At 30.8% G+C, this 68,052-nt stretch overlaps 2 protein-coding genes, 1 long non-coding RNA gene and 1 pseudogene across 7 annotated transcripts; 2 read left to right on the top strand and 2 right to left on the bottom strand.

Annotated features, from left to right (window-relative positions):
• Window positions 1-14,421: 14,421 nt before the first annotated feature.
• LOC121206108 (uncharacterized) lies at window positions 14,422-17,687 on the bottom strand. 2 transcript variants are annotated; one of them, XR_005901090.1, is made up of 4 exons: window positions 17,547-17,687; window positions 15,662-15,805; window positions 15,047-15,499; window positions 14,422-14,946 (listed from the first exon to the last, which is right to left on the bottom strand). It is a non-coding gene; the product is annotated as an uncharacterized lncRNA (long non-coding RNA). The 2 variants fall into 2 exon arrangements; XR_005901089.1 differs by having other exon boundaries at window positions 15,662-17,654.
• A 16,903-nt stretch (window positions 17,688-34,590) lies between these two features.
• LOC107957522 (magnesium transporter MRS2-11, chloroplastic) lies at window positions 34,591-40,538 on the top strand. Of its 3 annotated transcripts, XR_001700484.2 has the most exons (15): window positions 34,591-35,112; window positions 35,439-35,511; window positions 35,654-35,724; window positions 35,872-35,957; window positions 36,087-36,171; window positions 36,304-36,372; window positions 37,627-37,707; window positions 37,808-37,973; window positions 38,051-38,096; window positions 38,469-38,549; window positions 38,755-38,837; window positions 39,449-39,492; window positions 39,598-39,703; window positions 40,012-40,138; window positions 40,223-40,538. XR_001700484.2 is itself a non-coding variant. In XM_016893053.2 (14 exons), the coding sequence occupies exons 1-13, from the start codon at window positions 34,756-34,758 to the stop codon at window positions 39,691-39,693; spliced, it is 1,338 nt and encodes a 445-aa protein (XP_016748542.2). In that variant the 5' UTR covers window positions 34,591-34,755; the 3' UTR covers window positions 39,694-39,703; window positions 40,012-40,538. The 3 variants fall into 3 exon arrangements, 2 of the variants coding, with proteins under 2 accessions (XP_016748542.2, XP_016748543.2); XM_016893053.2 differs by having other exon boundaries at window positions 40,012-40,538; XM_016893054.2 differs by lacking the exons at window positions 38,755-38,837; window positions 39,449-39,492; window positions 39,598-39,703; window positions 40,012-40,138; window positions 40,223-40,538 and having other exon boundaries at window positions 38,195-38,511.
• A 173-nt stretch (window positions 40,539-40,711) lies between these two features.
• LOC107957520 (SRSF protein kinase 2) lies at window positions 40,712-45,088 on the bottom strand. Of its 2 annotated transcripts, none has more exons than XM_016893051.2 (4): window positions 44,677-45,088; window positions 43,024-43,998; window positions 42,125-42,172; window positions 40,712-41,549 (listed from the first exon to the last, which is right to left on the bottom strand). In XM_016893051.2, the coding sequence occupies exons 1-4, from the start codon at window positions 44,878-44,880 to the stop codon at window positions 41,142-41,144; spliced, it is 1,635 nt and encodes a 544-aa protein (XP_016748540.2). In that variant the 5' UTR covers window positions 44,881-45,088; the 3' UTR covers window positions 40,712-41,141. The 2 variants fall into 2 exon arrangements, with proteins under 2 accessions (XP_016748540.2, XP_040932335.1); XM_041076401.1 differs by having other exon boundaries at window positions 43,024-43,988; window positions 44,677-44,870.
• A 19,781-nt stretch (window positions 45,089-64,869) lies between these two features.
• LOC121206110 (protein argonaute 5-like) overlaps window positions 64,870-68,052 on the top strand; it is a 6,470-nt pseudogene continuing 3,287 nt past the window's right edge.

A 68,052-nucleotide genomic window follows, 5' to 3' on the forward strand; every position in this document is an offset into this window, starting at 1 on the left:
ATTAGTTCTCGTCCCTAAACGACAAGTAATTATCCAACAAGTAGTTAACTCGCAATCAAATCGCTAAAAACTAGCATTCCAAAATCGAAGTTATGTTGAAGAACTTTTGACACCAAAACTTTAAATTAAACTTACCGACCAACAGACTAAACTAGAAGGATAATTTAGATCTTGTACAGAATCAGTGCAACGTAAATGTAACACCCCAAACTCGGCCCAAATGTTATGGCCGAATCTGGCGTGTTACATTAAAGTGTTTTAGCGAAAACCGTGTTTTCATTGAAAACCCTTCCTTAAAAGTTACATCTCAATTACTTAGTAAAAATCCCTTTTCTGTTGCGAAGCTTTGCTTAAACCATTTGAGTTAAGAAAACTTATCCTTAAAAACTTTAGTTGCGGAAACGTAGTATTAAAAGAAAACTATAGCTTAGAAAATCCATGTTCCACTTCTTATAACTACAACGGACGAATTTAAATAACCAAACAATAATAAAAGCGGGAGGCCTTATTACAATCCATACTTAAATGAAAATTACTTAATAAACGAGTAACTTAAATACTTTTAAAACGAATCTAAATTGTCTTGCTAGCTGGCTACCCAGAGCCCCTCCGAACATCGAACCTTCTATTGAGCATCACCTGAAAATAAAATAAAAGAGGGGGTGAGTTTTCGCAAACTCAGTGTGTACAACCCTTGATGAAAAACAAACATTCAAAGAGAAATCATAAAATATGTAATGCAATCCCATCCAAATTATCCATCCGCTGCACACTAGCTCCGTCCCCCGTCACACCATGTGGGGATATAAATATCGACCCACCCAGCCCATACACCAATGGTAGGCAGTTGCGGAACTACCCTCATTTACATATTGGGCTTTAAAAGCCGTCGGTAGATCCAAGATTGTCAGGCAACCATGCGATCCTCATATACTTCCTCCATTCCATAGTTCTCACCCCATATGCAACCTAAGCAGAACAACATATGTGTGCATGTCACATCCATAAAACTCACCTTCAACACTTAGGGGTATTTTGGTCATTTTCACCTTTAGGGGCATTTTGGTAATTTTTCTTTAATTATGGTTACCACTTATCTTGGCCCGTTAACAAGTTCCGTTAGCTAAGATGAACGAATACTATGCACTAAGTAGGATTCCAGAGAAGAGGAGGTGGGTCATTAAGACCGCTTAAGTACCAAGCTCTCCCTAGATCTGATCCTAGACATGCATATACTCGTTGCCACATCTTAACCCTATAACTTATCCACGGTCTCAATTAATTAATTAAGTTTTATGTAATCATCATATACTAGGCCCAATACCCCTACATACATGCATATGGCCCACTAGGCCCAATATTATTCAAATTGCTCATCTGGCCCAGTTCATATTCTTATGGCCCACTAGGCTCAATTCACATTCATATAGCCCATTAGGCCCAAATCATATTATATTCATGCTCACATACAAAATTTCTAACACATAACATCACTTATCGATCTTTGCCTATTATGGGCCCAACAGCCCATCAGACCCATTTAGCCCATTCCGGCCCATTTGGCCAATTCTCAACCCAAGTCCATGAAATCGCCCGTGGGCCTCAGACAACATATCGATTTTCTCTCCACGAGTGTTTGCGCACTCGTGTGACTACCGTAGCCCAACTTTCTACTTTTTGTCATTTTGGCTTTTCAGCTTTTCGGTATTTCAGCTTTTTTCCGTTTCATTGTGTGTGTGCAGTGTATGTACACACTTGGTAAGCAAGCGTGATGCGATCTCCTTAGCCCAAACCTACAATCGATATCACTCACAGATTAATCTTACATACTTATCGAATACTTTACCAAAAGCCAGAATCTCACATTAACCTTACCTTGCGCGATAAGTATAACAGCCCATTCACTAACCACGATCAACTCCTAGATCTGCACCAATCGTAACTATGGACATTCGGCCACCTTAGCCAATAGGAGAAGAATACTTACCAATACCGCAACACCTAAAGAACAATTCGACAATGAGCTAAGATCCGAGATCCGATACTAATTCCCTACCACAGTTGATTAGAAAGAGTGAGGGACAATATTCGATACTTAGCAAAGAAACCGATTGGAAGAACAATACTTACACTAGATTTGACCGAAGTAGAAGGAGTACTGATTACACCAAGGGTATTCGGCCAAAGAGGTTCGGCCCTTACGATTTTGTATGGAAAAATAGGGTTATTCGGCTCCAAGAAAAAAGAAAGAAAAGTCAGCAATGAGGTAGAAGAATAATAGAATTTGGCACAAGGAAGAAGAAAAAGAAAAGAAAGGCAAACGGTTTTCGACTTTTAGAGAAAATAGTTTCTGGTAACAGGGTGAAGGAAATTCGGCATTAGCTTCATACCCTAGCATTCGGCACCTATTTATAAGCCTTATAGCCAAATTTTCCCATGCCCAAATCCCCATTCGACTTTATCACTTCTCCCTTATTATCTCCTCGTTTTTCTCCCTGATAACCCCTTGATCTTTTCCTTAATTTTCTCTCTTGAACACTTCCCTTGGAGTCCACTTTCACGCCATTTCCATCCTTCTAGAAGGCCAAAATTAAACTTCTAAAAACACTAAGCTAGGATTCGAACCTTGGACCTCCTTGCTAGCTATTAACTCCACCTCCCTACACTCTAAGTGGCGTCACTTAGCCACTCTTCTATAAGGCTTTTTGATACTATTTTCCCTTAACTTTATTTAAAAGCCCAATTACTTGTTAGCCTTGATTCTTTTATTATCTAAACTATAATTTCATTTATTCCTAGGTTCGAACTCAAACCTTAATTAAGACCTACTATAATTATCACATGGCTAGGAACATAAAACACAATTTTTATCAAAACCGAAAACAAAAAAAGTTTAGGATTTTGGGATTTTTGGGGCATTACAGTAACGTAACAAAAAGAAATGTCACTTTAAAAAGGAGTAACCAAAACGAATAAACTAAATATCAGGAAAAGAATGATAAAAGAAACATGGCAAGAAGGAAAATAAAGAATAACAAAATAAGAAACCTCACTGGAGGTTTCTGAAAGGTTTTAAATAACCAACCGAACTAACTACCACACAACGAAATGTAAAAATAAACATTTACTAACACAGGTCGATATTCGAACACAAAACCACATACATAGATAGATGTTTAACCATCTAATCAGCAGACTCATTCTTAACATCAATTGACCGAGTTTAACTTATAAACTAACATTCAAATGTAAGGATTTAAGCAAAATGACAAAATTTCTAGAAACAGGATTCGAACCCAGAACCTCACACACATGCCCAGAACAATTAATCACCATACTAGATCAATTTACTTGTCAATAATTTCCAAAGTCTAAACTCAAATTGAGTGACGACCTCTTTTGGTTTCAAAACGCGAATTCTTCTAGGCCGATTTTTGGGATGTTACAAGCTCACTTATAGGTGGTGAGATTGGATGAGTGTTTAATACCCTAATTGATGTGTATGAGATGGACAGAGATAGTGTATAGTGGATGGGGATAGGATCTGAATATGTATCTATTTATGCATCTGTATCTGATTATGACATGTATCTTATTCTGTATCTGAGTTGCAACTTTATGCTCATCTGATATCTTGTATGCATATGATCTGTGGTTGGGTTGAGGTATACACTGAGCTTGTAGCTCACCCTTTTGTTTGTTTCTTCCTAGGTAATCAGTAAGCTTCGGATCGAATCGTGCACAAAATCTTGAAATTGGTTTCTGATTTTAAATAGTAAACTAAAGACTTTTTGTAAAATTTGGACTGTTTAAGACTTTTGGATTATGTTTTTATTATTTGGACTTTACTGTTATTTTGTGGACTGTTTTTACGGTTTTGGTGTTTTAATATTCCTATTTGCAGAACTAAATGTTTATAAGTCAAACCATGGTTGTCAAAACTTTATAACTTAAGAAATTCTATTGCAAATCGAAATGAACACTTAAATGGTTTTTTGAAATAATATAAACGGTTTTAACGAAGAATTTTCCTTTAAATTTACAAATGAATTATCGAAGTTAACACAGTTTACCTTACATTTTCAAATTAGATTTTTGGGTTTTTCTAGGTTTTTCAAACAATGAGGTGTAACTTCTCCAGATTCGGCCATAGTGTCCAGGCCAAGTAGTGGAGTGTTACATTGAGCCTTTCCTTCCCCTTTTATTTTGGAAATTCGAAAAGTCTCCCTTCAAAAAACAATATGTACAATTAAGTGTCAAAAATTAAGCAATAAACAAGCTTTAGGCCTAATGGTTAAAGTACTAATATCCCCCCAAGTGACCCGAGTTCAAGTTATCTATCTCCTTTATCCCCCTTCCATTCTTTTTAAATTTGACCAAGAATAAAGGAAATTTGCAAATTGCTGCCCCTTGCTCCTAATTTAGGAAATTTACATGCGTAGCCCCAAGGATCTGACTCTAAGAATTTAACCAATTCTTTCCTAATTAGAATTCATACATTGCTCTTCCTTAAAATTTAAATAGAATTAGAATTTCACCATCTTTTTCTCTTCGTTTCCTAATTAGATTTTTATATTGCCCCTTTTTCAAATTCTAATAGAATTTGCTCTCTATTTTTCTATTTAGTTTTTTCCCTTTTCTTTACATCATATTTTCATCCTAATTGTGATAATTACTTTGTTTTCCCAAATCAAATCATCCTCCATTTAGTCGTTCTTTCTATCATTTTTGTAATTGTCATAAATAACATCCCTAGTTTTGCCAGAAACGGTAAGTACACCTTATTCCAATAATTAGATCTCGTATTTTTGTAACCAACTTTAATCTTTTGATTAATCTAATAATCTTTTACAGTTCTTGCCAAATCTTTTGTTAATCTTGACGAATCTTAAAATCAATCGTTAATTCACATGTAAATGTCATTTGAATGACCAAATTTAAGTGGAACGAATCAGAAATAGCTTAAGGAATGTCGATCGGACTCCCGATGAAAGGTGTGTATTCTATTAAAAGTGAATCAGGGCAAGTCATGTCTAGGATTAGGGCCATACGCCCCTCACACGGCCATATGCCCTACAAACCCTAGGCTAGTTCACGAACCACACGACCTGCCATACAACTATGTCTCTTCTGTAGGTTAATTTTTGCAATTTTCACATAGCTTAGACACACGACCATGTAATCCTCCGACACGTCTATAGCCGTGTGACCTATGTTTTATAGTTTTGTCTAGAATTTTGTGAATTGTTTAATTTAGTCACTATATAATTTTCGAATTGTTTTTAAAGATTTTATTCACTCGATTGAGTCCCTGATATTATGAACATGTTAAAATCTGGGAGTTGATAGTTGAATTGATACTGTATGATGATGATATATGAATGTTACATGTTTACTGTCATTGTCTTTCTGATGAACTGATACTGTTATTCTTACCACTGTATTATTGATTGCATAACTATTGTTACTATTGAACCGAATACATGTTAAGCATATCTATTGTTTCTGTACTATACTGTTACTAGCATATCATACTGCATTGCATGGGATGAAACGACTGAAAGGAGGAAGTATTGACAATTTAATAATCTACAACACTAGTGGTTCATCCACAAATTATTGGCAACTTTTAGCTGCAAATATGTTGTGCATCCACAGCCTGTTGACAGCTTAATAATTTGCAACATTGGTGGTTCATCCATAAATTACTGACAGCTTTTATCTGCAAATATGTTGTGCATCCACAACAAGTGGTAGCTTGTCTGTGAACTATTTTTTTTAAAATATTGGTGGTTCATCCATAAATTACTAGTTGCTTTTATCTGCAAATATGTTGTGCACCTACAATAAGTGGTAGCTTGTCTGCAAACTGTTTTTAAAATACTAGTTGTTTATCCATAATTTTTACTGTTGGGAGTTTATCTTCAAATACTGGTGGTTCATCCACAAACTAGAGTGTATTGGTTGGAAAAGTTCTAGGGAACTCTTACTGTGGAGTGTAGCGGTAGGGTAGGACATTTTCTTTTAAACTGAAACTGCATTGCATTCATAAGTATGAGCATACAAGAATGTGAATACTGAGATACAATATTGATGATTTTATTTGAAATATCGATATTTGAATTGCTATTCAAATTGTGATTATTCTATGAGTTGTTATTTTGTATGATTCGTCTACTGTTTACATTGATTTTCTTGTGATTGGACGTACACTAAGCTTCTTAAGCTCACTCCCCTATTATTTCCATCTTTACAAATAACCTATCAGGTTAGGATGCGAACTTAGCATATGGAGAGCTCAGCTCAAATTGATCTTTTTATTAAAAACTATTTTAGATTTATTATTTGAAATTTCCATTATTTTCGAACTATATCGGTTCATTTAAATTGTGGCATGGGACTTCGATTTTGGGTTTATTTAGCATACATGGTAATTAATTCGATTTTAGGATATTGAAACACGGATTTAGAACTAATTATGCTTAAATAATTCTGATTTTGCTTAATTAAAACTATGATGAATATCACTTTTCCGCTACTAGATTATAAATAATTTTTAAGTAATAAATAAAATGAAAATTAACTAAGTTTTCAAAATTAGTCATCGTTACAAGGGAAACATTAAACATAATCAGTTTTGTTAACTCGTGAGTTTTTTTGAAAATAGGCTAAGTTTTCTTCTAAGATAAACAAAAGTTTTAAAATAATTATTTTGTAAACGCCGTTAGCTTACCGAACCATTTTGGTAGCCAATATAATCTTTCGAATTCAGGCCTAATGCCTAGGCCGGGTTGGGGAGGTTACAGAGAATAAATTGGTAGTAACTACAATATTGGAATAATTGAGAAACAAACCGGAATTGCATCAACTTGATCAAATCATTGAAATTTGTATCTTAGCTCCGCCATAATCACACCTAACGATGAATATAGATCAACCAAGGAAAAATTGTCAAAAGTCTCAAGAGACTCATTGTATCAGTGATGCACAAAAGGTCAAGACTCAGATGACTTATCTCCCTCCACATATCTAATCTATCACCATTACTATGATTTATCATGATAAGGTCCTTTGAGAACAGTTCCTAATAGATTTGACGATACCTTTACTCACATAAACGTCGGAACATGACTAAAGGCTAAAAGTAAAACCAAATTTACTTTTAAAGAAAACATAATAAACAAAATAAAAATCACGAAAAATATGGATAAAATAAAACCACAAAATTATGGACAGAAACATGATAATATAAACTAAAAATAAAATAAAATCACGAAAAATAACATTGAAGAAATCGGAATCAACAATCGATGGCTAGTGTTGCTGTCGACGAAATAAATATTTAATTTGAAAAAACCTGATTTTTTATATTTAAAAGAAGAGTGGTTATATATATATAATTAATATTGTAATTTCACTTTTGATATGTCCCTTTCTTCGCAATATAATTTATCCCAAAAGCTTAGTTTCGAGTTGGTTCACCAGATCCAGAGAGATCGAAGAAACCAATTTCTCGAAGTAAAATATCGTGATATGATACGAAATTTTACTTGCCTTTTCTTTTATTTTTAGGCCGGATTACTTACATCAGGATATCAATATGGTATACAAAAATTAAATAAGATTGGGTTTTTGTTGTAAATATTACGTGACTAAAAGAATAATGTAATCTTAATTTCTTTTTAATAAATTTATTATAAGTTTTGATTATATCGGTTTTTATTAATATAATGTTTAAAATTATTTATAGTTCATATTTAATTCATAAATAGGAGTATACTTTAATACACTTAAATTCACGTCTTCTTATATTAATAACAATATTTACATTAATTGAACTAAAACTCAATCAGTAAACATAATATTAAAATGATATGTAAATAATTCATTCAATAATTATATTATAAGTAAAATAGTAAAGTGATTACAAATAATATTTTTTAAAATTTAGGTTCAATTTTTTAAATATTTTAACTTTAATTGTTTTATTTAAATATTTTATATATTAATAATAAATAACGAAAATATATCATACTAATATTTATTTGACCAAAAATATATTTTTTAAGTAAATTTTTCATATAAAGTTGATATTAAGTACACCAACTCAATTCATGACGTTAAATATAAATATAAATTATAGACAAATATATAAGAATACTTTTTTATAATATAAATTATTGACGTTTTAAACCTTATTTATTAAAGGAAGCTACAAAAGACCTTCCCATCTCATGCTCACCTTTTTCTTCTCTTTTTTTTTCCCTTGCATTTTACGGAAAAATGGTCAAATATCATTTTTCGTCTCTTTATTATACTTCAAATTAAGATTTTCACTTGTATATAAAAGAACATTCCTACTTTGACACATGTCTCAGTGTTTATTATTAATTTTTTTGCATTTCACAAAAAAATATCAAATACTATTTTTGTGCTATTTACTATACTTAAAATTAAAATTTAATTTTTATATTTAAATTTTTACAATATTTTAGTTTTTTAGTAATATTGGTTCGAATTATTAATATTGATGATTACTCTTATTAAATTTTTTTATATGATTTTTTTTTAAAAAGTACTATTTTAACAAAAAAAATCTTTTTAACATGATGAGTTTGAATTTTAAAAAAAAACCAAATTAGCTACTGAAATTTCCAACGGTACTAATTATTTCAACTAACTAAATCACATGGTTTCTTCCTCTTTTATAGTCATTACATGATAATGGTAAAAATTACAGTTTTGATTTCTCTATTATGCTCACATTTAATATTTATTCTTTATATTTTAATTTAAAATAATTTGATTATTTATTTTTATAAAAATTTTCAAAATCATACTGATGGTCGAACCGATTAGACTACTGATCATTACTTCAACCAGTTTGATTGGTTCGATTAAATACATTATTAGAAAATAAAAATATTTAAAAATAGAGAAAACCAACTCAATCAATCCATTGACCGGTTTGACCGGTTTACAAGTCAACAAGTTTGACCCTTTATTCGAGTTTGGTACCCCTACTCACTGGTCCAATTGGTCGGTCCAGTCTAGTTCTAAAAACAATGACTTTTACAATGACATTAGTTAGTCCATATAATTTACGTATTTATATGTGATAGCTATCATATTATTTTGCTATCATATCTTTTGTATGCTAACAAGTGCCGAAGGATAAAAAAATTATTTATAATTAAAATGTTAAAAGTGATTTTTCAACTATATATGAACATTCTGACAAAAACAAAAAAGAGTATGAGTGTTGTAAAAGGGTATGGCACTGTATTTTTTTTCTAGGTCGAAGTTCAGTTTTGGTCAGTATACTATGCTCAAATTTAAAATTTAATCTTTATACTTTAATTTTTTTATTTAATTTGGTACTTCAACTTTTATATTATCATAAGTTACCCCAAATACTATTTTTTTTTTCAGTGTAAATTAGAAATCACACTTTAATTTTTTAAATATAAATATCTTTTATTATATAATAAATTGTAGCAAGAGTTATTTTGCTATTATTTATGATTAAGTGTTGTAAATATTCATAGATTTTATCAATAAAATTTTTAATACCATGGTACCGTTTTGTAAAAAAATAATTACAAATATTATTTTAAATAATGCTTTTAATTTTTTATATATAAAAAGTGCTTTTAACCATTAATTAGGAGTAAAAACTCTTAAATAATTAAAAATTATCAAATAATAAATGTAAATTTTTCATGACAACTTGGAATTTAACTTATTTTGGGGAAGAAATATCCCTTTCCAAAATATATATAATATTGTGTACACAATAATTATTAAGTTATATTAATTTTACATTATTCATAAATTATTATGCTCAATTTATAGATTATTAAATGAATAAGAAAAATAAAATAAAAATCAAAGAGTCAAGACTATTGATTTAGAGTAAATTCAAAATTTTAAATTTTTATAATAATAATTATTAAAATATTTGAAAAATTAAAATAATTGACATATTTTAACTATGTTTATTATTTTTAACAGTACTACTTTATATTAATTATACGAAGTAAAAAAAATTGATAATTTAAAAAATCAATACGTAATAAACAAATAGCAGGGTTAATAAAAATAAAAATATTTTAAAATTTAAAATATGTTATTTTTAATTTTATTACTAAACTTAAAAAATTGTATTATCAATATTAGATTGTATGAACATCCGTATTGTGTGTGAAGAAAATATAGTAAACTAATATCAACAACAAGAATCGTAATCTTCATCTTAACCACCCCTTCATTTTAGTATTGTAATTTAAACTATTTAATTTATACGAGATTTCTAAACAATTTAAAATTTATTTAAGAACATAATTTTTTAATAAAAAAATATTATTTTTAAAATATTTGTTTAATTCATAACATACGGGGATAAATCACAAAATTGTACATTAATTATGTTTAATCTGTAATTGTATACATAAACTTTAATTTTGTACAATTTTATATATAAAATTTTGATTTGATCCAATTCTTGTCAAATTTTAGCACAGTTATTTATATAACATCCTTTTATGTTTATATAATGTATGTATATAAATAATTATATTTATTCTATATAAAAATAAATTAATATATTTATTTCTTTAAATATCTATGATTAAATTAAAATTTTAAGTATCCATTTAAATTATAATTAAAATTTCGTATGTAATTACATTAAATTAAAATTTATATATATAATTACATATTTTAAAATTTATGGTATGTACTATAAATAACAAATCATGAAATAAAGAGGAGAAGGCAAGCAGGTTGCCGTGTTTGGCAGATGATATTTAATGGGCTATCATGCTATGTCATGGAACGTGGAATGCACGCGCCATTTACGTTGTAGGAGATTGGGATTTTCAAGCACTTCGGAAATCATGATAATCGATAATTAATTGCACAATTATTCTTATCATTATCGTGGCACGGATTATTCAAACATAATCTAAATACACCAATTTTTTCAATTTTTTTAATAACATTTTGCTTTAAGTAATAAGGAAAATGATGTTATTATTATTTTTTAACAAATAATATTTAGAATGATCTATAATTCTTCCCTAATCTATAAATAGAATGATAATACTAAAAACTTATGTCCTCTTACATTGATAATAATGTCCATATCAATCAAGCTAAAACGCAATCGACAATATTATTATTCTTTAATGAAATAAAAATATTAACAAGAAGATTCATGACTAGTTTCTCATTGCTTTCAAAAAACACTTACGAAAAGTTTTGTTTAAGATTTAAATATTTAATATTACTATAAAAAACACTTCTAGAAATAAAGTATTCATTTTAAACATAATTTTGCGCAGTAAAAAATATGTGTTTAAATAATATTTAAATTCGTTAATATTACGATATTTTAGTAAAAATATAAGAAAATAATTTATTGTAACTATCATTATTAATATTTTGATATATGAAATATAAAATTTAAATATTAGAAAGCAATTAATATTAATTTTTTGTAAAATTTAATTTTAATATATAATCTATATTTTAAATATTAATAAAGTCTAACCATTACAAATTTAAATATATAAGTTATATATTTGAAATAAATTTCAAAAGAAAAATAATTTACCCCCAATATAAATATTACAAAAATAACTTGGATTATAAATAAAGGTTCAAAATTGTTTTTCCTAAAAAAAAAAGCTAAAAAGAAAATTGCTTTTCAGTTAAAACACATTGTTGACTTCAAAAACTGTCTGTTTAGTATTGCTTATAGCTTCAAAAGTACTTTTTCAAAAACAATGTAAAACAAAGCTTTATAATGCTTATATATATATAACTTTATCATACACATGTTATTACAAATATTTCCTAAAATTTTTCCACGATAAAATAATTATTCATAAAGAAAAAATACTTAATTTTAATGAGTATTTTGTGTTTTTTCATTTTATGATTATAAGAGGATGTGATTTTTTTAAAGGGACATTTGGTTCAAGAAATATAATGCAATAAACCTTTTTTGGGATTTAGTGCTCTTAGTGTAGTTTTTCGTTATCATGTACTTGTAATTTTTGAACAAACTGATTTAATAAAATTACATCATTTATATATTTATTTAAATAATAACAATTTTATAAAACACACGAGCAACCTATACATTGCACGAGATAAAAAAATTAGTATATATATTTATTTTATTTTCTTAACTTAATTTAACAACAACAATAATCTATAATATATACAAAAACACGAGTTTAAAAATTTTTTGAACTGACGAGAGTACCATTTATTTTTCATTATATTACTAAATTCTCGTTTAAAAATAATTATAATATTTAATTTAAAATTATTAGCTAAAAAATTGAAATAAAATAGACGTTATGATAATTATACATTTAAAAGAAATATAATTTAATAGAATTTATGATAATGATATATTCAAAAATAATTATAGTTTAATTCACAATAATTAGTTTAAAAAGTCTTTACAACTATTAGTTAAAAATTTGTGCTAATTTTAACTTATGAAATGATCACAATCATGCGCGAATTTAAAACAATATGACTACAATTAAATCTCAAACTTGTCATTTATAAGTCAATTACCTATCTCATTGTTAAATGCACTTATTATTAACATTTATAGCTCAATTGTAGACTTAATAGAACATATAGGATATGCGAAAAAATTCAATAATTTGAACCGAGGTGCCACTGTTATTTGCACGGGTGTGTTATTGCCACTTGTACCGTAGTGCCACAACACTTGCACCATAGTGCCACTATCACTTGCGCGTATAAAAAGTTTTCTAATGACATGTCATTTATATTCTACTAATTCTCATTTTGTCTACATAGGTATTTGAATATATATATATATAATTTCACTACATTTCTCAATAAATAAAAACAATTCAAACTTTACTCTTTTTTTGTTTTTTTTTTACGATTTAGTTCTTATCTATATAAAAACAACAATCATCACATTTCACTTTACATTTATTTTATCAACATTTAACACTTCACTTAAATGTTTTTATCTTATTATCCATTTCACCTATCCAACTTTTATGCTTTTTGCAATTTAGTTATTTTTCCAAAATTCACTACACATAAACTAAACTATTCGATTCATTATAATTTAACATCTTCACTTTCAAATACATTTCATAATACATATTGTCATTTTCATATACAAATAAATCCCATGAATATTACTAAAACCAAATTATCAAGTTTTCATTTAAGTTTTAATTAGGTAAAGTAAAATTCTTGTGGTACTTACAATGAAATGCTTGGAATTAACTCTTTCTTCTTCCTTCACTCTTTTGTTACTTCTTCACCTTTATCTCCAACTTGATGGTCACTGCTCTTCTGTTTCTGTTCATTGACATAACACACATATACAATATTTATTATTAAAACAATAATCACAAACTATTTTCATGCACTTTTAATGAGATAAACATGAAATCCCTTAATAAAACTTCATCACTTCAACTTTTCTCAAATCCCTAACTTTTCTTCTCTCTCCTCAAATATGTATACTAGCTAACTTCACAAGAAATTAGCTTGTCATGGAGTTGTTCTTTTGATTTCACTAAAAATCTATGGAAGAAATTTGAAGTTTGAGCTTGAAAGGGTTGGTAATGGTGGAAAAAGGACCGAAAGGGAAGAAAATGAAAATTGGCTAAAATGGCATGACAGAGACGTGGAAGAGAAGATGAAGATGATGATGTTGAAAGACTTTTTCTACATCTTTTTATGTAAAAAAATCTATTTAATCTTTTTTGTATTTTAAATTATTAGTAATATTTAATAATAAAAATCTAATCATCCGTTGGAAATCCTTAACATTATTATTCATGAAGCAATAAATTGAGGTGAACTTAGGGTCATTTTCTTTAGAAAAAAAAATCTAATCATCATATCAAACAAGTAAATCACTTTGTATTTTAATCTCATCCACGACTTAAATGTACTTTTTTCCTCAACAAAAATATTTCTACTATTTAAATTGAATTCAAGTCAGACCGGCCCAAAATGAAAAATTCTTGCCTAAATTCGACTCAAGTCAGGGCCAAATAAATTACCGAACCCTTAGATAGGTCTAATAGACTACCCTTTAACTGAAGCTAATCAGGAAACATCTTAACCAAGTCGTTTGTAGTAAGTTGATAAAAAGCAACCGGTGGTAGAGCTGAGAAATTGAGAAACCATAATAAGTAACAACTCCATCTTTTAATCGGAGTATGAGCAAGTCCGAAACTAACTATAATGACATCCATAATGCAGCAATTACGTATTGAAACTAACTGGTATGAGTTTTGTGCTGCTGGGCCATACTTAAAACTATGGCATTTTTTTATCTGTTGATATAGTTTCAAAATAGCAACCCAACATACAATCAAGTTCCATACCAATTGAGAATGAAAGAAACTTAAGAAAATTTCCAGTGAAACAATATATATACATATATATGATTGCTGCAATCCTGAATAATTGACAAAACTACACTGCAAGTAAAATAGAGGGCAATCCTAAATATTCATTTTCGAAAGCATTAAACCTTTACACCTCAACTACAAACCATGTCCTAATAAATCTACCCATGTCTAAATATGTTTTCACTTTTGCTTTTGCTTCTTGCTAGCCTTTATCCCCGACTCGGAAGGTTTCCTGCGACAAATAAACATGAACTTGGATGGACTTAGTTTGCACACCCATTTCAGCTTGTTGTCCGTTTTCGATCAGGAATTCATAAATGCAGGTGTCACGCTCCAGATTGACTTTGTTTCGAATCAACACACTTCACAACCCCTTTATGCATGTTCGTTGGTCCTTCCATTCCACAACCTTCCCAATGCTTTTCCGGTTGTATGGGTCAACAAATGTAATTTTCTCCCCGTCTTCTAAACTCACTCCAAAATCTTTGGCTATACCAGTTGGAATACACTGAAATCGTGAAGCCATAAGTTAGTAGAAAATATTTAGACCATTCTTAGCTAATCATGCAAACATATGTTACCCAAAACTGAAATTTGTAGAAACATACCAGTTCGTTCGTCCTCTGTGAAGACTTTGTGGTCTTCACCACAAAATAAGGATTCAAATGTTGAACATAATCTTCTGGATGGATCTCCTCATCCTCAACCTCCGTAGAGTCAGCTCCTTCATCGTTCATAGCATCATCGCTATTACTATCATCATCTTCTGATTCTGATTCTGACTCTGATTCTTCATCTTCCGACACCACATAAGGTATGCTCTTCTCACAAGCATCAAACTCATATATCTTCACATCGAACACACAACCACCGACATAATTGAAAATTAAAAAATTCCCATCCACTACAGAGTTTTAATCGATGAATCTTCTCCATCCCTTACGAAAATACATCTTGTTATCACATTTGACCAAGTCCACTTGCCAGCACTGACCATTACAATTTCTAAGGGTGGCTGTTGCAGGCGTCAATGGACAGACTATAGCAGTAGCTGGGATGAGCTACAGGTACAAAAAAGGAAGCTACATGTCAGTACATCCCTACCACTCTTGTTCAGCTCCTATGCTTTCTACGCGTACAACATTACCACTACGATGTAAGAAAGCATTGTAACGGAGCAAGCAACCTCAAACACATCAAACTACAAAATTGGAAAGAATTACCGTGGAGTGAAGGCTGTGTGTGGCGAGGTAAACGTTGCAGAAGTTCTTAGCTTCAAAGTTGGACATCTTTTTTATCATTTAGATCCCAACGATAAAATTCTCATCAATTAAGTACCTTGACCAATTATTTCTGTCATTGAGCAGCTAGCAAAAATAATAAAATAATAATAAAATTTAAAACATTATAAATATGGAAATATAAATTCAAAAAATAAAAAAACTACAGGTGTAGAATGAAACTAGACAAGAGGATGTCTAGATCTATTATGAATATAAATTTATAAAAAAAATTATATTTTTTAGCAACAAGTTTTAACAAATGCCTGCACATTGTTGCATGTTCACAGAACAAAAATAAAGTGGCACAAGAGAGTTTGAGCTGTATTATTGGAATGAAGAGGTAGTTGTGACTGTGTCGTCCGCCGGACTGAGATCAGTGAGAAGCAATGTAGAGGATTCAGGGTATGAGCATACATCTTGACCCACAACTTTGCAATTCTACTGATTCCCAACCTAATCTCACCCACATTTTTCAGATCAAAAGAAGTTGGAAGTTTAGGTTTTGTTGGCTGCTGTATTTTCTTTGGTTCAACAAGAGTAGGGGAAAGTTAAAAGTAGTACAAGGGAGCTGTTCGGTTGCTCCTCTTGGGCTTGCCTTTTCATTTCACGGTGTTTTTCATTATGGTTAGTGTAAAAAATTTTGACGATCGGTCCCGAAATATTACCTAATTTACAAATAATCATAGAAGTGTAAATTAATGCATATTTATCACTAAGTTGGATGATATATGCAATATATCTAATTGCATTTTTTTCAATTATACCCTAATATAACTAAATGAATTACAAATTCTCGTCCTCACTCCAAAGTATCTTTTTCTCAAAATGAGTGTTAGTATTTAAAAGGTTTAATGATATATTTGACCACTAATATTTGTATATTTTGTTAAAATTGCTTTAATTATATTTTTTAGTTTTTTTTTTGACCATCAACCCTTGTTCTTTTTTTTAATATGTTTTTTTCTAAATTTAATGAATAAATTCTAAGTTTCAATTTTCCTTTCTTTCAAAAAGTTTCAATCTTTTATATACGGTTGTTTATTGAAATTTTTTTATTGAATTAATTTTTTTAGATAGTTGCATTTATTTTCTTTAAATTAAGAGTTATTAATTTAATATATTATTTATTTATTTTTATTATTTTTCACATATAATTATATTATTAAGTTATCTAAATAATAAATTACATAAAATTCTACATCATCCACGGTACTATTATTAAATCTATTAGAGAAAGTATATTAAAAGAAAGGAACAAAGGTTGATAGTAAAAAAAATTTAAAAATACAATTAAGATTATTTTGACACACATGTAAACATTAGTTACCAATTTTTTTATTAAGATAGAGGACCGAGTGCTGTTTGTCAAATGCATGGGCTAATAAAGAAAGAAGACAAAATGGTTGCATGTATTTTATGAAGTGTGAACTGAGATGAGACAAGAGAGAAAGTGAAAGGAAAAATAAGGTGAAGGACTTGTCAAATGGTCTTTCGCTGGCAAATTTCATTTTTAATAATAAATACATTCATGTAATGGGAAGTTATTGATTATGGGACTTGAAAAAAAGGATAAAAAGGTATGTATTTGATCTATTTAGAGTTGTTTGGTTAGAATGGGGCATACAAATGTTGTAGGTTTATAGATGTAAGAACTAGAACAGCCAATTAAATAGTACCAAAACCATTAAAGACTGTCTTTGGTTTAGCAAAGGTTTTCAGATGTGCAGGTTCTTACATGGAAAACGGTCGAAGAACGAGGTTGCAAATCTACTAGCGACAGAAGGGCTAAGAAATGGCGACCAACGGGATGTTAATGGAGGAGTACCTGCTTATGCTGTGGAGATGGTGGACAGAGACCGTCGAAGGAGTGGACAAAGCTGCTAATGGGCGTCGCCCTAATGCTGTGTGAAATCAGGAGAGATTTTTTTTTGTTACCTCAGGAGAGGTGCTCATCTTTAATGCTGCTGAAGCATTTTGTTTTTCTAGAACAAACTCCTTTATTTAGCTGGGTTTGGGCTGATCTTTGGATTTTGACCGATTTGTATTTTGGACTCTCTGTTATGGGCTTTGTTTTTCAATAATAAAATCCTGCAAATTCTCAGAAAAAAGGAAAAAAAAAAAACCCCAAAGCCAACCATTCGTTCTTCTATATTTGCTTTTCACAATTGCTCACGCCACATATATTATACTGATGCACAAACATCCGACTAATCTATGTTAGTCTTAAATTTCACTATTTGTTATTATCTTATTTTTTTTAATATAAAAATTTAAATCCTAATTTAACAAATTAATTTACAAGAAAAGAAAGAGCCAGATCAGTAATCTTCTTTACTTTCGAAATTTAAAAATCTGAATGTGGAATTATTGATATTATAATCGTAAATTTCTAACATAAATGGAGGCACATAAGCATACGAATTTTGCTACAATTTCTTGCAAATTACTCAATTACCTAAATGAAATAAGATAAATTTTGGATACACATACATTCGCTACACATCATTACAAAGATTGACAAAGAATCAAATGGTACATGCTGTTACACTGAATCTGCTCGAAGTTTATTCTAAATAAGAAGAACAAAAAGCATGCAATTCATCAAGCTCCTTTGCCATTAAAGTATATGAAGGCGGTGAGAAGGAGTAAGAAGAGTATAAACACGGCAAAGACGACGCATTTAAGCTCCAAGGGGAAGGGGATTGCTATGGTGTAACAAACTGCAGCAGCAGCTACAAGGACCCCAACTTTTTCTAATGTTTCTGAAGTTTGGGTAGAAATTGGTTTGATAAACAAAGCCAGTAAGAAAAGTTTGAAAGTAAGTAAGACGAGAAAAGAAATCACAATCAAAGAAACATTGCTTTGATTTTGATCGGTTTGGACGTATTGGAATTGGAGCACGGTAATGGGATACGAAAAACAAAATGAGAGGACTGCGCTTTTCCATTGTAGATGTTGCTGAGCTGTTGCAAGTTTCTGATGGGGGGTAATTGGTGGCAGCGATTGTTGTTGGGGAAGCGGCGGTGTATGTGGTGGTGGTGATTGAAAGTCGGAGTGGTTGAGGGTATGAAATGGTGAGTCTGGATGCAAGGTTTCATTTGCAGAAGAAGGTGGTGGTTGTTGCTGGTGCAATTCAAGGTTGGGTGGTGGTGGTGGCGGCTGTGACGAGTGTGGTATTAATAATATAGGACATATTGAGACAAAAAATGCCTTCAATTTGTTTAGCAAGTCCATGTTTAAGGTGTTGGTGAAGGTGAAACTGAGGATGGGCAGAGTTATTTATATGTGTGGGATTGGCTAAAAGAAAAAAGTTGATGTTATGGAAAGAAATGAAAAATTCAGAAAAAAAAAAAGGCAGTGTAATAACACTATAATGTAAGCAAGCCAAGCGGATATCCAACTTGAAATTAGAATTAGAGAGGCTTTGGCCTTGGCCTTAATGTAGAAGAAATGAATAAAAAAATGCAGGAAAATAGAATGGTCAAAAGGGTGGGGCCAATATTGGCTGCAAGTAGTGGAGCTCCGGGACTCTCCATCTTATGTTCATATAGGAGAAAAGAAATGGAACATTATAGGCATCGGGTTCAACTTAGTTGCCTCTATCTCACATTGGATTAATAATCTTGTTTATAGAGTTCCCTGGGGAATGGAGGTCAGAATGCTGTATGTCAAATGCATGGGTTAGTAAAGAAAAAAGACAAAAAGGTTGCATATATTTTATGTAGTACAAGAGAGAAAGTGAAAGGAAAAATAAAGGGAAGGAGTTGTGAAATTGCCTTTCCTTTAGCAAATTAAAGATTAAAACAAAATGGATACGATGAACACCAAAGTGGCATTAAAGATTGGGGGGGGGGGCGGGGAATGGAGTGGAGCTCCGAATATTGTACTAGTCTGTATGACATGTTTTTCAACCTTTGGGATCAAAATGTCAAGTCATAAGTTGTAATGCTACGTTTTTCCTCATTCTTTTAACATATAATCTATGTTCTTTTTGTGGTTGATTTTTTAAAACGAGAAAGATTCCAAAAAGAAAGAGTTGTTTAGAATCTGAAGGTTGGATTTGGAGTCCATTACAAATTTCTAACTCAATACAAATTTTTTAGTTAAAATAGAATAAATTGATGGGTTGAATTGAAGTTTAATTTTTAAAAATTATTTTTAATATTAATAATAAACATAATGTTTATATTTAACATTTTTATCCTTAATTCTTTTTATTATCAAATCAAGTTAAGTTTAGATAATCAAAAAAATTATTTATCTAAAATTTAGTGGATATGATTTTTTTAAAAGCTTTTAACAATAACAAATTATTTTATAAATTTATATATTTTTATAATTATATATAATATTCGATCTCACTTAACAAAAACTTTTATCTATTTTAATATTGTTTGTTGTCCTATGCTTCTTTAGTTTATTTTCTTATTTTTTGATAATGATGATTATGCATGGTTTTTGTTGACATATTTTCAATTCATTCAGGAAAACTTTGCCAAGGTTGTCTGTTCAAAGTTGACCATTAATGATTTTGAGATTATCCAATCTTAAACTTGTTCATGTGTTATCTTTTTTAGTTTAAAGAACTATTCAAAATTTAGGAAGGTTTTAATAAAAATATTAAATTTAAAAATAGTTTTGGATAAAAAATTTGAACCCGTTTAAAACATAAGTCGAGTTCAGATTTGAATATTTAAGTTCAATATCGGTTTGATCTGTTTTTTAAGTTTACAATATTTTATGGGAGTAATTCATGATTTGACTCCTAAAATATATTTGTTTTCCGATTTTGGCATCTAAACTTTTTTTGTCCCAATTTGGTATCTAAGATATTATTATGTTATATGTTTGGTCCATTTTTTTAAACTTTACTAAAAAAATATGAAGGCCAATAAAAATATGCCGCGTGGCATTATTAATTAAAAAATTATATTTTATTCAATATATTTTAAAGCTTATTGAAAATATAAATAAATATATAAAAATTTAGAAAATATATAATAAAATATATTGTTAAAATAGAAAATTTTCAAAATGATAAAAGTAGAAATTTGTTTTTAAATTACTTTCATGAAATAATTAAATGTTTTTAACTTAAAAATTTTTAAAATCTGGGTAATTTGTGTTTCTCTTAGTGTTCTTCTTTTTCTACTAATCTTCATCAACAAATTTGAAACCAATATGCTGAAATTTATAAAATTTACCTAATTCTAATTAGAAAACAATTCGACGTGAACAAAGACAACACAAATAACAACCCAAAATTGTTTTAAGTAATCTAAGAGTAATTTCATTGTACAAAGTAAAAAATTTTCAGAAAGCATATATCAATGTGAGACACCCAAACAAACCTAGACAAAACTATCTAAAAAAAACAAAACTTAGTAAAAAAGCTGCAAAAAGTGGAGCATCCCTTCAACAATACGAGATTATTGCTTGCAAATAAATGGTCAGCAAGGTCCAGGTGGCAAAACCCCCAATTGTTTTCTTCCATTGTGAGAGATAATTAGCAGCGGCAATGGCGATGATGCAATGGGGATAATAAGCAGAGGTAATTCTCATGAGCTGCAGATCAAAATCCATGATAATTGCACAAATAGTGTCCCATAAAGGTCAATTAATAGAATACGGCTCGTTTAACCTACAAATAGTGTCGCATAAAGGTAAATAGTATAAATCCTAAAGGGATAAGATTGTATAGAATTTAAATCCCTTAATACTCTCAATTGTAGATAGATTCTAATCTTGATCGTCGATAAAAACTCAATCTAGACCGTTGGTTCTAGGAGAGCCCAACTATAAATAGAGGTCTCATCACTTTTTCAATTCTCATTTTGCAAAAGTTAGGCTGACTTAGGTGCATTTGAAGCAAATAAATTGCTTAGAGCCACACGGATTTCAAGACAAAAGGTATAGCCCCATGATAACCGGTATTCGAGCTAAGGTTCGAAGGCGCTTTGAGATGACAAAAGGAGAAGACAAGTAGAATGTCCCGATGGAGATCCGTCAGAGGTCCAAAAAAAATAGCAGATTGAGAGATATGTTGTTGGCTTTGGAAAGTCGTATGGTCCATCTCGAGGAATCCATAGGTGAAGTGAAGGAAACACTCAAAGTAGTAGAGACACACATTAATGAGTTAAATACGATAAAAGAGCAGTTCAAGGAATATGTGATAGAAGCCCTTAGTTCCAATATGGATGCAATGGAAGCGTTCCTCAATACTATTGTGGGTAAGCTGAAAGAAAAAAAAATGATGCTCTTGAAGTTGTGATGATAGCTATGACGGAAGAAAATGAAGCCACAATGACGGCTTTGAACATAAAAATCATGGAGCTCGAGGGATAGCTTGCTATGTGCAGAGTTACTGTGGGTAAAGGGGTGTTGAGCGCAACACTAAAATAAGAGATTGATGTCCCCAAATCGAAAAAGTTTAAGGGGAAATGCCCGCGAGGGGAAAAAAATTAGTTTATTATATTATTTTATGTTTGAATTGTGTGATTATACTATTTAGTTTTTATATATATACATGTTTAGTTTCGGTAATTTTGGCATCTAAAGGACTAAACCATAAAGTATGAATTAAATGACAACTATGAATTGATACGAGGTATAGAAGGGTAAAGAAATGTGTATATGGATTAGACATAATGTATAAACCGTTATAAAGAGATTGAATTGATATGGAAATGGCATTAAAGCCCTTGTGAACTTAGTAAACGATTGGGATACGAATAGCATACCATTAGGGTTTCAAAAATAAATAGGTGTCATGATCAGTGATTAATTTGATGGCTTAAGGTTCAACATATGTTGTGGATTCTCTGAAACTAGTGTTAGCAACATCGAACCAAGCTAGTGTTAGCAACCCTGATTCGAAGCTAATGTTGCAGCCCAATAATGTCAACATATGTAATCAAACTAGCCCCGAGTATCCGAATTCAATTTACTTTAGTTTTCCAAGCGAAAGACGGAAATGGAAATGGTACCATATGAAAATGAAATGGTTGGAATGAAAATGTATATATGAATGAAATTATATGCATAAGTTATAAGTTGAAAATGAAATAGTTGGTATATGACATATGATGGAATATTATATGTTTATTATGATTGTATTATGAGTTCATGACTTGTAATCGAACTAACCCATTTGATATATTTATTGAAATGCTTATGAAAGTGTAAGGTTGCCAAAGATGCCATGTTAGATATCAATCTATTACAATTGTATAAATTTTTAAAATGTTAAGGTAAGTCAAGTAAATTTGGTATGGATTTACTAAGCATTCAAAATGCTTACTAGTTGTCTACCTTTCCTTGTAGATCTTCGATTTTGTGGAATGTGTCAGATGGTTCACCACAAAACTCACACTATCCTATTATTGATTCGATAGTCTTTTGCTTATTTTAATAAGGTATGCAGTTTATTTATTTAGATGGGACATACAAATGTTATAGGTTCATGGATGTAAGAAAGCATAAAAGCCATACATCACTTTCCAATGTTCACATTGTATTTACATTCGAAATCAACAGTAAGAAAGCCAATTCAATAATACCAAAAATCAACAATCTATTATTCTATATTTGCACACGCATATATAGTCATATATGCACAAACATCCGACTAAACTATGTTTTTGCCAATGTTTATGTTTAAACTCGTCCACCTTATACTACGTCGAGCTCAGATGTGTTCAGTTCACGTCAAAATGGAATATCTTTAATTCAACTAACCTTTTGATTATTTTACATTGACTGCGTTGGTTAAATTGAGTTAATAAAATTTTGATGGTCTGGATTTAAACTTTATTATGTGTAAATATCATGAGTGGATTTTTTTTCAAATGATTTTGAATTTAAGTCTGATTATGTGTGAGATTTACCCAAATTTATTATGATTTAGGTTTGGATATTTTTTTATTTTTAATATGGTATGCTTTGTATTGAGCTTGTTCTAATTCTAGTTGATCATACATGTATAATATGTGATTTATATTGTATTTGTACTTGTAATTTTTTTAAAAAATTATTTAAATTTTAGCATAGTTGACAAAGACAAAAGCTTTAGTTCATAAGAATTCAAGTTCAAGATTTATCATGCTCAATTTTATATGCAAGTCTTGAATAGACACTTTATTGTTACTTTAATTTTTTTAATATAAAAACTTAAAATCTCTTGCTGCACTCAATTTAATAATTTAATTTACAAGAAGAGACAGCGCCAGAGCAGTAATCTTCTTTGCATTCGAAATTTAACAGAACTGAATATAGAATTATTGGTATCATAATAGTAAATTTCTCACATAAATGGAAGCACATAAGCATACAAATTTTGCTACAATTCCCTGCAAATTACTCAATTACCTGAATGAAATAAGATAAATTTTGGATACTCATACATTCACTTTCATTACAAAGATTGACAAAGAAATCAAATGGTCCATGTTGTTACACTGAATCTGCACGAAGTTTATTCTAAATAAGAAGAACGAAAGGCATGCAATTCATCAAGCCCCTTTGCCATTGAAGTATATGAAGGCGGTGAGAAGGAGTAAGAAGAGTATAAATACGGCATAGACGACGCATTTAAGCTCCAAGGGGAAGGGGATTGCTATGGCGTGACAAAATGCAGCAGCAGCTACAAGGACTCCAACTTTTTCTAATGTTTCTGAAGTTTGGATAGAAGTTGGTTTGATAAACAAAGCCAGTAAGAAAAGTTTGAAAGTAAGTAGTACGAGAAAAGAAAGCACAACCAAAGAAACATTGGGTTGATTGGTTTGGACCTATTGGAATTGGAGCACGGTAATGGGATACGAAAAACAAAATGACAGGACTGCGTTTATCCATTGCAGATGCTGCTGAGCTGCCGCAAGTTTCCTATGGGAGGGAGTTGGTGGCAGCGGTTGTTGTTGGGGAAGCGGCGGTGTATGTGGTGGTGGTGATTGAAAGTCAACAAAGTATATGAAGGCGGTGAGAAGGAGTAAGAAGAATATAAACATGGCAAAGGCGACGCATTTAAGCTCCAAGGGGAAGGGGATTGCTACGGCATAACAAATTGCAGCAGCAGCTACAAGGACCCCAACTTTTTCTAACATTTCTGAAGTTTGGGTAGAAATTGGTTTGATAAACAAAGCCGATAAGAAAAGTTTGAAAGTAAGTAGGATGAGAATGGAAAGCACAACCAAAGAAACATTGGGTTGATTTTGATCGGTTTGGACGTATTGGAATTGGAGCACGGTAATGGGATACGAAAAACAAAGTTAGAGGACTGCGCTTCTCCATTGTAGATGCTGCTGAGGTGTTGCAAGTTTCTGATGGGAGGGAATTGGTGGCAGCGATTGTTGTTGGGGAAGCGGCGGTGTATGTGGTGGTGGTGATTGAAAGTCGGAGTGGTTGAAGGTCTGAAATGGTGAGTCTGGGGGCAAGGTTTCATTTGCAGAAGGTGGTGGTTGTTGCTGGTGCAATTCAAGGTCGGGTCGTGGTGGTGGCGGCTGTGACGAATGTGGTATTAATAATATAGGACACATTGACACAAAAAATGCCTTCAATTTGTTTAGCAAGTCCATGTTTAGAGTGTTGGTGAAGCTGAAACTGAGGATAGGCAGAGCTATTTGTATGTATGGGATTGGCTAAAAGACAAAAGTTGATGTCATAAAAGAAATGAAAAATTCAGAAATAAAAAAATGGCAGTGTAATGGCACTATAATGTAAGCAAGCCGAGCGGATATCCAACTTGAAAGGATAACTAGAGAGGGTTTGGCCTTGGCCTTGATGTAGAAGAAATGAATAAAATAAATAAAGGAAAATACAATGGTCAAAAGGGTGGGGACAACATTGGTTACAAGTAGTGGAGCTCCGTGACTCAATCTTATGTTCCTATAGGAGAAGAGAAATGGAACATTATAGGCATTGGGTTCAACTTAGTTGACTTTATCTCACACTGAAACACATTAGTTCATAAACCTTAATCATTTAGATTCTCAACTCTAAAATCTTCAAAAGAATCTATAGTAGAGATTGGTTCATCATTGTAAGTTAATGTTTTTCTTTATTATTTAATTTTTCTTTTTTTAAACACTATTTTTCTTTTTTACAGTGAGTTGAATGCTTAAAATATGTATATATTTTGACTCATTAAAAATGCTATTTCAAATTAGGATTACCTTTCGATTGAAGCTAATTAAGAAAGTACTTCGTAGTAAGTTCATAAAAAGCAACCATAACAACTCCATCTTTTAATCGGGCTATGGGAAAATCTAAAACTAAGTTGTCTCCATTATTTTCTACTGACAAAAAGAGGAAGAATATCTAAAGGCGTACAAAAGGTTTGGATGAGTAAATGTATAATGAAAGTTTTTGTATTAAGAATTAAATTATTTTTCGTATTTTTATTTAAAAATTAGATAAATTATTCCATGTACATTAGATCAAAAAGTAAAGTGATCCTATTATTAAAATTTTTTTTATCTATTTCTAATGTTAAAAACTAGTCTATCTACATTAGCATGAGGTACATATGACACACCACATGTCATTGTATGGTTATTCCGTTAGCTATCCTAGTTTTCAACTGTATAATTGAATGAAATTTTTAACAAATTGGACCAATTTGCTCTTTTATCTAATGTAAAGAGATTAAGTTACCCATTTTTTAGTAGAGAAAGCAAAATGTAATCTAACTATTAATATTAATACAGAGACCTTCATGATACTTTTACCAGTTTATATGAAATGTTTTTCAACTTTTTTTATAAGTTAGTAATACTACTAAGTTTTCCTCATCATTTTCACATATAATTTTTTTTTATAAATCTCAAAACTATACATGAACTTTGGTTTAATATGTAAATTTATACATGAATTTTGATTTTGTGTTATTTTATACATGAAATCTTGAATTGATGCAATACTTACAAACTATTAACACAATTATTGATATAGCATCATTTTATATTTATATATTGCATACATAAATAATTATATTTATCTAATAGAAAAATAAATCGATATACGTATTTCTTTAAACGTGTATGATTGAATTAAAATTAAAATTTTATGTACACAATTGAATCACAATTAAGATTCATGTATAATTTTTAAATTTATCCTTTTTTTATAGATATTTTTTTTAAGATAGTAGAGTCCAAAGAAAAAGGTTGTCCACAATTTGAATATTAAATCTAAGGTTAATTGTAAATTTGATATTAATAATGATAACGGTGTAAAAAAATTTGATTTTGGATAGAATTTATTGAATCGAGACAGTAAATAATTAAAATAGGATAATCACGTGTCAAATATGGAATGGAGAGGTTGAAATGTTAAGAGGTATTGAATTAAATCCGCTATTAAAAATAGTACAGGGACAAAATTACTTAGTGATGAAAGTGTGTGGGAATTGATTTTTAAATCTAGTATGTGGCAATTAAACTAAGGTCATATAAGAAATTAAACCATTTTTATGGCATATGATTAATTACTAATGGTGTCATCATTTTTCACTAATAAGTTTAAGCTCATTAAGCTTTTGATTAGTAAGATTAAATTAATTACCTATATATAACAAAGAAAATATTTGTATATATTTTAATGATATTTATAATATTAAAACACCTCAATTGTTATTTACTTATTATCCTATAAATTCTAATATTTATTAATTTATTATATAATATAAGTATTTATTCAGCCTAATCTGGAGATAAAATTGCTTGGGCTTTTCAACTTTAAACATTAAAATGGAAAAGAAACCTTGAAAAAAATAAAAAAGTGTCATGGTAAATTTTAAAAAAAAAGTTAAGTGCACTAAAGAAGAAATCATCAATAAGCAACTGGAGGTGTAACACAGTGATAATCAGCGAGATCTAACTAGCCATCAAATGAGGCCTTAAAAGGATAAATATCATATATATATATAAACCTTAATACAATGTGGAATTTGATATATAGATTTTGATTTGGTATAATTATTCACATAAAATTTGGATTGTGGTTTATATGTATATATGGAATTTTGATTTTAATTCAATTGTACATAATTAAATAAATGAATATATACATTTGTTTCGATATCGGATTAATATAATTGTTTGTATATGCAATATATCACTGTAAAAAATAGTGCTAATTCGATAATATTGTCAATGATTTGTGAAAATTGAATCAAATCAAATTTCATGTATAAAATCGCAACAATCAAAGTCCATGTACAACATTTCACATTGGATTAATGTCATGTATAGTTCGATATTTATCCCTATTTATAATAAGTTTTATTCTTCTAGGACATTTTAGTCTTTTTAAAATACGAAAATGTTCTTTCTTATTTAAAATAAGTCATATTATTTTAGGGTATTATAGTCTTTTTCTTATTTTTAAAAAGACCAATAAATAAACAATGAGATTTAAACGCATGATATTTGGGTTGATGAAACTTTAATTTTACCACTCAACCAATATTTTATTATAAATTATTTTATACATTTTAATTTTATTATGTATACTTTATTACCTCCATCAATCATACTATTATTTAAACTCCTAATTAAGTTGGTATTATAGGTCAATCGGACACGAACTAGATTAAGAAAATTATGAAAATATTCTTTCATATTTAAAATAATTTATATTATTTTAAGATATTTTAGTTTTTATTTTTTTAAAAAACCAATAAATAATTTGCAAATAATTTGAACTTGTGACATTTGGGTTAATAAAACTATATCATTCAACTGATACTTTTTCCCATACAATGATGATTCGAATCTAAACTATTCTCGGAAAAGATGAATACTTGACTAATCGGCCGTAACTTGGGGTTCCAATTAACCAATGCTTTGTCATGTAATGTTTTGAACATTTTAATTTTAATTAAACTCCTAATTGAGTTAGTATCATGAATTAACCGAGTACCAAAACAATTGGGTAAAAGCTAATTTATCATTTCTATTAAATGATTACTATTATTATTTTGATGACATTTTTGTCATTTCATACTTTATATCATTTTTAAATAAACTAACTAAAATTAACATATCTAAGTTTCAAAGATATGTTCATTGGATTTATAAACAAGTTTTTTTTACCACAACATCAATAATAATAAAGTAATTTTTTTTTAAATTTAATTTTTTTACAAAAAATATTTTCTCTCACCTATATAGTGTATCTATATTATTATTTAAACTCTTAATTGAGTTGATGTTATAAGTCAATCGAGCACCAACTCGATTATAAAAATTACAAAAATATCCTTCCATATTAAAAAAATTTATATTATTTGAGGGTGGTTTAATCTTTTACTTTATAAAAACTAATAAAAATTATATATAGTAAAATTTGAACGTATGTCATCATTTATATCAATAAATCCTCAACTTTTCCATTAAGCCAAAACTTTATTTTAATTTAATATTTATATTTTAATTGTATTATGCACAGTTTATTACCTTCATCATTGTGTATGTATATATATTGATAATGTTATTGATTGAATTGGTGTAAAAAATTAACTCGATATCAACTTAAGATTGATGACAACATCATTATAAGCAATTGTAGTACATTTAATATTATTAATATATGTTTTACGTGTTTAAATTTTATTTACTCATAATTTAATATTTTTTTATTTTAATGTTATTATTAATTAGTTTCAAACATATGTTTCGTTATTTATTTATGTTATTTTTAAAACATTCCTGTATTTTAAATACGTAGTAGAATTTATAGTATATATTACTAGTTATTTTTTTTTATTTTCGACCAAAAATATCAAAATCCTAAATTTTATTAGGATTATTATTTATTATTTATAATAAAAATATTATGTATTTAATCACAATAAAACTCATATCTTCCAAATTATTGCAACAAGATACTAACCTCAAATGTATTATTTCTTTAAATTCCCAAAGCAAGCATTGGAAATTTTAAAAACCTCATCAAACGACTTATAAAAGGAAAATGTTTAGTTGATGGTATAAATTTTAAATTATTTTTCGAATTTTAAAATATTCTAATTAAATTCTTAAACTATCTGTAACAGCTAAATTTTTCAGTGGTGTCGGAAACAGTGATTCGAGATAATTAAATCCGATGAGTAAGTTTAGAAATTTTAACAAATAATAATTATAGGCCAAGCGCGAACTTAAAAGAATTATTTTTAATTAGTGAATTTTGCGATTTTAAAAGAATTAATCAGGTAAATTTAGTTGGAAACGAGGTATCGAGACCTCGGATTTATAAACTGAGCCATAAATATTTTTATAAATATTTATGGAGTGTTATTAAGTTAGTATTAAAGATTCGTTAGAAAATTTTAACTTTTGGTTAGTCAATTAATTAAAAAGGACTAAATTGAAAATAGTGTGAAATTTATTAAATTGTGATTAAATAGTTTAAGTGATTAAAAAGGAGGGATTTAAAAGGAAATTGGACCCAAATTGTATGGGCTGGACGGTTGGGCAAGAAAATCAGCAAAAAAGACAAGGAGAAACAAGGGCAAAATGGGAAATTTTGCAAATTAAACATATAAAACAAGACAAATTTGAAAAATCTAGAGATATCATCATTTTTCTTCAGCAAAAACGCCAGGGGAGGTCTGAAAGCTGCTGGTTTTTCATACTTTGACATATGTGAGTTCAATTCTTACCCTTTTCTTTGAGATTTTTATATTTTTGTGATTTTTACAATTAGGTCCAAGTGTTTAATTCATTAGTTTTTGATTTTATGAACAAAATTAAAAGCTATCATTGATAAGTGTTAGCTGTTTATGATGAAATAAAATGAATTTGAAGCTTTGATTTTGTTGTTTGATGATTTTATCAAGTAGTTTCAATAGAAATTGATTTTAGGACCTAATTGTGAAAAAGTTATGAATTAAGGTTTAGTGTTAAAATTTTGATTTTCAAAGATTGTGTAATAGTTTAGAATGATGGAATAAAATGTTAATTGAGAAAAATTAGCTTAATAGATGGGCTAATTGAGCAAGGACTGAATTGTATGACCTTTGAAATTTAGAGGAAAAATGGTAATAAACATCTTGAACTAAAACAATATTGGACAGCAGAAGTAGACTAACTTTAAAAAATCACCATAAATTGTAAAAATCGAATTAGAAGATGAATAAAATATGAAATTAAAGCTTATTGAGTCTAGTTTTTAATAGAAGAAACGGTGTAAGCAATGGATTTGTAAATTATGAGATATAATAAATTTTGTGAGACAATGTTAGAATGAATTCGGGTTCCCCTGTTTTGACTTTGGAAAATCACAAAAAATTGAATAAAATTAATTAGAGTCTCAAATTTATATGCTTAGAATCCTTAATGAGTCTATTTTCAATAGAAATCAATGGGAACATTATCCGAGTTTTTTACTGTGATATAATTAATTTTTAGCGAAGAGAGGTCAGAACTGTTGGATAGTGAAACAGGGGAAACTTAAATGAATAAAATGTACTAATTGGCTATACCAAAAATTCTTAAAATTTTATGGTGGAATGATATGTGAGTCTAGTTTTATGTAAAATTTACGGATCTTAATTTTGAGCTCTGTAGCTCAAATTATAAATAATTGATTGACTATGACTCGTGTGAACAGATTGATGTGAGCATTAATAAGTAAATTGTGAAATCGTACTTACAAGAATGTTGTATACATTAAGGATGTGGAATGGAGAGGAGGAGGAGGAAAAATATATATGAATATTCAGTTAGCATGGCTAATTTGCATGTTTTAAGCTCATGGACTAAATTGAATAAAAGTAAAACTTTAGGGGGCAATTTTGTAAAAATATAAAAAATGACTAAATTGAAGGGAATAAATTGTTTTATTATCTAAATTAATAAATTGAATGAAATTATCAATTTAAGATTGGGTGAAATTTGGGAAAATGGTAAATTACCAATATGCCCCTAAATCTTGGTATTTCTGCAATTTAGTTAGGTAGGTTCAGATACCCTGAATGAGCATGTAAATATGAAAATTTAAGTATTGTATCGTATTTTATATGATATTTTAAATTGAATATATGAAAAGGATGTTACATGAAACATGAAAATGAATACTAAATAATATAAATTAATTGAAATTATTCTAAAAATTTCGGTAATGCCTCGTATCCTATCCCGGTCTCAGGTACGGTATGGGGTATTACACTATCAATATTATATCAATTAAAAAAATTTACTATCTTAGGTATTAGATTCCAGATTAGATTTAGGTGCGAAGGTAGAAAATTATTTTAAGGGGACCAAAATTAAATTGTAATTTTACAATAGTAAAAATATAATTTCACCATTTTAATAGCCTCTATCTTTATAAATTTTAAAGGATTAAATCAAAATTTTATCATTTTTAGGGGGCAAAGTGCAATTTTATCTTTATTAATTTAAATTTTTAAAAATTCCAAAGGACTTAAATGAAATTTTTTCTATTTTAGGGGGGGTCGTGCCTCTACCAACCCCTTGGTTTCACCCCTATTTAGATTTGACATGGAACATATTTAAAATAAGTTGATCAAATTTTAAACACGTATATACTCACTACATATACAACTTGACAAATATCTAAGATTTAGTTCATGTACTTAAAATGTTCTACTCTTTTTTATTTAAAAATTTTAGTCCAATCATTAAAATCGTAAGTATTTTTTGCAACAACTCGTTTTCAGTGAAATCGGAACAGTAGTTTAGGGACCACAAATCCGAGTTCAGAAGAAAAATTATTTTAATATCATTTCATGGTCTGCATTATGATTGAGATATCAGATAAAATTTTTGTTAAGAAAATTTTACTGATTACATGTTTAATTGATAAAAGGACCAAATTGCATAACATGCAAAAGTTGAATTCTAGTAGCTAAAGGGATCAAATAACTATGAAATTCAACACTGGAAGTCCTTATAATGCAAATAGACCATTAATAGGAGTTAGTAGATAAGTATGGTGATTCATCCATGGAAAATTAAACAAAGAAAAGGATGAAATTGGAAAGATGAAATAATTAATGATAAATAATTAAAATCTAATATATCATCTTTTATCATCATCTTTCTCAAATTAAAAACATGGAAACCCTAGCCATAAGAGCTTGAGCTCTAGCAAACTTATTTGGCTCAAATAAGTATGTATCATTGTCCCGCTTTTAGTAATTTTTATATTGTCGAGATTATAATAGCCTAATTTAGTTATCTCGAGATTAATTTGTAAAGTTATCAAAGTACTAAGGTTTTACCATGGATGAATATGCATGAATTATGAAGTTTTATGGTAGAAAATGAAAGGTTGTTGATAGATAAACAACTTTTGTGAAGTGAATTTTGATGAAATTGTGGTTTAGGGACTAAATTGAAAAGATATAAAATTCATGGAAAAATCCTGAATTTTATGAAATACATGGGCTGCTATAGTTATATATGAAAATCGGCTAAGCTTGGAATAAGGATTAAATTGCGTGAATTTCATTTTCCGAGCCTAGGGACGAAATTGTAATTAAATAAAAGTATAGGGGCAAAATAGTAATTTTTCCAAAGATGTGAATTGAATATGAATTAATGTTAAATTCATTTATATAGATCTGGATAGACCAAATACAGAGTTAGAATGAGGAAAAGAAGTTAAACTACCAAAATAGTCACTTTTGTTTATCTCAAGTTACATTTTAGTCACTTATGTTTGAAATTTTACATTTTAGTCACTTACGTTAATGTGTTGTAACATTTTAGTCACTAAGCCATTAATTGTCATTAACGGTGTAACGGTAAGCTAACGTGGCACGTTAAATTATTATTATTTCAAACAAAAAATTTAGGTTAAATTGTATAATTAGTCCCTATATTTTTGCGTTTTGAGCAATTTAATTTTTTCTTTTATGTTCTTTTAACTTTCCTTTTTTTTTTCTTTTATGTTCCTTTCTCTTTTCCCCATTTTCCAATGGCGGTTTCAAGAGCCACCTCAAATAATTTTCGTACAACCAGGCCTTTAAATCCATCTTATGGTTAAATCTACACATTAACGAGTAACCTTTAGTTGACTGTTTGACATAATTTGCAAATGCCTCATGTTTGAAATCTTAATTCTTTGAATTAATTATTAGATCATTCAAGCAAAACAACATTACAAATGCCTCATGTCAGAAATCTCATTTCTTTGAATTAATTACGTGGAAAATAGAGATGGATAAGGGAGGAAAACAGAGGGAGAAGTAGAAGAGAATGAAAAATAAAGAATAATAATAATAATTAAAAGAACATAAAAGAAAAAAATAAATTGTTCAAAATGAAAAAAATATGGGGACCAATTATATAATTTAAGCTAAAATTTTTGTCTGAAATAATAATTTAATGTGTCGCGTTAGCTTACTATTACACCGTTAACGATAATTAATAGCTCAGTGACTAAAATGTTACAACACGAAAACGTAAATGACTAAAACGTAACATTTCAAACATAAGTGACTAAAATGTAACTTGAGACAAATAAAAGTAACTATTTTGGTAGTTTATCCAAAAAACAATATCATTAAAATTTAAAAAGATTATTTCTTTTTTTAATAAAATAGATTCAAACTGTTAATACAATAATTATATATCTATTTAAAATTTGATTCACGTGTTTAACAATACTCAATGCCATATTCAAGTTAGCATTTAACTGATACAATATTTTAAAGTTTAGGGACCAAATTAAAATATAGTAATAGTGTTAGGACGTTTAATGAATTAAGCCATTGAAATAGAACACAAAACCAGAACGCGCGAGCCAGTGGGAGTTCCACTTCCAAGTCCTTTTTTTCTTTTTAACCACCAAAATTATTTTGAAAAATTACTAAATCTCAAAATGGAAAATAAGAGGCTTAGGAATCTTAAATCCTAAGCCACAAATATTAACGGTATTTCTTCATTTTTTTTTTTGCTTAAAAAAGATAACGAAGGGAAAATTCAGTTAAAAAATTTAAAAGTTAAAAACATTGATTCGTTGTTTCGAAGCAAAAATCAGATTCTATTCTCCTATGAGAAACCTTTACAATGGCGTCAACTCCCACTCCTCCTCCTTCCTCTTATCCAAATACACTCCAATTTTCTGTTAAATCTCCGTCTCCGTTCGTACATTATCTTCTCTTCCGCTCTCGATGGCGAAATGATTCTACGATTTCGCTTCAAAAGAGCGGAGTTCCTCCACTTCCGCCTCTAGTGAGACCGTCTTTTAAGAAGAAGTTCAAGTGCTTCGCTAGATCATCGTCAACGGAGGAAGATCGTTTGAGAGAATCGGAAACATTGGCCGGTGATAATGATGGTGATGATGATGGAGGGAGGGAAGATACGAAGGTGCAGCAACGGCAGAGTGATTCCTTCTTGCTTGGAATTCATGAACCTGTTTATGAGGTTTTCACTACTCCTTACCTTTTGGGAGTAAAATAGAATTTCTTAGCCTTTTTGGAAGAGATATTAAGATAGTCTGAGCGAGAAAACTGGAGCATTATCTGTTGCATACAATTATGTGTGATGATTTTTTGTGCGAATAACGTTTTAGGGCTTATTTATTCCTAAACAATTTTCTAGCTGCTAATTTGCTAGTTTTGTTCTTAGTTTTTTTTTGTAGTTGCATTCCGAGTCTGGCTTCCTTTTCCTTTCAACCTTTATACTATTTTTGAATGGTTTATAATTTTATTTCCCGTGTTTAATATTGTGTTTGTTGTCTATCTCTAAAGGTGGTAGAGGTGAAGTCAAGTGGAGTATCATCTAAAAGGAAGATAAGCCGACGTCAATTATTGAAATCAAGTGGTAATTTAATTTTGAGATTTCTTTTCGTAGTTGTTACTTGTGTGTTAAGCTTTAATTCCATAAAGAAATAAAGCTATGGTTATGTGTACATACACATACATATATATATATTTGTAGTGGATTAATGTATTTTTCTTCGTAGGTGTTCGTCCAAGAGATATCCGCAGTGTTGATCCATCATTATTTTTGACAAAAACAGCACCATCTCTTTTGGTAATAGACCCTTGTGTCGTCATATTCCATGATAGTTCTTTATTTGTTCATGCTTGGTTGCCATCGCTTAAATTTGAGTATCAGTGTGTTTCTTTAGTATACTGTGTTTGCAACTCATTTTTCCCTCTTCAACGCTAATCACTATAGGTACGTGAGCATGCCATTCTACTTAATCTGGGATCATTACGAGCAATGGCAATGAAAGACCGTGTTCTTATATTCAATTATAATAGGTAAATCTTTCCTGCATCTGTGCAAATATGTTTTCATTGTTATCTCATTATTTTCACCTTTACTATCAATTCATCTTGATTTACTGTGAACTGATAATGATGCTTGTTGCATGTGTTGATTATTTATAGTAAAGGAGGAAAAGCTTTTATTGACACATTATTGCCACGACTGAATAACATGAATGGAGCGCAGTGTATGCCATTCGAGCTTGAGGTTTGTGTCAAACTCAGGATCCTTGCTTTGAGATGCTGATGTACAAAAGTCATTCATGTGTTGTTCTCTTGGTGGAAGCTATAACCTTAAACATCCGATCTTCTTAAGAGTCTCTAGTTGTGTTATTTGCAGGTTGTTGAAGCAGCATTACTTTCATGGATACAGCGTTGGGAACGGAAACTAATGAATTTAGAACCTCGTGTGAGTATGTGAACATAGTGAGTGCATTTTTTGTTTGTTTGTTGTTTTGATTTCCCTTTTCTCTTTTACAAGCTTTATGGTGAACTGTCAAATTCCTGAAGCTGCACACCACTAGTTTCCTCATTTGCTACAGCTGTTGCAAGCAATTTCAGCAGAAAATGCTTTTAACTGATTTTCAAGGTTTAAGTGGCTCCACAATAGGAAATAAATTCTACTTGTAGCAATTCTTATAGGCAGTATTTCCACGTCTTTTTGCCATTTATTTACATGTCTTCCCTCTCTTGTCTCTTAGACACTTGCTCGGAGAACCCATTCGTCTTCTATTAAAAATTTACTGTTAAAAACATTTGAGAAGTATGCCTATGTAACCATTTTTGTTTCACTCTTGGTGTTGCTGCTTATCTTATTCCACAAATGGCTGCAAATGAACCAAGTTACTATCGATCAACTTGAAAATGCTGGTTTATCTTTGATTAGTCAGCTCGACATTTAGTCATTTTGCTAAAGAAGCCAAGTTTAAGCAACGAGGGTATCTAACATTTAAGCTTGTTTTTATGCTAGTGAGAAACTCTTGATTGTTAATTTTCAGACTACTGATTTATAGGCTCATTTAGATGATATGAGATATGTATGTAATATTCTTTTATTTAGCCTTTTGTTTCATTCCTACTGAAAACCTAAATCCTTGAGGAATTGTCCGTATTTCATATAAAAAATTTATTTTTCTTTTTCCGAATAATTGAGCAGAAGCTTGTTATTGCTGTTGCAAGACAATTGCACCTAGCTTGTAATAATTATAAGCTTGAAAAGGCTATTGCTATTTAGCTAGGGCTTTGTTTATTTGATGCTTGGCTTGCCCATTTTCAAGTCTTACTTTGGGTTCTTACCATGTACTCTAAGCATTTCTCAAAGAACTAGTTTTTCCTTAGGTCATCTTAATACTGAGGAATTGTTCTTTTACAAGTTATAAATCTTTTGATAAAACTAGAATATATGTTCCCCTAGATATGTACCTGAACAATTTAATATTTTCACTGTAATTAATTAAGAACTTAAAATTGCCATGACTGATGCTTGATTATGTTATTTGATTTTAATTTCCATTGTCTGGATGTGTATAATGCAAAATCTCTCCCTTCTGGACTTGTAAATTTTTTACCTTTGATTGCCTTGTATTTTTTACTGTCATTATTTGATAATTGTGATATCTTATGGACCTGCTTACCCATGATTAGTGCTGTTCCATTTGCATAGGTTCAAGCCCTACTTAAGATGTTTCCTAACAAATTAACTGGTGACATATTGGAGCAACTTCGAATTAGCAAGCAGACTTTGGTATATTGACTTTAAAGAATCTTGTTGAGTTGCTTAACAACAAATAGTTAAACACTATCCTCTGATTATTATCTTTTTTCTTTTCATTTTATCATGCAAGGTTGAATTGGGTTCAAAAGCAGGTGCTCTTAGACAAATGCTGCTTGATCTTTTGGAAGATCAGGATGAAATACGTCGAATATGTATTATGGGAAGGCGTTCTACTCTTAAAAGGGAAAATGATGATGTGGAAAGTTCTTTACCTTTGGGAAAGCTGATTGCTGAAGGTGTACTGTGCTCATTAATCTGAGTTATCAGTTCTTTTAATAAGAGTTCTAATTGGTTCGATTCGGTCATTTTGCAGAACAAGTGGAAGAGATTGAGATGCTTTTGGAAAATTATCTTCAAAGGTTTTTCCCTTTGTTCCATTTATGGTGCATGTTTAGTATGTAGCTGGTGCATAAAATCGGATTGTTATTTGTTTTCTTCATTTTACTATTTTTGACAGTCTTCAAGTAGGAGTGCAAGAGCATTTTAAGTGTCCACAGATCTTTATGATATGAACAAGACATGAACTAGATAAGTACAATTTAAATTGAGGTTTGGTTTAACGTAAAGGAATGATTACAATTTCTTTGAAGTTGCCAACTGTTTTTTGCATTTCCAGTAGGCATAAAGGATTTTGTCTTGTTGAAACTACTCTGGTTATTTGTTTGTGCTTTGTAGCCATGTTTTATTTTCATGAGCTATAACTGATTATAAAGTCTTATTGCGTTTTGCAGATGTGAATCTTGCCATGGTCAGGCAGAAAGGCTTCTTGATTCTGCAAAAGAAATGGAAGATTCTATGGCAGTCAACCTAAGGTCTTGATGAAGTTTGATTTACTTTTTGTTGTCAGCATCACCATTTCGATTGGGTGTTGCTAATATTTATCCTCCAAAATCCCATGCTCCCCTTATATATGATTTTGATAATTTGTGTTTTCAGATTCATTTCGGGTATCTTTCCTTCTTGCATCTGAATCCACACTCCTTTAACTAACGAAATGTTGTTTAACTATTTAATCAGCTCCCGGAGACTTGAGGTAGGCAGAGTGGAATTACTTCTTCAGGTTGGGGCATTTTGTATAGGAGTTGGTGCTCTAGTTTCAGGTTTGTCCTTCCAGAAACAAGCAAATCGAAGCCAAGCCTTTATTTGATCATATGCAGGAATTTCTTAACATAATAATGGTTTTATAAACATGGTTTTATAATAATGAGTTGCTTAGATTCTTGTGATTCAGTTCATGAAGATATTAGGCATTGCTAAGTGCCAAGTAAAACACGAACATGGTTAATTATTTCCTGATACCTGGTTGTAAGAATTGCCTTGGCTTATCCAGCATAGAAATTGTAAAAATTACATGAGACAGATCACGATTCTTTAGGATGCTTAATCATCGCGTGACAAAAAAAATTGTAACTTGGTTCTCTAGTTGTAGCTAGTTCATGGATTTATTCTTGGACCTTGGATCTAGAGAAATTGCTTGAGTTCAGAATATGTTGAAAAAAAAAAAAAAAAACCAGAAAGTTATAATGCATATGACTCTCGTAGATGTATCTACTCTTGTCTATGATTTGTAGCATGTACGGCATAAATTTGTTTTTGAGTACAATCTTGAAACCATTTGTACCATTGAGCATCAAAATGTTTCTTCAAGAATTTTAGTGGCAATCATCAGCATCCATGTCAAGAAGCTAAAGATTATATTTCCTGCTTTTAGGTATATTCGGCATGAACTTGAGGTCCTATCTGGAAGAACGTGTGGTATGTTTGTACTAAAAGTTTGAACATTCAGTATTTCCGTACTGCTTAGTGGTGAAGTGATATTATCATCTGGCCATTCTGACTTACATTGTTAATATGGTGCAGTTTGCCTTCTGGATAACCACAGCCGGGATTATCTTTGGTGCTACAGTGACATTTTTTCTTATGTATTCATACCTCAGGAGAAGGAAAATACTGTGATTTAGTATAGGTAAGTATTGTATTAACTTCAAAAGAACTAATTTCGCAACCTAAAGAGATGGCAAAGGAAAATAATAGTGAAAAGCCAAACAAATAGGATACGCCCTGCACTGTCCCTAATATCCATCTTTTTTATCTTTTCCCCCTCCTTTTTACCTTTGTTGAACCGAGTTAGTTTAGACTGTGTGGTTATAGAGAAAGTTTATGTGGCTTATGATTCCTTTCTGGTATTTAAACTATCAAATCTTTGATATCAAGTTGCAATGCCATATGTTTGAAGCTGATCTTTTCTTTTGTGTGTGTGTGTGTGTTTAACAGGTGAATTGGAAAGCAAAGCTTGTTGTCCCCAAACAAGTAGGGGCAAGCTTTTATGAGATCCTATAATGGTGTTACCAAAGTGCACGAATGATTGCTATCACTATTACTATTATTACTATACTGATAGGTAAATAACTGGATATATATAATATATGTATATACACAAGAAATTTGTTTAGGCAGATCTCAAAATAATTGTGCTTCCATGTAGCTGCGGAGTGACCGTTCTATTGGGACCCCCTTTCAACTGCAATGCGTTTTTAGCATGCAGACAATGATGAGAGAGAGCCGCAGTGCTCAATTTTGTTCTCCGTGAAAAGGCTGGCAATTCCACAACTAAATTTATTTGTTTGAAATAAATGAATTGAATTCCTTTTTTCTTTTCTATTATTTCCAAAGTGCTCTGTTTTACACATGCATCAATAACACATTTAAAATATAAAGTATTTTTGTATCAGATTTATATTACATTTGACACTCACTTCGACAATATCGTAAATGCAGATTATGGAGCTTATTTTATTTTATAGATTTATTTCGTGAAAATTAGACTGAAATTTTCGGGACTAGTGACATGTTGATTAGGTCAACGTTACCAGTTTTATTTGTAGTGGTAGCATATTGGGCACTATATGATTAACCATTTAACCCCTGTTTTTTTCTATCAATAAAGTATCAAACTATTTAACTAGGGAATGAATGAAACACAAATTGCACTAGCATTCCATTTTGGATTTTAGGAAATAACAGAATTGCAACATTTCCAATGTTTTTTACACAAATCATTTTCAAAACAGAGATTGATATGGATGTCTGATGCATGAATACATTAGACAAACAATGGAAACTGGATATGGGGGGGGGGATTTAGATCCATCCACCATTGAGAGTCTTTGCTAGCAAGGTGTAACCCTGAAATTTGAACACATGCTCTAAATGGCTCCTTCAAAACTGGTGCTGACACCTGAAAAGCTCTATCCCTTTGAATGGTATAGTATGGATGTTGACCAAACTGAAGAAAAACTGTAGTACTTGCAGAGAATTGCCCATGAACAATAAGGTAGACATTTGGCAATGCAATACGAGGAAGAAAGAATTTACCATCCGATTAAAACTGTTTGGGGAAAGTGTTAGTACAACTTTGGAAGCGTTTCTTTCAATGGCTTAGAAGATCCTCCATCAATTTCTATATTCCCTACTCCAGCTTCCATGGCCTCCCTGTCATCCTTATCTTTCCTTTCCCTTTTAGATGTACCATCATCTCCGTGCTGTTTGGGAGCAGTTGTGGAAAGTTGTAGCAGCTGAGGGCCAGAACTGATCCACGGATGGTTCAGGCATTGAGCTGCTGTGGGTCTCTTTTCGGGGGCAAAATCAAGGATTGGAATGAGGAAGTCCGCCATGTCTTTAGCATCTTGCTCGCTGAAATTATACTTCTCCATAAGCACCTTATCGAGAGGCCAAAAATGTAACCTGCGTATATGCCTCAAGTCTCCATATCTGTTGAAAAAGTCTCGGGAATAACGCCCACCTAATGCAATCTGAAGAAAACATGTTAAGACGCTAAATTGATGAGAATTATACACAAAGTATATTGTCTAACAGTGTAAAGCAGCCGAGATTAACATTGTACCCTTCAAACAACACATATATCAATAAACCAAAAAATAAGACAAAAGGGGTAAAAGTACCATAGAGGCCTTTCTATTAAGAGTCAGATTGCATTTACCCCCTTTACTCAAAAAATGGGCGAATTAGCCTCTGTAAATTAGATCAAAGAGCAAACGTATCGTTTTTGTTAAAAATTTCATCCATTTCTACAACTAAAAACTATTGAGACTGATGGAATAACCAAAAAGTTATATGTGGTGTACCACTTGTACACCATGTTGACGTATAGATACCAATTTTTAATAGTAGAAATGAATGAAATTATTTACAAAATGACTAATTTGTTCTTTGACATAACATACAGGGACTAATTTGCTCATTTTTTAGTAGAGAGACAAAATGCAATCCAACTCCTAGTACAAGGGCGTCCATAGTACTTTTATTGACAAAAGGTGGACCAAGGTAAAACATGCTTCTTTCAGATAGGAAGGTGCGTCGGTCTTACCTTGCGTGGCATTATTCCAAGAAGCTCCATCATCAATGCCAAGTGATCCTAGAAATGAGAAACATATGTCAAAGGGCATAAAGAGAGTGTCTGGTTGTCTACAGAACTAAATAATAATAATATTGAAGGGAAAAAAAAACAAAAAAAAATTCATGAAGGATAGGTGGGGCTCATCTCAGTTTATGGTGGTCTTTCTATTTCTAAGAATTTCTTTATGATTTTCACCACTGCACAAATAGGAAATAAGTAAGCAGTCACATCATTAATGGTTGTAGCCTGTAGGATTACTTCAAACATAAAATACAACCAAACCTAATTTGGTGCTATAAGGCCACAGGAAACTTGAAACCAAAAAGAATAACTTTTTGGAACAAAGAATGACCCGATACTTCTAATTGTCATTTACAAACATCCAAAAAACAACTTCAAATGAGAGAAGCCTATCAGGTTCACGTTTCTTGTTTTACTTTTTACAAGTGTTGGACAAAGAAGAAGATTCGAAGTAGGAAAACAAGAACTAAATTCTTCTCTAAAAGCACACGATTACTTATGCATGAGCCTTAGTTACATAGACATGATGCTGATATTGGTTGCATTATTATAGTTAACCTCATAAAAGTAGAAGCTAAACAAGTATAATAAAACCTCATTTGTTACAAAATTATAGCTGCTAAAAGAATCTAAGTGAAAAGATATAGATTACATGTTCTTGCCAAATAAGTTTCTATCCTTTCTCATTTACTCTTCTATATGTACTTATTTACTGTGCATTAGGGTGGTACAGGTCAGGTCAATAAGGTACAAATATTCTACAAAAGAAGATAAAATTAGTTCAAATGCATGATCATCCCGTGACAAAGAGGGACATCAATTATGTAGTCAGAAGGGTTTCTGCATACCTCATCTCGATCATAGTTTTCACCACTATGAGGATCAAAAAGAACATCACCAGTAGCAAGCTCAAAACAGATACATGCAAAAGACCATAAGTCTGCCGATGTTGAGTATTTGGATCCAAGGATAACCTCGGGACATCTATACTGCCTGGTTTGAATATCATTTGTAAATTTTTTATACGTCCAACAAGCATTGCCAAAATCAACCAATTTGCACTTAAGATCAGCTTCTGCTAACAGTTTTTTTCTTGTTGCATGACTCCCCCTTCTGCACCGCTCCTTCCCTTGGTTACCATTGTTAATTCCATCACCCTTTGTCTCATCTTTAACCAGAGAACGATGTCCCCGTTCTTCACCCAAAATTTCATTTGGTTTAGCATTAGTGTCTTCCGTATCATTAATATTTGAATCTCTCTCATTCTCCTCGGACACTTCCTTTCCTACACAACCCTGAGCTGCCTTCTTAGCCTTCTTCCGAATCTTCTTTTTCTGATTCCTGGTCAAATCTCCATTCGAACTCTTAATTTCTTTTGAGACAACAGTCTCCAAGACAACCTTATTCTTTCCAGTTGGAAGGATAAGAGAAGCACCAGATTTGGTAGGATCTCTTGATGGATCGATCATTGACAATAGCAACACATTCTCCGGCTTCAAATCAGTATGAATGATTGAAAGTTCACGGTGCAAATAATCGAGACCGACTAAGATATGTTGACAAATCTCTTTAACCATGTGAAGAGGAACTCCTCGGTAATCACTATACTTAATAAGGGTCAAAAGATTATCCCCTAAATACTCAAAAACCATACACATATGTTGCCCGTTAGGCCCTGAATGCTTAAAATGATCCAAGAGCTTCACGACACACTTTTTATCATCTCGATCTCCCTCAGCTATCTGTTTGAGGATCTTTATCTCATCCATTGCTGCCTCGGTGTAGTGCTGAGCGCTCTTCTGAATCTTCAAAGCTACATAACGCTACAAACAATAAATTCCTGTGTGGTTAAAGAGTTGAACCATAAAAATAAAAATAAAAAGAATGGCACTGGCTGGTCGTCTTCAACGAAAAAGAAAAGACAATCTATCGAATAAAAACATAAAAGCACATCGACAAGAATCATTACAACAATGCTCTGACAAAAAAAAAGTATCTGAAAAACAGAGAAAATTATCTCTGATTGGCAAATGAAGGGCATTTGAAGCTCAAACTGTGGTGCAAATCTTGGACTCTTCATAACTTTAGCTGCAGAAATAAAACCCTCCAATTAACCAAAAGCAATGCACATTCCAGAATCTCTTACAATAACTCCTTTCATTGTTTTCTTTTTCTTTTTCTTTTTTAAATTACAACTTAAAACAATTCCACCCAGAATCAATCATTACAAGCACTGAACTGAATAAATAAGCAGGTCCAGGGCCATTGTTCTCAATAGTTAATACACCCAGAAATAATATTACATGAGAAAATGAAAATCATCCCCTTTTATTGGAACAGAAAATGAAAATATTCCAAAATTTTGGCTCACCTTATTAATGATTACCAATTAAAACTAACTCACAAGGCGTCTAAACTTTCCCTAACTCTTTCTCTATCCCATAGGAGAAATCAAAGTTAAAAAAAAAAGGCTATTAAAAAGAAGAGGGGAGGGGGAATACCGATCTTAGAGTATCCCAAGCGAGCCAAACGGTGGAGAAGTGACCCCAACCAAGCTTGCTTTGAACCACATAGCAACCATTTCTAAAAGTGTCACCAATTCGCACCGCATGGTACCCTCCTCTTCTGTAGTCCTCGGTCCCTTCATCTTCTGATGAGTAATCATCGCTCATCCCCCTTCGATCTCCAGTTTCATCCTCCGCCATTCCTAAAACAGAAATGGTGAATTGGGTATTCAAATTTACAGGTTTTGATTGAATTCAGATGAGTTTTTAAGTTCAATCTGAAAACCCAGATTTTATGTATAAATAAAAAACTTAGATTGCAAATATCTTGAAGGTGGACAGTCAAGGGAGTGAGGGAAGGAGTATTGTTTTGTGGTTTGAGCTTTTTGACGCCATTAGAGTTGCGTTTTTGTTTTTGGATTTAAGTGAGGTTGAAGTGGATCCTCCAGGGTCCCACACATTTTTGCCTTCCTTTTTTCTTTTTTAATTTTGCTATTACTCACTGTAATATACATAAAATACAGATTTAATCCTTATACTCTCGTTTAGTCAACCTTAATCTCTACTTTTGAATTTTTAAAATTTCAACTCTACTATAATAGTAACAGTTTTTTTAGGTCAAATTATGCTATTAATCTTATATTGTGCATAAGCTATGCATTAAATCCATATTCCACAATTAAATCATTTTTAGTTCTTATATTTTTAAAATTTTTGAATTTAAATCTTAATGCAAAACTATAGTTATTAAATATGTAAATGTTATAGCTACCACACACATAGAGACTTAACCTCCATGATCTTGCTGCACAGCAACCTCAAGCACGTAGACTTCCTCAAGGCAATATTTTGTTAAGGTCGAACTTTTTAAACTTCTGAGTGTTTAGCATGTGGAACTCCTTAGGTTAACTCATCAAGAACAGGTGCTAGGCCTTTCTTTACATAGTTCATACATGAGAGATCTCAAATAGTCTTAGTCCCATCATTGCCTACCTAGAATGTTATTATGTCTCTCAAGTGGCTGACCATGATGGGACCTATGTTATACATATGTCAATACCCTAGGTTGAAGAATGTCACCCTCACCTGTAAATACCTCTCTTATAACACAGGTAACGGGAGTCTCTCCTTCCTCTCTATCGTCTCCTTCTTCCTCTCGACCATACCGAAGACCTCCCAATCTCTAACTAATGGCTCCCTGCACTCCACCATGTGAACCATTAGTTAATCTCCAGTCATCCTTTGCCCTCAGTAGTTAACTAAGACAACATAATTTTTTGTGAATATTATGTAGAAATGGTAAATTTTAGAAATAAAAAGTTTAACAATTATTGTTTAGGAAATTATTGAAAATTCAAAATTCAAAAAATATATGAGCTAAAAATAATCAAATTAGAGTACCTAAACTAAATTTGCAACTTAGCGCATAATACAATGACGAATAACATTAGAAGGTAGTGTAAACTACATCATTCATCACCTCTCTTTTATCGTGTTTCTATTTTGGTTACCCTAGTTAAAAAATTTTATTTTAATCACTAAATTCTATTTTTTTTTCCAAATTGATTTCCCACATAAGATTACTAATATTAATTAAAATCCACATCATTTCTTAATTAGATGTTGTTTTGATCACTTGTTTGCCATTTTGGGTGTCGTAGATTTACTAAACTTTTTAAAGGTTTTCAAACACAAAAAATAATTTTGATGATTTTTTTATACAATACATATTTTTATTGATACTCTTTAAATTCTTAAATCGAAAAAGAACATTTAAATACATTTAAAATAACGTTTTTATTATTGTTGTAATAACAACTATATCAATCAAAATTAATTCCTAATTTGCGAAGGTTTGATGAAATCATTTAGTGGGTTAAGGGATGTTTTGAGTTCTCATTTGAGAAATGGGTTTTGTTTAGAATGTCTATTCATTTTTCATCAAAAAAAGGTATTTTTGGAGTATTTTGGCCCTCAATGTTATTTTCACTTGTTTTTAACAGAAACTGATTATTGGTCTGTAAAATATTAACAATGTTGATATGATATTGTGATGTGAAAACGTTTTAATTGATGTGTGATATGAAAATAAAAAACATTTAGGATATGTTTGTTATGTTTTTTTATAATTACATCCTATTTCTTTATGTTATCTTAATAGTATAAATTGTAATTATATACTTACATATAAATATAAATTTAGTTCTTAATGTTTACTCATTTTTGTCATTTTGGCCCTTATTCTTTTTTTGGGGGGTCATTTTAGCCGTCAACCTTTAAAATTTAGTTAAATTACTTATTTTTTATTGGAAAATTTGAATGAACTGTTAAAATTTTAATGAAATTGACGTGATAGCTCACATGTCATTTCATTTGTACTTCATTACTAATATGGATAATTTTTTAAAATTTTTTTTTTGTAATTTGTTGTTTTTTTTAAAATATTTTTCTTAAATTTTTAAATTTTTATGAATTATACGTGAATTGCCATGCTAGTGGCCACATTAGTGCCATCAAAAATTTTAACAGTTCAGTCAGTTTTTCCATCCAAAAGCAAACAATTTGACTAAAGTTTAAAGGTTGAAGGTCAAAATGACCAAAAAAAAAGGACCAAAATGACAAAATGAGTAAATCTTAGGGGTTAAATTTATTTTTATGTTTTTATTTTTTTTAAAAAGTGTTAATTACTATAAAAATTTATTAGTGTATTTTTAAGCAAGTAACAAAAATTAAAATTAAATCATCATATTTATCATGTTTGTCTAAAAAAGTAGTTGGTAATATGATTATTAATAAAATAGTAAGAAAAAAAAAACATCACTATGCAATTGTATCTAATTGGTCTAATGCATATTTGTTGGGTTATTCCTTCTTTAATATTTGACATATGCTCCTTATCATCATCTGAATTTGAATTTGCATCATTAAAATTATCAATATCTCATTCTTCCATATACTCTTTGAAGCATGAATTATCTCAATTCCACTTATAATTGAAGTTATGAAATATGCAACATGTTAGTACAATCCAATCTTGTCTTTTTTATGCCACACTAAGGCGATGTTGTTAATATGAGAAATATCTTTTTAGAACAACAAACCTTTCTCAATCATATTTCGAAGTCTTTAATATCTCATATTAAATAGTTCGTGAGCTATATATGATACTTGTGCCTGACATCATTCTTTCAAATTATATCATACCCCACAATATAGTATAAGAAAATCTTTTTTATTTGCATAATTAGCAACGAACTTATAATATTTAAGTTCATAGTTCAAATAGCATGTAGTCTTAATTTTAAAAAACTTATAAAAACTTAATTTGGAAAAAATATTATGCTAGGTTTTATCCTTTTTTATAATATGAAATTTAAGTAAAAATATTATAAAATTTATAATATATAACCTTTATAAAAAAATATTTTATAAATTGTCCAAAACTTTAATAACATTTCTTATAAATAATATAAATTTTGTCATAACATTTCTTATAAATTATAACATTTTTTATGAATAAGTATATTATTTTTATAATATATATCATGAACATATAAGTCATGTTCGTACATTTTTGCTATAATTTTTATAAATAAATATATCACAACATTTTTATAATATGTAAATATTTTTTGGTCATAACTTTAGAAATTTTTTAGGATATAAATAATATATTTTTTGTTATAACATTATAAAATACACAAATTATTTTTATAATATAATCTTTTATGATTTATAATATAAGAAATTTTTTGTCATAATCATCCCAAATAATTTTAAGTCATCATGCTTAAAATATTTTTTTTAACTTGTATAAAAATAATTTTTAAAATTGGATTTAGATTTAATTACGTATATAATTCTCAACCCCCTTAAAAAATGAAAAAGTGTAATTAAGGTGCTCCAATTACATCGACCCATCAATTATAAAACATGCCACCCTACAGGGGCGAAATTAGAAATTTTTGAAGGGGGTTGAAATTAAATTATATATTTTTATGATAGTAAAAATATAATTTTTATAATTTTAATAGCTTGTATTTTTATAATTTTAAAATGATTAAATCAAATTTTTGTTATTTTTGGGAGGTAAGATGCAATTTTTACGATTAAAATTTTAGAAATTTAGGGAGCCTAAATGAAAACTTTTCATTTTAAGGAGCAGAGACTCTTGCCAGCTCATGATTTTGCCATAATTACACCCAAATTTAAATAAAATGATGATTGGTGTGTAAAATATTAAAGATGTCGATATGATGGGAAAAACATCTTAAATGATGTAGGATATGAAAATAAGAAAAACAAACAATAAAAAAAAGTTAGAGAGAGAAAAACAAGGCAAATAAAATAATGGATTCCTTTTACAACTAAAACCTAAAGAAAACGTTTTAGAAAGACGTAAAGTGAGGTGTGAAACATGGGTGTGGGTGTTTGTTGCAATGCATTGGCTAATCGGTTTCATCCCACTGTGGAGATGGTGTTTATCCGCAAAGCCATATGGACAATGTGGACCTCTCTTCCTGCTGCTGTACATGTTGGATTGAAACCCTGAGACAATTGACGAAACTATTTTTTTGAAAAGGGATTGACTTTTTATTTAAAAACGAAAATAAAGTCGCTACTAATCTTTTTTTATGATGTGTGATCAGATCATCTCGTAATTTAATTATTTTAATAAGATGTTTTGATTTATTAAAACAACGATTTTGGCCTACGAAATTTGAGAAAAACGAGTTCGGGAGTCGGTTACGTACGATGAAGGATTAGCACCCTCGTAACGCCCAAAATTGGTACCTAATTAATTAATTAATGTCTTAATGTTGAATGTTGAAATTTTGGAAAGAATTAGTAATACGACCCCTTTTAAAAAAGTGCTTGAATAAATCGAAACGAATGTTAAAAACTCCCTCATCTCGGGAAACGAAATGTCACATCCTGTAAATTAGGATACGACACTTTGAACCCTCAAAAATAAGATTGCCTTTAATTTTTATTTAAAATTCATATATTTTAACATTTAAAAGGATATTTAGCTATTTAGGTGTAACAGCCCATTTTTAGGGTTAATTGGAAACAGTGATTTCGGGGTCACCCAATCCGACGAGTAGGTTTGTAAATATTATATTTAATGTTTACGAGTTAATTGTGATTTTAAAAATATTTTTGATATTGTGATTTTTGTTTTATAAGCGATTTATTAAGTTCAAGTAGTATAACCTTACAGTCAAGTGGGATTAGAAAATGAGGTATCGGGACCTTGTTTCTATAAAATGAGTCGTAAATATTTATAAAAATATTTACAGAGTGGCAATAAGATGGTATTACAGTTTAGTTGAAAAATTTTATTGTTTCGATAGTTAATTAAGCGAAAAGGACTAAATCGCATAAAGTGCAAAAGTTGTGTTCTATAAGCTAAAGGTATTAAATAGCTATAGAACTTTAAAGTGGAAGTGCTTATTTGGTAATTAGCCCATTAAAGAGATAGTGGGATATGATGGCTTGACATTTGGTGTAATAAATAAAGTGTATAAATGTTAATATTGTAAATTGGTTAAAAATAATAATAAAATGAATAAAATAAAAGAATCAATGTGTCATATTTTTCATTCTTTTTTTACCAGCCGAATATGAAGGCTTGAGAAGCCATGAGAGAAGCTTCCAACTTTCGGCTAATGCATGGTAGGCATTTCTAGTCCCGTTTTTAATTATTTTTATATTTTCGGGATCATTGTTGCTTAATCTATCTAATGAGGGGGCTATTTTGCAAAACCATTGAATAGTTTGATATTTTCTATTGATGAATATATTAGGGTTTTGAAGTTTAATGGAAGAATAAGAATCCTTGTTGATAGTTAAACTCTATTTGTTAAGTGAATTTTTGTGAAATTGACAATTAAGGGCTAAATTGATAAATGTGAAAACTTTGTGGTTAAAATGTAAAATAAATGAAATGTGTCGGCTGCTAGAGACACTAGTGATATTCGGCTATAGTAGAATTTTACTCAATTTCACGAATTTGCATTTTTATGATATAGCGACTAAATTGTAAATAAGTTGAGATATTAGGGGCAAAATTGTAATTTTGCCATAAAGTGACTGTTTTGATACCATGAACATTCGGCTAAGCTTAATTATGGTTAAAAATGGTTATTTTGCATGTTTTGAGCTCAGGGACTAAAATGAATAAAAGTAAAATTTTAGGGGTAATTTTGTAAAAATGACAAAAATAACCAAATTGTATGAAATGAAGTGTTTTACTGTCTAAATTAATATATTGAATGAAATTATTAATTTAGATCAAAATCGGGTGGAAAATCGAGGAAAATGGAAAAATTACCAAAATGCCCCTAAACTTTGGTATCTCTTCAATTTAGCTGGGTAAGTTCGTATGCAATAAGCATTGTTAAATTTATGCTTCTAATGCTTTAATATCGTATAAATTGTATATACGTGAATATTTTAATGTCTGACGACATATCGACTAAATGTGGCACTTAGTGCATGGGGCAATCAAATATGGCACTCAGTGTACGAAATATTGAGAATGGCACTTAGTGTGCAAGATATTGAGAATGACACTTAGTGTGTGAAATATCGAATGATTCAAAGGGCAATTATAAATTGTGATTGAATGATTAAATCGAGCAAAGTGAATAGGTATACATGCTATATTATATGAATTGTTTATGGGACGACTTTATAATGGTGATATTCGAGCTTTGAGCCTAGCAAGCCTTGTGCTGGTGAATTAAATCGGGCTTATGCCTAGCAGGCTTATTACCGGTGTAATCAGACTTTGAATCTAGCAGGCCTTGTGCCGGTGTGAGATACAGGCTTAGGCCTAGCAGGCTTTATGCCGGTGAATTATTATAAGTTTATGCCTAAAAGATTTATTGCTAATATGGTATTTGAATACGTTAAACGAGCTAAAACGATTAGGGACGTGATAAATGATTACCTATTTGAAAATAAGGTAGGTATATGTGCAAAGAAGGTATTATGATGTATGTGAAAAAGAAATATGATTATGTGCCAATAAAACATAAATGAATGAATAAGATGTGATTTGTAAAGTTACATATGTGAAATTTGTCAGATGTTATATGAATGAAAAGTGAATTTGATTATAAATGATCATACGGGATTCATATGAGAAAGATATATGATTAAATGTGTTATTTCCCATAATGTGTTCATTTGGCTATATGAAAGGGTGAAAAGGTTGATGTATGAAAATTTAATTGAATAAGTTTGTGAAAGTTAAAGTTGGTTAAGTGTGTAAGTATAATATTGAATGGTGATAATTTGATATGAGAACATGTTATGAAATTTAGATAGGTTGTGTGAGTTAGCATATTATGTTTACGGCATTGTAATGAAAGTATTTGTTATGTTAAGTTTATTAAGATACGAGCTTACTAAGCTTAAAAGCTTACTCTGTGTTTTCTTTTTCTTATTTTTATAGATTTTCGCAGATTTGCTCGGGTTGGAAGTCGATAGAGACTACATCACACTATCCGGTTATCATTTCAGTAAATAATATTTTGAGACTCGGTTATATGGTATGTATAGGCTAGTCTTAAAGTTAATTATTTTGAATGAGTATGTATTTAAAGCAATGCGAAAATGGCTTGCTTATTATACTTAAGTTTGGTTTTACATGTTCTTAATTAAAATTTTTAATGAGTTTGATTTTGGTAGTCTTTTTAATAGTTAGCTCATTTTGGAAATATGAAATGTGGTATAATTAGAGTGATGGATGATGGTATATTAACTTAACAGGTTCGGTTACTAAGTGGTAAGTAATGAATATGTTTTATGATTGTTTTGGTTGATTGTATTTGGTATGTGTTAGAATTAAGTGACCCAAATTCTTATTTTATTTTAGAATAAGGTTTTTTAAACCTTATTAAACTTCATCTATTTTAGATTGATTAGGATAAGGTGTTTCAATCCTACTAGAATATGGCTTTATAAGCCTATAAATAGACATACTCTATTCCTCTTGTATTGGATTTTCAATTTTTCGACATAGTGAATTTTCTTCTCCTCTGCCCGTGGTTTTTTTCCCGAAAGGGTTTCCACGTAAAATTTGTGTGTTCTTTATTTTTTATTTTTATTTTTATTTTTAATTTTATTTTATTTTATTTTTTCAAAGTATGGGTTCAAATGGTTAATGATGGTAATGATTAAGTATGTTTTGGGTTAGTTAATAGGATAAAAATATGAAGTTTAGGTATATTAATATAGATATGAATTAGATGCACGCTGGAGTGTTATTTGTGTTCAAGTGTTGAGTATGGCTTTTATTTTTAGGATGAATTGCGCACTTGTATATATATGCATCATTAGTATGTTCGGCCATGTTATAATGTATTTAAGTTTCATATGTGATTGTATAATAATTCATGTAATATGATTCAATTGGTTTTATTATGAACTTGTGCAGAAGTTATCAAATGATATGTTTGATATACGATTAATGAGATAGAAATTGGCATATATTCGAAGTATGAAGTGTAATGATATATAATGGAATATGATTTTAATTATGAAAATGGCATTAATATGATGGTTATAAGGAATTGAATATTGGAAGTATTAAATATGTGAACATGTCTTTGATATATACAAGTTTGGTTCGAATTTAGTAATTATGGAACATAATTAGTTGGGTTTTGATATATGTTCGTACTGAATTAGTTGGAATTTTTGAAATGTGCTTATTTGCGATATATGTTCAGTAAGGTATAATTATTTCTGAATTGGAATTATGACCCATGTATTCGAATTAATAATAAGTGAATTGTGGATATTTGAAATTGATAAGTTTTAAATGTTTATTAATTCTTGGTGTATGAAAGGTGAGGAATGAGTGTACTGAACTGTGTTTTATACAGTAATGCCTCATAACCCTAATTCGGTAACGGATACGAGTTAGGGGTGTTACATTAGGTTCAACGAGAAAATTGAAACCCCGTAAGTTAGGGTATGATATCTCGAATATCTAAAAACGAAACATTGCCTCATTTTGAAAAACTTTTTGAATAATAGCAAATGAGATATTTAAACGATGTGTATTTGTTTTATTTGGAGTATAATAAAACGGCCCATTATGGATAAATATGTTGGAACATAATTTACGGTGTGACTCAAACGAAATAAAATGAAAAGGTAATCTAAAACATGGAACAATAATATATGAATAATATGTTATGTTAATAAATGACAACATTATGAAAATACTACTAAATGAATTATAGTACATATAATATAATAATCACAAAATCATTTTAATACCAAGGTCAACTATCAAAGAAAAATAAAATAAATAATAAAATAAATAACAATAATGATAACAATAATAAAATAGGCATCAATCAAGACAAAACCAATTTCAAAAATAAAATAGGGACAAGTAAATAAATAAATAAATATACAAACAACTATTAAGCAAACTAATTTATGAAATATTGGAAATAAAGGACCAAATTAAAAAAGGATAAAATTTGAAAGGTCGAATTTAGGAAAAAAAAGAAATAGGGCTTGAATGAAATGCGTGCAAAGAGACAAGGGCTAAATGAGAAATTATTCCCAGCCCTTAAAGTGCATTGTTTCATAAAGGATTGAAATGAAACGGAAGCAAAATTACGCGAGTAATTTTTTTTAAAAAAAGGACTATATTAACATCTAAATAAAAGGCAGAGGGGTTAAATGTGCAAATAACCCCATTTAAGCCAAACACGCGGACCCTCCAGATGGGTTGGGTTGGCCCAAAACGACACCGTTTCAGGTGTCCGCCTCTTCATATGGTCTCAGGACCAAATTGAAAACAAAACAAAATTAAGAGTAAAAATAAAAAATGAAATAAAACAAAACTGGATTAAATTAACAATGGGTGAAAAAACGGAGGGATAAATCGCGAATAGCCCATTTTTAAAGAAAACACGCGGATAATTTAACTGGGTCGGGTCGTGCGCGGGTCAAGGCTAAACGACGTCGTTTTGGGATTTCTGAGACTTGCCCCAAACGACGTCGTGTTGTACCTCTTATAAATGTAAAAAAAAAAAATTAAAAATGTATTTCTGAAACAGCTTTAAAAAAAATCTAAAAGTTCTTTTCTTTTCTCCGATATAGACTTCCCTCCGGCCAACGATGTCCACCGTGGCCAGTCTCCCACAGTCCGCCTAACTTCCATGTTTCATAAATCGTATGTTAATTAATGGTTTAAATTCATTTTCTTTTCTTTTTTATGATTCTTGTATATTTTTAATTATCATATTTATTGAAATCCAATAATCTAAAAATAGAGTTTTATAAAAATAATATAAAAAATAGCTAAGAAAATAGTATTGGATCTAGATTATTTATGAAATTTGATGTTTTTTACATTGAACTTGTATGTCACCAACCTATCAAGTAGTACCATCCTAAATTATTCCCCATCACCAGTCAATCATACGGTAAAAAAAAAACATTTTTTTTAGTGGTGTCACCTTGTACATTGGTGGCACTAGTTTTTTTTTTTAAATACAGTTTTTGTGGTGTCATATGATATGTTAGTAACATTTGTGATTTTTTTTAAAAGGCCTGACAGGAAAGAAAAAGAGTTGAAATAGAAAAAAAAATGAAGTAGATGTCGGTTTGAATTTTTTTTTTAAAAATTGGCCTTAATAAGTACCGCTTGGCAATGTGGCAACAACAACACCTTATAAATACCCTTCCCTCGACCAAAACAACAAATTTCGAATGTTTGTACTTTGAAACAAAACGAAAGAGAAAAAAACTAGTTGTTGGAAATAAAAATTGAAGATCAACAATATTTATTTTTCATTTTTGAATTCAATTTTTTTTATATATTTTTAATTTATTTTACTATTATGTATGATTATGTGACTATATATTGATTATTAATAGTATGATATGCAAGTTATATTGTTTGATAAAAAGTTTTTTGTTGCTTTAAAATTGTATGATTTGTTTTAATTGGAATTAATATTTTTTATTTATAATTTATTTTACAGATTTAGTACTAAAGATGAATAACCAATTATTCGTATACGCCCATTTTTCAAACAGAAGTTGGTTATATATTTAAGTTACGCCACAAAATAGGAATGAAATTTAACAAAAGTGTAAAACTTGATAAGGTTTAACCAAAAATGACATCCTCTATAGCACCCAAGACTATAGCAGTAGCAAACACTCACCTATATCTTATGTATCGTGCTTTGCCACTCAACAAAACTCATGGTTAGAGGTGATCATGGGCCGAGTCGGGCCCAGACAAAATTTTAGGTCGATTTACTAGGCTCGGGCCCGGCCCGAAATATGGGCCTAAAAATTTATCCAAGCCCGACCGAAATAAAATTGCTAAGCCCGAGCCCGGCCCGACCCGACTCATATTAAATTTTTTTGCTTATTTCATTAAATAAAAAATTTTAAAAATATAATAAATCAAATATATTTAAAAACATAAAAACAAATATTAAAACAAATAAAAATGATACTAAAATCATTCTCAAAATAATACACAAATTGACAATATAATAAAAAATAGTTATATTAAAAATTTAAAATGATTAAAAATAAAATAAAAAATATATTAATATATAATTTGGGCCAGGCCGGGCCTGAGCCAAAAAACTCTTACCCAAGGCCAGGCCAGTTTTCTAAACGGGCCTCGTTTTTTTGCCCAAGCCCATTTTTTAGGCCTATATTTTTACCTAAACCCTCCCATTTTTCGGGCGGGCCTTCGGGCCGGGCCAGGCTGCCTAGCCCATGATAAGCTCTACTCACGGTACACTGTTAATAATATTACTAAACCCCAACTGTACGAACGAGCAACTTAAAAACCAACCAACAGAGCCAAGTATACCAGGTGGACTTTATTATTACATGCGTCTAGCACGAGTATCCCTTATCATTTTCAAAATATACGCTCAAGCATCTCACATCTTCTCCCACTTTAAAACACTACTTGGTATTTTTTTGAATTTTGCTTCAGCTAGGAAAATATCAAATTGGTAAACTTAGCAGAACCATCACCTAACGGTTGTTCAATCAATTGATACTAAAACGATGCAGGTTTGATCACTTTAATTGAACCCGTGACCGCAACACCGTCAACTGGAAGCTCAAATTACAATGCAACATCTTCTAAGGTGATGGTGCACTCACCATACAACAAATGAAATGTGTGGTCCCTAAGTGCCAACTCTCAATTAAAGCAAATATCAAGTCGACTCTAAGCTCAAACATCTTAATCAATGTTGCCGTTCCAAATCCCGCGATATCCAATTAGGGGAAAATATGTTCATCCAGCAGGTAGCTCAGACTATGGACACACATTCTCAAAATACAGTACTCACTCTGTCCATAACAAATTACCCTATCAGTTAAATATGTTAATTAAAAAAATAATGACATGCAAATTTATGTGAACAGCAAATAACAAATTTTTGTGCTGACATATTAATCAACATGATTGTGTATAATTTATCAATACCGTTTTCTAGCTTTTTGGTTAAAATAATATAAAATTAAAAATATAATTTTTTAAAACTATATCAGTGTTGTTATTGTTTTAGATGACATCACTTAAAAATATATTTTTCTTCATTGTGATCAATGACATATAATTGAGGCTAATTTAGGCTGAACCCAAGTTTACGATAAAAAAAATTCAATTTTCGTAAACAATAGATATTTAATATAATTTTGTAATTAATTTTTTAAGTGCCTTAATAAAAAAACCCGAAAGATGTACAATATTATTATTATTCATATCAAATTTTAATTATTTTGTTTTCTTAACATGATGATATAAAAAAAATAGTAAACATTAAAATAGACACTTTTATTTGTCTTATGTTACATTTTAGTTACTTATGTTTGAAATAATATATTTTAGTCACTTACGTAATCATGTTGTAACATTTTAGTCGCCGAGTGTTAATTGCTATTAATGATATAACGGTAAGCTGCCGTTGCACGTTAAATCATTATTTCAAACGAAAATTTTAAGTTAAATTATACAATTAGTCATTATATTTTTTTGTTTTGAGCAAATTATATTTTTCTTTTACGTTGAAAGAGATGGAGAAGGGAGGAAAATAGTGAGAGAAGCAAAAGAGAATGAAAAAAAAAAGTCAAAAGAACATAAAAGAAAAAAATTAAATTACTGAAAACGAAAAAATATGAGGATTAATTGTATAATTTAACCTAATTTTTTTATTTTAAATGATGATTTTGTTAGAATTTATAAAATAAATCTACAATATAACTTAATAAACTAGGATCTGTCATGTCAAATCATTAAGAATAAATCAAGAACAAAACTAGATGCGGAAACGTACCTGAATCCATGGATTTCTTGAAACTTTCTGGAACTTGGGATTTGATCTTCCAAATTAGCACACAAGAAATTCAGAGAATATCTGCTCTCTCTTTCCTAATGATGGGATATTAAAAAAGATATCTTGTGTATTATTTGGGGACCATAACCCTAATATTTATAACCTTAGCATATTAGTTCTAATCAAATTCTAATTAGCCCATCATTAATTAGAATTTGATTAGAAGAGTATCTACATATATTTGACCCATACTTTATTTATTTAATAATTAAAAGCCCAATAAAATTCTAACCAATTTAGATCACTTTTAATTTGGGCTAACCTATCATGATAGTAAATAATAACATGTAATTATCCTTATTATATATGTGATGTCCTAATTTTCCAACAATCTCCCACTTGGACCACATATATATACTAATTACTTTATAATTACATGTCATTATATAACCTTATGAGCTCAAAATTTTTTACTATCATATCCAAAATGCATTCCGTACAATCTCGTCCATTAATTATGTTAACATAGAACCAAGGCGACTTTTGTTACAAATATCGTAACTAAATCCATCCACGATCACGTATATTAACACAACCAAATGACATAGATCAAGTATGGATGTGTAGCATGGAAATTACATGCAATATGATCTAAACATGTCTATTTCCAACTGGTCCTTCCTTAAACTTAAGTGAGGTCAATTTCAAAATAATAAACAGAGTGAATAAACTGAATACTTTATTTCTGATCAGAAAATAACTAAATACATAAATGTCTAAAATATAAACTCCCACTAAATCATGATATCCTCAAACAATGTAACACCCATGTGAGCAGTGTGCTCATGAAAGACCTTGGGTGGTAAACCTTTTGTGAGCGGATCCGCTATCATGGAGTTTGTCCCAATGTGCTCTATGGAGATTTGACCATTTTGCACTCTTTCTTTTACAACTAGGAACTTTATGTCAATATGCTTTGACTTAGATGAACTCCTGTTGTTATTGGAATACAACACTGCTGACTTATTATCACAAAATAATTTGAGTGGTCTTTTTACATTCTCCAAAATGCGCAGCCCTGTGACAAAGTTCCGCAACCATATTCCATGGTTTGATGCCTCATAGCATGCTACAAACTCTGCTGCCATAGTGGACGAAGCTACAAGTGTCTGTTTGACACTTTTCTAAGATATAGCTCCTCCGACTAAGAGGTAAATATAGCCTGATGTAGATTTGCTACTATCTTGGCATCCAGGGAAATCAGAATCAGAATACCCTATGACCTCCAAAAGATCTGATCTCTTATAAGTAAGCATGTAATCTTTTGTTCTCTGAAGATATCTCATAACCCTTTTGGCTGCTATCCAATGGTCTATACCAGGGTTGCTTAAATATCTGCCTAACATCCCAACAATGTATGCAATGTTTGGACGCGTACATACTTGAACATACATTAAACTCCCAATAGCTGATGCATAGGGAATCTTTTGCATTTCATGAATTTCAAGGTTACTTTTAGGGCATTGAGTAAGACTAAATTTGTCTCCTTTAGTGACAGGGGTGTCACCTGATCTACAATTCTGCATGCCAAACCTTTTGAGTACTTTATCGATATAGCTCTTTTGTGATAATCCAAGAATACCTCGAGATCGATCTCGATGTATCTGAATTCCTAAAATAAAAGAGGCGTCCCCAAGATCTTTCATCTCAAAATGCTTGGATAAAAATCTCTTATTTTCGTGTAATAAGCCTATATCATTAGTGGCAAGCAAAATGTCATCAACATATAGAACCAGAAATATATACTTACACCCATTGAATTTGTGATACACACAATCATCAACAATATTCATTTCAAAACTGAACGAAATAATTATTTGATGAAACTTATGGTACCTTTGACGGGAAGCTTGTTTGAGTCCATAGATAGATTTTGTCAATTTGCAAACCATATTCTTTGAGTCTTTCGACTCAAAATTTTCTGGTTGCACCATATAAATTATTTCTTCAATGTCGCCATTAAGAAAAGCAGTCTTAACATCCATCTGATGTAACTCAAGATCAAAATGAGCAACAAGTGCCATGATTATCCTAAAGGAGTCTTTCGATGAAACTGGAGAGAAGGTCTCTGTAAAATCAGTGCCTTCTTTCTGAGTATATCCTTTAGCTACAAGACGTGCCTTATACCTTTCCACATTACCATTTGCATCCCCCTTGGTTTTAAATATCCATTTACAACCAATTGGTTTTGCACTTTCAGGTAATGGGACAAGTTCCCAAACTTTATTGTCTTGCATAGATTTATACTCATCTTTTATGGCATCAATCCACTTTTGAGAATTAGAACTTTTCATGGCCTAATGAAAGTTGATTGGATCATCTTCCAACATTCCATTATCATCCTCATGTTCTTGGAGAAATACAATATAATCATCTGGAATAGCATTTCTCCTTTCTCTTGTGGACCTCCTTAATGGCACTTGTTCTTGAGGTTGTTGAGTTTGTTCTTCTGGAACAATTACCTCATTTTGAATGGGGAGTTGTTCAGCATTGTCTTGTAGAGGTTCTAGATTCACCTCTTGATCAATGATAGGTATAAGAATCTGAACATCATCAAAAGTGATAGTAGGAATTGAGTTAGAATCCAATTCCTCATCAAAAGCAATGTCTCTAACCTTATTTCTTCCCTCAAACTCAACATCCTCCAAAAATGTCGCAGTTCCTGTCTCAAAAATATTCTTTATTATGGGATCATAAAATTTATAGCCCCTAGATCGCTCAGAATAGCCAATAAAGTATCTGCTTATTGTTTTGGAGTCCAATTTCTTTTCATGAGGCCTATAAGGCCTTGCCTCAGCTGGACATCCCCAAATGTGAAAATGCTTTAGACTAGGCTTTTGACCTGTCCAAAGCTCATAAGGTGTTTTTGCAACTGCTTTATTGGGTACTCTATTCAGAATGTAAGCTGTTGTCTTTAATGCTTCTCCCCAGAGGGACTCAGGTAAGGTAGAATGAGCAATCATGCTCCTTACCATATCCTTAAGAGTTCTGTTTTGTCTTTCAGCTACACCATTCATACTAGGTGATCCTGGCATAGTGTACTGTGGGACAATACCACATTCCTCTAGGAATTTCGCAAATGGTCCTGGATATTGTTCACCTGAGCCATCATATCTACCATAGTACTCACCACCACGATCAGATCTAACGTTTTTAATCCTTTTGTTGAGTTGATTCTCAACTTCAGCTTTATAAGTTTTGAACACGTCCAAAGACTGAGATTTCTCATGAATGAGATATAGGTACCCATAACGTGAGTAATCGTCTATAAATGTTATGAAATATTGTTGACCATTCCATGATGCCGTAGAGAATGGCCCACAAATATCTGTATGAATTAATTCTAAGACGTCTGAAGATCTGTTGGCACCCAATCTCTTGGTTTTGGTCTGTTTTCCCTTGATGCAATCGACACAAACATCAAAGTTTGTAAAGTCAAGGGACTTTAAAATACCATCAGACACAAGGCGTTCAATTCTAACTTTTGAGATATGACCTAAGCTCCTATGCCATAATGATGCTGAATTTTCCTTATTTAATTTGCGTTTAATACCCCGTGATTCCATATGCAAGGTTTCATTATATGATACAACTGTTTCTAGCAAATAAAGGTTGTCATAAGTATTTAAATAACCAGTTCCAATAACATTTGAATTTAAAGACAAATTAAATTGATTGTTTCCGAATGAACAATAATATCCAAATTTGTCCAACGAAGAAACAAAAACTAAATTCCGTCTAAATGACGGTACAACAAAAGTGTCTTTTAAATCCAAATAAAAACCAGTTCCTAATAACAACCTAAAATGCCCAATTGCTTCCACTTCTACCGATTTTCCATCGCCCACAAAGATGTGTCTTTCACCATCACTTGGCTTTTGGTAACTCAGGCAACCCTACATAGAAACACTTATGTGAGTAGTAGCACCAGAATCTATCCACCAAGTGTTTCTAGGTACTGAAGCTAAATTAATCTCAGAACAGACCAAATTAAGAATTATACCTTTCTTTATACGCCAAGCATGATATTTGGTACAATCTTTCTTTACGTGTCCAGAATTATTACAAAAGAAACAACTCTCTGTAGCTTGTTGTTGTTTCTTTTGGGCTGGACCCTTAGCAGCTTCATTCTGATATTTTCTTTTCTTGCCCTTGTCCTTAGGGGCATTGGCCAAATGAGCACTTTCAGACTTATCACGCTTCAAACTTATCACGCTTCAACCTTTCTTCCTCTTGCACACAATGAAAAATGAGCTCATTTAGGGTCCATTTCTCCTTTTGACAGTTATAACTAATTTTAAATTGGTTAAACTGTACAGGAAGCGATACCAAAACCATAAGAACAAGCAATTCCTCAGAAAGCTCGATCTTAAGTGCCTTAAGTCTTGAAGTAGTATGGAACATCTCCATAATGTACTCCCTTACGTTTCCTTGACCTTTATACTTCATAGACATCAAAGAAGTCAGAGGTGATGTCATCTCAACCTTATTGTTTTTAGCAAAACGTTTCTTAATTTCATCAAGGAAACCTTTGGCCTGAGTAATCTCTTCAGATTCTGTGCCCCTAAAGGCTTCTGGAATGCTGTGTTTCATGATCATTAGACTCATGTGATTTGAACAATCCCACCTCTCAAAGTCCCTCTTAATATCAGAGGTGCTTTCCGCAGTGAGAGGTGCAGGTTATTCTTCCCTTAGTGCAAGGTCTATGTCCATACAGCCAAGCACTATAAGTAAGTGCCTTTACCATTCCTTAAAATTAGTTCCATTAAGCATGGGTATAGAATTTATATTAGCAGATATTGTAGCAGTAGAAGATGAATTAGCTGAATAGAGAACAAAAACAAGCTTAAATCAATATTCATGAGTAAACAATAAATTCAATATAATGGCTAATCCCATCTCAAGATACCAAACACTACATTAATATCAAGTCTTTGGACAGTAATATTAACAATAAACGGTACTCTTGTTGTAGCAATCAAACATTGACAATAAATTATGTCAAGCAGTGAATTAATCTTTGGACTAACTTATTACTTACATAAAATACCTTATAATTGTCACACATTTATCACCACAGATGTCGTTGTAATTCTGCCAAATATTAACTTACCTTTGGGTCAATCAATAAACGCATGAATCACAAAAACATATAACCATCTTAATATTTCAAATAAACTAATCTACACAAAAGAGGTAACTTTGGCGACATTTTGTTTCAACTAATTTATTTAAAATATTAGATATCCTTAATTAAAAGCCAAAATCTGAATTTATTTGTTCCAAAATATTTACCTTAATTTCATCTTTCAATCAAATTAAAAGATAAAATATAAATATATATTTATATTATTTTCCAAAACATTAAACCAATCAAAGCATGCATATTTTATATATTTATATAAACAAACAAAATATAGATATGAATCAATTTCTATATATATATTAAATGTCATATGGATTAAAATAATAATAATCACATGCCTTGCAAATACACAAGAACTGAATCACAATATTTTCAAATAAAACTTAAAAACGTAGGTATCAAATAATATTACCCAATTTTAATATGAAAATCACCCAATTTTTTTAAATATGAATTCAAGATAAAAAAAACTTTAATATAAATCTTCAAAAAACAACATATATATCCGAAATATAAAACCCATGAAATTTCATGAATCAATTATTCAAATGAAGAACCTGAATCAATTCCCAATGATTCGATATGATGAGGCTCGGATGCCACTTGTTAGAATTTATAAAATAAATCTACAATATAACTTAATAAACCAGGATCTGTCATGTCAAATCATTAAGAATAAATCAAGAACAAAACTAGATGCGAAAACGTACCTGAATCTATGAATTTCTTGAAACTTTCTGGAACTTGGGGATTTAATCTTCCAAATTAGCACACAAGAAATTCAGAGAATATCTGCTCTTTCTTTCCTAATGATGGGATATTAAAAAAGATATCTTGTGTATAATTTGGGGACCATAACCCTAATATTTATAACCTTAGCATATTAGTTCTAATCAAATTCTAATTAGCCCATCATTAATTAGAATTTGATTAGAAGAGTATCTACACATATTTGACCCATACTTTATTTATTTAATAATTAAAAGCCCAATAAAATTCTAACCAAATTAGATCACTTTTAATTTGGGCTAACCTATCATGATAGTAAATAATAACATGCAATTATCCTTATTATATATGTGATGTCCAAATTTTCCAACAGATTTAACATGTCACTTTAACTTACTGTTACACTATTAACGACAATTAAAGGGTTAATGAATAAAATGTCACAACATATTAACATGAGTGACTAAAACATAATATTTCAGATATAAATGACTAAAATATAACTAGAGAAAAATAAAGGTGACTATTTAGAAGTTTACCCAAAAAAAATTGTAAAAAAAAAAAGCGCTTAATTTTTGTTTATGATTGTTTTTAGGTGTGAACGCGAGGCTGTCTGACTTTGTCATAAAAAGAAAGTAGCATTTTGCTCGTTTCTACGTAGGACCGCTTACCGCCCCCAACTATTCTCATAACGAAGCTTCTTGGACAAGTATTGACTTGAAATAATCCAGTGTGCTCACGCTCATTTTAACCGACGGCTTTTTGATTATACGAGATTCCTTCTCAGGTGGGAGCGTGGCATACATGGGTGGGGATTTTATTGTAATTTGAGCATGCCCACTTTCAAAGCAGCTTCCTTGTTAAGAATCGCTTGACATTCCCTACTCTTTGAGAATCAGTTTTTTCTTTTAGAATAAAATAATAAATAAATAATCTACTGTGATGGAGCCCACCATAGCGTACTACCAACTGCTCAGAGATCACCGCATCAGCGCCGCCTCTTATTGGTTACAGTGTAAAGAAATACACTTTTCTTTGTCGCTTCGTTTCCCCGCAATCGAATTGAGTGACACGCGTTAGATTTCTATTGGATAAATGAAAAACAAAACGAGGAAGAGAAAGGCATGGGGCATGGTTGTTCGTCACAAGGGTGCAGGAAGTGATGTAGTGAAGCGAATTAAAATAAAATATTAACTCGTGTTTGATTTAAATAATTGATTTGTTATCAGTCTCTAAATAAATGATTATTATTAAAAATTGTATCTATCTTCTTAAGAGAAAAAAATCGAGATAATTGCAATGATACTTAAATTAACAAATGAATTCCAACCTCGGCAGGTCAAGTTCGGTTATGTTTGTATTCTTGAACCTGCTTATTTATTCTTTAGCAACCATTTAGTTGTTAATTAGTTTTTAAATAATAATATTTAAATTTAAAATTATATAAAAAGGTAAAAAATAATATTAATTTTAAAAAATAAAAATAATATAATGTCTGGTCTAGACGGTGGTGGACGTGGCAGTGGTCGGGTGGTGGTGGACGTGGCCGGGGGTAGGGCCATCCTCGCGGTCAACCTTCACAGTCTTCCTCTCGCGGCGGCGGCGGCGGTAGAGCAAGGGGCCGTGGATCATCTGGTTCTACTGTAACTTATAACCCCCCTCCTCCTCAGATGGCTCCGGCTCAGCCACCTCCTCAAATGGCAGTAGCTCCGCCAGTTCCTCTATCGGGGGTCCCTTTTTCTCATCCTTCTTCAAGTTCTGGTGTAGGATCACTTTCCAGAGAGGTATCGGAGAAGCTTACAATGGAGCCGGTGGCTGTGACTACGGCGCCTCCTCTTCCTCCGTCGTCGCAAAGGCGATTATGTTCCCGCCAAGACCGGGGTTCGGCACGGTCGGTACAAAATGTCTGGTTAGAGCCAACCATTTTCTCGTAGATGTTGCTGATGCCGATCTTCATCACTACGATGTAACTTTCTTTCTCGCATGTCTCCCCATTTGATTTTAAGCCTGTATTTTTTCTCGACATATTTGGCTTGTTGTTCTAATCGTTTTTTCTCTTATATATTCGTTATTTTTCTCTTTCTTTTTTGCTTGTATATCTCTGCTTCCTTCCTTTTGACCTATCTATGGATTTAAGTTTTCAGTAATTACTTTGAAAAGCCGAGGGAAACCTTAACTGTTAATGGCTTGCTTAAACGAATTCCACTTGTTTAGATCATATTTTTTGAATTCTAATATTTTCATATTTCTGTTCGCTTATTCATTTACCTCGTTCAACCCTGATACTTGCATTTTCTTCTCCAATATTTTAATCGCTAGTTCTCCTTGTCATTTTTCTGCCTTGTTTTAATCGTTCTATATTTTGGTACTTCTTAGATCTCTGTTTTTTATCCGACTTTACTATACACTGAAGATTTTAGTAGTTACTTTTCTTTAAAAAAAACCAAGGGAAAGTTTAACGGTTAATGCTTTGCTTGACTGATTTGGACTTTTTGTTATTTATTATCTCGTTGAATTTTATATTCATTGGATTTCAATGTATATTTTCCTTTTCTGTTTTCTTATTTATTTACTTGTTTCTTTGTCCATCTCTGTTGCATTTTCTTCTCGTCTCTTTTGATGGCCTTTGGTGCTTCATTGCTTATAGGTTACTATAACCCCTAAGGTAACCGGAAAAAAGGTTAACAGAGCCATAATGAAGCAACTTATTGATGTATACAAAGAGTCGCATCTTGGACGTTGGTGTCCAGTTTATGATGGCAGGAAGAGTTTGTACACTGCTGGTCCTCTTCCCTTCGAGTCAAAGGAGATTGTTATCAAGCTAACTGAGGAAGATTGCAGTGATGGTTCATCTAGGCCTGCGTGGTAATATTATTGTATCCTATGATGGTCTGTTGACATTTTACATTTTATCCGATGTTATTATTGTTTCCCTGTGATCTTTCTGGTTGCCTGTCATCGCAGGAAGGAGCGACAATTTAAGGTTGCAATCAAACTGGCCTCCAAGCCAGACCTTCATTATCTGAGGGAGTTTTTGAGCAGAAGGCATTTTGAATGCCCTCAAGAAGCTATTCAAGTTCTGAATGTTGTTCTTAGAGCTAAACCATCTCAGATGTAACTGCCTGTTGATTAATGTTAAACTTTGCTTGCTGTTAAATTGCTGAAACCATTTTATATGACATCAAATTAATACATTTGAAACATCATTTGGCAGATATACTGAGGTTGGAAGGTCTTTTTTCCATACATCATTAGGTCCTAGAGGAGATCTTGGTAATGGAATAGAATACTGGTCTGGATATTATCAGAGTCTTCGACTCACTCAGATGGGTTTATCTCTTAATATTGGTAGGTACTTTGACTGCTCAGTTTGTGTAGCCACTTTGTTCCTAATGTTTCAGTATGAAGATTTACTGGTTTTGCTTTGCAGATGTGTCTGCTCGATCATTCTATGAGCCAATTTTAGTATCAGAGTTTGTTGCGAATCATTGCAGACTATCAAACCTGTCAAAGCCGCTGTCTGTTCAAGATCATATTAAAGTATTATTACATACTGTTTTCTTGCCCTACGTATATATTGAATTCAGTGTTTATTAATCGAACTTGCTGAATTTTTTTGCAATGCTTCTATTGCCGTATCTTTTAGGTGAAAAGGGCCTTGAGGGGAGTAAGAGTTAAGCTCATCTACATGATTTATGCCAAAACTTGCAAGATTATTGGAGTATCTAGAGACCCTATAAGTCAGTTGACGTGAGTTTGTTGTTATAGTACTATACGTGCTCATAAATATTTTTAGTAAGCTACTTTTATGTGGCCTGTGTGGTAGAATTGTTTTTGGGTTATTTGTAGTCTTGTATTCACTACTTATCTAAGTTCCATCTTCAAATTGAGTTGGTTTTATTTTCTTTTATTTTTTTTTTTTGCAGTTGACAGTTTTTAGTATTTGGCTTGGTTATGTCTTGTTCTAAAATATTGTTTATGCTTGTACATTTGTAAAATCTTGTGCTTATGGTATATTTGTCCCATTCTGTCTCATTATGTTTCTGTTCAACTTTTGGCTTTTTTAGATTTACTCTCGAT

This window comes from Gossypium hirsutum, chromosome A09 (assembly GCF_007990345.1).
Source record: "Gossypium hirsutum isolate 1008001.06 chromosome A09, Gossypium_hirsutum_v2.1, whole genome shotgun sequence".
Taxonomy (NCBI): Eukaryota; Viridiplantae; Streptophyta; class Magnoliopsida; order Malvales; family Malvaceae; genus Gossypium; species Gossypium hirsutum.

Coding starts and splice junctions, on each gene's coding strand:
- LOC107957522 (XM_016893053.2), top strand. CDS start 34,756: ATGGCGTCAACTCCCACTCCTCCTCCTTCCTCTTATCCAAATACACTC. Junction 36,172..36,303: donor GTATGCCATTCGAGCTTGAG/GTTTGTGTCAAA, acceptor TGTTATTTGCAG/GTTGTTGAAGCAGCATTACT. Junction 38,838..39,448: donor AGTTGGTGCTCTAGTTTCAG/GTTTGTCCTTCC, acceptor TCCTGCTTTTAG/GTATATTCGGCATGAACTTG.
- LOC107957520 (XM_016893051.2), bottom strand. CDS start 44,880: ATGGCGGAGGATGAAACTGGAGATCGAAGGGGGATGAGCGATGATTAC. Junction 43,999..44,676: donor CTTGGGATACTCTAAGATCG/GTATTCCCCCTC, acceptor TATTGTTTGTAG/CGTTATGTAGCTTTGAAGAT. Junction 42,173..43,023: donor AAAACTATGATCGAGATGAG/GTATGCAGAAAC, acceptor TCTCATTTCTAG/GATCACTTGGCATTGATGAT.